Here is a 72,089-nt window from a genome sequence, read left to right on the forward strand (position 1 = left end):
CTTAGAAGATTGATAGCAGTGGTGGGGCATCCAAAATACCCCCCTGCAGCAAATTGTAGAGTGAGATTAGCTTGCTGGATATTTTTGTCACATGGTGCCAGTGGTGGGATAACTAAGATAAGCGCCCACTGCACCTGTGATAGCCGTGTGCCGGCAGTGTGTCACGTCCCTCCGTCCGCTGATACACCCGTGTCAGTGGTGGGATTGTGACATAGTGGTGACACAGGGTCCGCTGTCCGTCGCGTTTTGGTGGCAGCGGGACCCCCGTTAGTCTCCGTATTGGGCGAACAGCGGTGGGCTGTTCGTCACATATTGGTGGCAGAGCGGTGGGATAATCCTAGAGCATTAGTGATTTGGATTGAGCAATCATTCCTCACTAAAAACCTGCACGGTTCCTGCACGAATCCTGCATCATAGGTTTTGGAGAACAGACTCAGTGGTTATTAGTCCTGAGACATTTTTGTGTACGTGCAAGTATCCCCTCCCGTTTCTTCGTTTTTCTTTCCTATCTTTTATTTGGCAACCATGGCTACGCGGGGAGAATCTTATTATAAGCAGCTTAATAAGGACACCCTGAGGTCCCTGTGCACGTCAAGGCAGACTGATGTCACCGACAAGACCAAAGCCCAGTTGGTCACGGCTCTAGTGCAATGGGAAGAGAGCCAGGGCGCAGAAGGCAGCACCAGTGCCGATGGTGCAGCCGCAGGGGTCCATCTGGTGCAGTCCGGAAGCCAGGAAGTCCTAGACCCCTATCTGCAAATGGCCCTGCAGCAACTCCCTGCCGAAGACCATGTGGGACGTCTGCAGATGATCCAGCTATACCGGCAGGAGGCCCAAGCCGAGCGCCAAGCTCAGAGAGCCCATGAGCTGGAGATGCTCCAGCGGGGGTGGAATGCCCCCACAGCCCGAAGCAAGGAGCCCAGCAGCGTCCAGACTCCTGTGATGGAAAAGGACTGGGACTTGGACATGTTTCTGCGAGCCTTTGAGAAAGCCTGCAGACAGTACCAGCTGCCTAGAGACCAATGGGCAAGGTACTTGACCCCAGGGCTAAAAGGCAAAGCCCTGGAGGCATTTGCTTCTCTTCCGCCAGAAGCCGATGACGACTATGACGCCATAAAGCAGGCGCTGATCGCCAAATACCGGCTGACACCTGAGGTATACCGAAAGAAGTTCCGACACCTCCAACGTGGCCCACATGATAGCTACAGTGATGTGGTGCAAGGACTCAGGACCCACTTTGACCAGTGGATCCATGGACTGTCCGTTGATTCCTTTGAGCAGCTACGGGACCTGATGATCAAAGACCAGTTCCTGCATCTCTGCCCAGCTGAGGTCCGACAGTTCATCCTGGACCGCGAACCACCGAATGCGGACAAAGCGGCGCAGATCGCCGACAACTATGAGGACAACAGGAAGCCAGAGACGCGGAGGCCAGTCACCACCAGCTGGAGAGGGGGTAAGCCTGCAACCAACCCCAATGCCCCAGCTAGCCGTCCCTCCAGAGGCCCTGTCCCTGTTGCCAACAGCAGGCCAGCTACTGACTGTCGCCTGTGTCACCACTGCCAGCGGTCTGGTCACTTCTTTTACGCCTGTCCGAATAGGCCGAAGAACCCCCCAGCCAAGGCCCCCGGGCCCAACGCCTCTGTTCTTTTGGTGGGAGGTGTGGTTGGGAGGGCTGACGACAACGTTCAACCTGTTCAGGTGGGGGCCCATCTTGCTACAGGCCTCAAGGACACCGGGGCTGAACGAACCCTCATCCGTCCTGGACTGGCGGCCTCTGATGAGTTTGTTGAGGGGAAAACCCTGACTGTCACCGGGATTGGAGGCACCCGTTGTCCCTTGCCAGTGGCCCATGTTTTTCTTGATTGGGGTGCTGGGAGCGGGTTGAGGGAGGTGGGAGTGTCTTAAAACCTGCCCACTGATGTTTTATTGGGGACTGACTTGGGGCGGATGGTTGCATACTATGTCCCTGACACCCTTCCCCAATCTGATAATAAGGGTAACGTTAACCCTGATGTTGATGATGATGATGGGAAGCTGAATGGGTTACCTGCTAATGCCTTGATGAGTAATGATGCAACTAACCACCATTTTTTCCCAAGGTATGATGCTGATGGTGATGTGAATGTACCAAAGCAATCTGATAACCATTTTTGTCCTAGGAATGGTGATAATGATGTTGATGTATCTGTGCCGACTGAACCCATTAACCCTTTCTTTGAAACGGTAGATGTGTCCACCGGTACCAAAGTGCTCAGCCCCGTCACTCTGCGGAGTGAGACGGCTGAGGAACCCCTGGCTGGAGCAAGCAATGGTGCTCAAGGAAATGGGGAGGTGCATGGGGACCATGAGGAAGGTAATGCCATGCAACTGACCAGTGCCACCGAGGAAGGTAACTGGCCCATAAGTAGCACTGCTCCTGAAGTGTTGGGGGTGGATGGGGAGGTAGAGCCCAGGGCAGCACCGGCTGGTGGGTCTGTAGAAATCCCCAGGGAGGCAGCATACATAGCAGCTGTCACATGCAGTCAGAGTGCCCAGATCGCAGGTAACGCACTGTCTTCTGGACCCTCTGCTGCTACAGGAGAGACTGAACCAGAGGTGAACCCAGAGCCGGTTCCAGAGGGTCCCAGTAAGTTAGGTACCCTGACGTCACTTCTGGCTGCCTCCAGCAAGGAGTTCCAGGCTGCTCTGCACTCAGATGAGAGTCTGGAGAAATTGAGAGGTCTCGCCAAGACGCCCACCTCCGAGTCTGATAAGGAGAGGGTGTTCTGGGAACGAGGAAGATTGTACCGGGAGACAGTACCCGGAGATCCCAAAAAGGAGTGGTTGAGGGAGAGACAGCTAGTCGTTCCCCTACAGTTCAGAACTGAGTTGTTGCGGATTGCCCATGAGATTCCACTCGCTGGACACTTGGGGATCACCAAAACAAAGGCACAGCTGTCTCAACACTTCTATTGGCCCAAGATGGGGACAGATGTAACACACTACTGCCACTCCTGTGCCACCTGTCAAAAAGTGGGTAAGGCGGGGCCTGCTCTTAAGGCTCCCCTTATTCCTTTGCCGGTGATAGAGGAGCCTTTCCAGAGAATCGCGGTGGACATTGTAGGCCTGCTGGCCATCCCCAGCAGCTCTGGAAAGCGATACATTCTCACCGTGGTAGACTACGCTACCCGATACCCAGAGGCAGTAGCTCTGTCTTCAACCAGGGCAGATAAGGTGGCTGACGCACTGGTGACCATCTTTTCAAGGGTAGGATTTCCCAGGGAGATGCTTACTGATCAAGGGACCCAATTCATGTCTCGCCTAATGGAGGCTCTCTGTGAGAAAATGCAGGTGAAGCACCTGGTATCGAGTGCGTATCACCCACAGACTAATGGTTTGTGTGAACGCTTCAACGGTACCCTCAAACAGATGCTCCGCATACTGGTTGAGACCCAAGGGCGCGACTGGGAGCGGTACCTCCCACACCTGCTGTTCGCTTACAGAGAATTTCCGCAGGCCTCAACCGGGTTCTCCCCCTTCGAGCTCCTGTATGGCAGGCGAGTCCGGGGACCCCTTGGGTTGATAAGAGAATCCTGGGAAGATGAGCCAAACCCCACAGAATTGTCCATCGTGGATTATGTCATGCGCTTCTGTGACAAGATGCAGACCTTGACGCAGTTTGTGCATGACAACATGACGCAGGCTCAGGCTGACCAGTAGCACTGGTACGACCAGAACGCCCGGGAGCGGACCTACCAGGTGGGTCAAAAGGTGTGGGTGCTGGTCCCTGTACCAACGGATAAGCTTCAGGCAGCCTGGGAAGGCCCATATGTCGTCCACCAACAGCTCAACCCGGTCACCTACGTGGTCACGCTTGACCATGCTCGGGGTAGGCGCAAGGCCTTTCACGTCAACATGCTGAAGGCGCACTACCAACGTGAAGCTTGTGTCCTACCGGTCTGCAATCTGCCAGAGGATGGGGAGGAAGATCCCCTCCTGGACATGCTGGCCCAAGCCAAGGCTGATGGGTCCATGGAGGACATGGAGATAAGTGGTTTGCTAACCGTATCCCAGCGGTGGCAGTTGATGGCCATTCTGGAACCCTTCCGGGCCGTGTTCACCAACCAACCTGGGAGGACAGAGTTAGCGATTCATGAGGTGGACACCGGGAATCACGCCCCATTACGGCGAACACCTTATTGGATCTCTGAGGTGGTGCAACAAGTCATGCGCCAAGAGATCGATAAGATGTTAAGGCTAGGGGTGATTCGACGGTCAAAAAGCGCGTGGGCTTCACCTGTAGTCCTCGTGCCTAAAAAGGATCGAACCACCCGGTTCTGCGTGGACCACAGGGGGCTCAACGCCATCACAACCTCTGATGCCCACCCAATGCCGCGCATCGAGGATGTGCTTGAGCGGTTGGCGAAAGCCGAGTACATATCCATCATGGATTTGAGTCGGGGATACTGGCAGATTCCCCTGAGCCCTGAGGCGCAGGAGAAATCCGCCTTTATCACCCCCTTTGGACTGTACGAGTCCATAGTCATGCCCTTCAGCATGAAAAATGCCCCTGCCACTTTCCAGCGGATGGTCAACCACCTGCTTCGGGGACTGGAGGAGTACGCGGTGGCGTACTTAGACGATATTGCCATCTTCAGTTCCACCTGGGAGGAACACCTTCAGCACCTCCAGGAGGTGCTCAAGCGTCTTCACCAGGCAGGTTTGACTATCAAGCCAGGAAAGTGCCAGATAGGCATGCACAAGCTCCACTACCTGGGGCACTGGGTAGGCGGGGGTTTCATGAGTCCGGAGCCAGGAAAGGTGGACGCAATCGTGTCCTGGCCCACCCCCAGGACCAAGAAACAGGTGAAGTCCTTCTTGGGCACTGCAGGGTACTATAGGCGGTTCGTACAGGACTATAGCGCCCTTGCAAAACCCTTGACTGACCTCACCAAGCAGAGGCCACCCCAAACAGTCAACTGGACAGATGACTGTGAGGGGGCTTTCCAAGCTTTGAAAGCAGCCCTGTGCAGCTCTCCAGTGTTGAGAGCAGTCGACAGCAGTCGCCCGTTTCTGGTACAGACCGACGCCAGCGAGTTTGGCCTCGGTGCTGTGCTCAGCCAGGTCGACTCGGGGGACCAGGAGCACCCCGTTTTGTACCTGAGCCGGAAACTTCTGCCGAGGGAAGTGGCATACTCGACCATCGAGAAGGAGTGTCTGGCCATGGTGTGGGCACTGCAACGTTTGCAGCCCTACCTGTACGGGCGCGCCTTCACGGTGGTAAATGACCACAACCCTCTGAGCTGGTTGCACACAGTGTCCGGAACCAATGGAAGGTTGCTCCGCTGGAGCCTTGCCCTTCAACAGTACGACTTTACTGTAAAACATTGGAAGGGCAGGGAAAACGGCAATGCCGATGGGTTGTCCTGCCGGGGCGAACCCGCTGAGGTGCGCATGGCCGATTACCGAGAGGTAATGCCTCCTTAGCGCCCTCTTAAGGTGGGAGGTGTGATATACAATGTCTGCAAAATATGTTTTCTGTTGGAATGTGCTAGAGATCCTCCATTCTATGACACTGTAAACTGTAGGTAGTAGGAATCCCTTCCCCCCAAGTGTTATCAACCCTGCCACTCCCTCTGGAAGAGCAGGAATGTTAATTAGCTAGGGGGAAAAGATCCCTTTGTTCTCTGAAAGTGTGCTGGGATCAATATAGGAGATATTAAAAAGAAGCCTGGCTCGCAAACCATACATGACAGAGAAACAATGATCATATTTCTTTGATCCGAGTGGACCCAGCTTCGCTGTGGTGCCTGTTGCAAAACTCTCGGATCATCAGAACCTGATATATGGGCTCCTGGTAAACGGTGTATCAGAAATACTGCATATTTGGGCTTAAATGATTTACTCGACAAATTACAACCAATGATGCCATATATATGTCTGTGCGGGCTTCCCTCGCTAAGTTATGACGATTATAAAGTTTGGTAAGATTTCTACCTTGGAAAGAGAGAGGTGGGACTACCCCAGAATGCATCTCTCCGTGATGTCACATAGCAGAGTCTATAAGGCATTCCCTTGGCAAAACCAGCTGAGAACAGCTGCAGAGTCCGTGCTGAGCAGAACCCAGATGAGTGGAGATGTGTGGCTCCGCCTTCTCCTTCCCCCACTCAGCCACTTGGTTTTGCCTAAAGAGTCATGAACAACCGTGAGTGTTACTTTCTATGTACATCCATCTTTTATTTTATATTTGTAACTGTACATATGTAATGTCTCAATTTTATAGCAACTTTTATCTGTATAATCACTGCCCTCTTTCGGGGAATAAATGATTTAATATTTAGTTCTGTCTCCATGCTCTAAGAATCGAACTATACGCCTTTGTTAGATAATCGCTACTAAATTGTCGAGTTGGCTTCGAACCCCTCCCTTGAGTCTATAACTTAAGCGGAGAAACCAGGAGCTGGTGGCAGCGCAGCGCGTTGTGTACGGTTATTGCGGCTTGCTGGCAGTCCAGAAGGGTCTTATATTGCTGAGTGAGGGGCTGCGGCCACAGCATTGATAATTCCCTGACTGCAGAAGCCTAATTGCTGGTTCAGAACAAGCAGCCCGTCCGGCGACTAATTATCCTAGGTGCAGTTCCCTGACTGACCTGAGGGTAAGTGGGCGCCGGAGAGCTGCGAGTTCCAAAGTGGAACTGAGAAAGTGGGATGTACATAACTCCCCGCAGTACTTAGAAGATTGATAGCAGTGGTGGGGCATCCAAAATACCCCCCTGCAGCAAATTGTAGAGCGAGATTAGCTTGCTGGATATTTTTGTCACATGGTGCCAGTGGTGGGATAACTAAGATAAGCCCCTACTGCACCTGTGATAGCCGTGTGCCGGCAGTGTGTCACATCCCTCCGTCCGCTGATACACCCATGTCAGTGGTGGGATTGTGACATAGTGGTGACACAGGGTCTGCTGTCCGTCGCGTTTTGGTGGCAGCGGGACCCCCGTTAGTCTCCGTATTGGGCGAACAGCGGTGGGCTGTTCGTCACACACTAGGACAAATAATTTTCAACTGGGACATTTGGATATTATTGGTAATATGTATGGGTGAAGATGAAGAAGCTTGTGCCACGGATGTGTTTATAGTTATGGACGGTGCACTCCTCTTTAAACTTAGTTTTTTCACGAGCATCCTTCAGTTTGTTTGGTTTTCCTCCAACACTGATCTGCCTTCTCTAATTCAACATCTCATGAACATGTTGCCCTTTGCCCTTTATACAGACACGTGCGTATTTGGCACCATATTTTGGACGGGCATTTCTTAGGCCGAGTCTCACACGCGCATCTGTTACACCAATCTTCTGACGGGCATGAAACCCATTCTGGTAATTGATGGTGGCTAAATGATGAATCATTGTAGGCTGTATCCTGGATCTCATACCTCCCATAGCCACTGCTGTTATTAATCATGTACGTTCCCATTCCTGTCTTCACCATGCCCCTTTTCCTGATCATTTCATCCAACGATTCAGCCGCCATATTTTAACTAAAAACCTGCACCTTCCCAGCAGCAACTGTGTAGGAAACCACGTTACAATCTTGCAAGGTGTTTATGATACCCCTAAAAAAAAGTTACACACTATGTTGATATGTACCCCCAGGGTGAAATGTTTGCCAGCCCATACACTTAGTGTATGGGCATTCCAAGTATAGATGAAATGCTCCTTTGTAATGTGAATTTTTTATGAAACCCTCCCCCACATTTCTTCCAAGGGGCATTGTGGTGCATGAAAATTAGAGCCAGGCCTTGCATTCACTTCATTAACAAACTTTATGGTAATAAAAAATAAAATAATAATGGAAACTTTTGTTTCATGTGGCCATCAGTACCCGGGTTCAAAGGCTTATTGGGGTGCATATGACTTGATAGCAGACCAGGCCTTGCAGTCAATGCATAAGAATGCAGTTTGGGAGTACAAAATTAATAATGTGAAGTGGATTTCCCTGTGCCCATCCAGTATATAGGTTCAAAGTCTTATTTGGGTGCATATGACTTGGTAGCAGGGCAGACCTTGCATTCAATGCAACATTTTTTATGGAAGCCCTCATGGACATCTCTTGAAAGGGGTATTGAGGTGCGTCGTAATTCTTGGCAGCCCATCCACTCACTGCATAGGCTATAACAGCATAGAAGACCCACTGTTTAATAATGGCCCTTTAAGCAGATTAGTGCTGCCTGATGCCCCTGTAAAAATAGGCTCTGTGACTTTAAGAGTCCCTTCTTAATAAATGAAACAAGATGTGTCTGCTTATGTGTCACACACCACATGGCCAGCTAGGGTTGGTAAATGTTACAATGACATTTCCCAGTGAATGCATTAGTATTGGTTGAAAGCAATGCTAAAGTTGAAAAACGCTTCAAAAACGCTGCATCTGAACATAGCCCAAGTGGTGGAGGAACATTTTGGTCTGGGGATATTTATTTTGCCTTATATACAAGTCATTAACCTGGAAAGGATGTACCTTAACATATTTCCCTGCAAAATCCGTTTTGGTCTGTTTTTTGGTGCACCAGTAAAAATGGCATGAAACTCTGAAAAAATTATTTAAAGCTGTGAACTAGGTGTCAGGAATGCTTCCAGGGGTGATCCCCAAGATGTCCCTGTGTCATTTGAGCAGTGTTTCCTTCATTTTCAGACCTTAAAAGGACCCCGGGGGGGATCGTGGCAAAAATGCTCCGGTCTCCCATAGACTTACATTGGGCTCGTGGTTCTGTTGAGTACCCGAGTATTCCAATTTGCTTGACCCGAACAACGAGGACCCGAGCATTTTAGTGCTCCCCATCACTAGTAATTAAAAAAAAATTCTCTTATATAGAAGATCTTCACTGAGAGGATCCGATATTGTAGAGACCTGAATGAGAAGAAGATGAGACGATGGAACATCATAAAAATCCTGTGTAATAATACAATTACTGGAGATAATAAGGGAAACATATGAGGAGATTTATTATTTTACAGTATTTAGTTTTCTTTTTTACATCTACATTTATAAAACAGAAAATCTGTGTATGGTAGCCCGTTGGATACAAACTACACTTTTCACCCAGTTTGAGTGAAATTTTGCACGTCCCGTCTTTAACACCAGACTAAAAATACTGCAAACATTAAAATTCAAAATATCCCCCCTTCATGATATTTGGCCCCCAGAATTAAGACTCTATAGAAATAAAGGAGAAAATGGGTGTCTGTGTAATGAATGCAAAACCACAGCTGTTGCCCAAAAGATCCTAAAGATTTAGAGGGACAGCGCCCAAAGAGTCGCTCTTAAAGGGGCAGCAACCATATAGGTGCTAAGGTGGGACAATCTGATAAGTCGCCCTCATTTATGAAAATTGCCTCACAGTAAGATCGTTCTGGTTACCTATAGCAACCAGAGTGCAGCTTTCAGCATTGAAGCTGCTGAGGTAAAGTGAAAGCTGAGCGCTGATTGGCTGCTATGGACAACTAGAACTGTCTGACTGTGAGGCAGTCACACATTTTCTGCTTTATATATATAGACTCATCTGTTATATCTCTGAGGTGATTGCTAAGGCCTCTTTCACACTTCAGTTTTTTACAATCAGTCACAATCCGCCAGGTTTTGAAAAAAACGGATCCGCAATTTTCTTTTGAGGATCCGTTTTTTTCCCCATTGACTTCCATTATTGGCGGATTGTGACGGATTGCCGTCCATTGCATCCGTTTTTTTTTGCGGATCCGCCAAAAGTTCCTGTCCGTTACCATCCTCAAAGATTTCAAAATGGAGCTTGCAACGTTTTTTTCTGTGGCGGATCCTCCAGACACTGTTTTAACCCGAAATTCTTTCTAGGTGCCGGACAAAAAATTCTCTCTCTCATTCTCTCTCTCTCTCTCTCTCCTTTTCCAGGCTGTGATTCCTTTAAAATTCTTCATTTGTCGGATCCATCAAAAAAACGGACGGGTGCCATCCGTTGTCATCAGTACTAACACAGACCCGCCATCCGCCCTTTTGACGGATTTTGACTGATGCAAAAAAACTGAAGTGTGAAAGAGGCCTAAGGGTCATAATACTAAGAACTGGTCTTTAAAATGGCGCCCAAAAAAACGACCATCTATTGGGCAAGTTAATACAAAAGCTAAGAAAGCAAAATTGTCTCAAACAGCTGAACAATGTGAGTCCCGGCTTGAAAGGAAACGGATGACACAGGCTGAGTCAAAGGGAGCGGAGACATCCTAGCAGCGGGAACGTCGTCTTCAGGAAAAACGGATGAGAAAGACTGAATCAAGGGACGCGGAAACATCTGAACAAAAAGGATGAACATTGTCAAAATGATCGCATATGACACATGCAAGCTGATCAGGGTGTGAATCTATACCTGAGACAAAAAGACATTGAATTTGCAAAGACTTTTCCATCAACACAATCTGTAAACCTTTGTAAAACAGCCTTAGAAGGTGCGGAATATCCGGCTGTAATAAGAGCAGACAAGACACCGGATGGTGAGCAGAAAAGGAGATTTAATTCTCCCGGTGTTAGTGAAGCAGCTATTGTAATGGTTGGACGGGACTTTCTAAGCCGAGATATCATTATTCAGCGACGAAGGGAAAATCTTCAATATATTCCAGAAACACATAGATCATATGATCCTCTACAATATCCTATAATATTGTGGAATGGCCAAGATGGCGATCACTATAATCTAACGCAGACTGATCCCAACACTGCGAGGCCAACCAGTAACCAACCAATAACAAATATCACCTATGGACTTCTACACCTACCAAATAATGATCAGACAACAATGTAGGCAACTTTTTCATAAATGTACAGCAGATATGTATGTCAAGGTGGAAAGTGAGAGTCTTTTGTGCAACTGAACCAACAAAACTTACAGGGAGCCATGCCAAAAGCGTGGTCTGATGGAGGATGCTCCACACCGGGACATTGCAGGAGGCGTCCCTCATTCACTTCCCACCTCACCCTCGAAGCCTGGTCCCTATAATAACTACAACCTGTGCTCCTTCCAATCCCCGGGCTCTATGGGACAAATACAGAGAATGTCCTAGAGAAGATATTCATAGAGAGGTAATCCGGACTGAGACATAAATGTCACTGCCGACATATTCACCAAAGTCCTCCTGACTCCAGAAGAAAGGAGCGAATGTATCAGTAGGAAAACTCTAATAGCATTAGGGTTACCGGCACCAGCTCCACCGGACTCCGGGGTTATGGGCAGAGAGATTCTGAGAGGAAAGCCGTGATTTGGGGAAGATGATAGAAGGTGTCCCCTTATATAAGCCTCTATTGGTGATGAGCACAGATCGGAGGATTCGGCAATTATGGCTCAGACTCCAGTGGAAATGGGAGACTGTTTTCCCTTGATGCCCCAGGAGGTTCTGGGAAAACATTCTGCATTAATCTGCTGCTCGCAGAAATTCTCTCAATCACTAACATTACTCCGACCGCTGCATCGTCTGGGATTGTGGCCGCTCTCTTAGATGGAGGCCGCACGGCTCATTCAGCACTAGGATCACCCCTGAATCTAGCGCTCATGGAAACTCCCATCTGTAATATCACTAAGATCTGGGAGGATCCAATCACTTAATGGGGGGAATTGTTCTACTCTTTACAATGTTACCTGTTCTTAAAGGAGCAACAGCAGCTGAATACAGCACAGCACAGTCCTGTATACACTGAGGCCCCTGATCATGTGACCCCTGACTCCGCCCCTCCTGTGACCTCATCACAGGTCCTGTGCGCACAGAGCAGCCATATATGTGGAGTGCGAGTGGAGGTAGGTGCTGGAGATTTCCCATTACATTAACCCCTTCAGCACTGAGGAGACGCTTTTGAAGTCTCTGTGTGGTGTGAACAGTGAGGTAACAGCTGTGGACAGAATGCGGCTTCGCCGGTTCCCGGCTCCACATTAGACCCATTCAGACAACTGCAGGATGAGAGGACAGAAGCCCAGAGAAGTTTCTCCCACAATGTGATTCTTTCTCTCCTCGCTCCGCTCCAGCACAGTAATGTAGACACTAGTGATGAGGGAGCCGCTCTCCACTACTCCATCAGGCATCGGGAGCGCGGACAAGCTTGTTACTCGATTACCGCAGGTGATGGAGCGCCGTGCTCGAGTGCCCAGCCAGTAACCATGCGGGGATTGCCCCCATACACGGTGATGCTGGGGCCATGTTGGCTCCTGACATACTGTGACTGTCCGGCCTCATCACGTTATCGGGTTTATAGAAGACCCAGTGTCGCGATGCTCGGCACACCGTCCTCAGGAGGCCGCTCAGGGACAGTGGTTATAGGAGGGAGCGCTTAGATTGTCAGCCCCCTAAGTATTATAAAGTTGTATCCCTTAGTGTCTTCCATGTGTCCCTGTAGGGAGTATTTAACCCCTTCACCCCGAAGCCTGTTTTCACCTTCCTGACCGGGCCAATATTTTCATTTCTGACCACTGTCCCTTTATGAGGTAATAACTCTGGACGCTTCCATGGATCCCACTGATTCCGAGAGAGTTTTCTCGTGACATATTGTACTTTATGATAGTGGTAGCATTTCTTTAATATAACTTACATTTATTTGTGAAAAAATCAGAAGTTGGGCAAAAACTGTGAAATTTGTCATGTCTCACAAAGTACTTGACAAATAACATTTCCCACATGTCTACTTTACATCAGCCCAATTTTGGAAACCTGATTTTTTTGTTAGGAAGTTATAAGGGTTAAAAGTTGACCAGTGAATTCTCATTTTTACAGCAAAATTTTCAAAACCATTTTTTTTAGGGACCACCTCACATTTGAAGTGACTTTGAGGGGTCTATATGACACAAAGTTCCCAAAAGTGACACCATTCTAAAAACTGCACCCCTCAAGGTGCTCAAAACCACATTCAAGAAGATTATCAATCCTATAAGTGCTTCACAGGAACTGAAGCAACATGTAAGAAAAAAATGAGCATTTAACTTTTTAGTCACAAAAATTATCTTTTAGCCCCAATTTTTTCATTTCAACAAGGGTAACAGGAGAAAATGGACCACAAAAGTTGTTTACCAATTTCTCCTGAGTATGCCAATACCCTATCTGTGGGGGAAAACTACTGTTTGGGTGCATGGCAGGTCTCGGAAAGGAATGAGCACAGTTTGACATTTTGAACGCAAACTTAGCTGGAATTGAGAGCGGTTTGAAGAGCACCTGATGTGAATATAGAGTGGAAACCCCCCACAAATGACACCATTTTGGAAACTAGACCCCTAAAGGAACTTATCTAGATGTGTAGTGAGCACTATGAACCCTCAGGTACTTCACAGGAGTTTATAACGTAGAGCCATGAAAACAAGAATCTAATTTTTTCTGAAAAATAATCTTGTAGTCTCAATTTTTTTTAACAAGGTTATCAGGAGAAAATGGACCACAAACACTGTTGTCCAGTTTCTCCTAAGTATGCCGATACCCCATATGTGGAGGAAAATAACTGTTTGGGCACATGTCAGGGCTCAGAATGGAAGAAGTGACATTTTGGAATTCAGACTTTGATGGAATGGTCTGCGGGCATCATGTCGTGTTTGCAGAGCCCTTGATGTGCCTAAACAGTGGAAATCCCATGCAATTGACCCCATTTTGGAAACTACATCCATCAAGGAATTTATCTAGAGGCATAGTTTTATATTAATGATTATAATGCTTTTGGTTTTACTGGTGTATGAATTTATAATGTGGTATAATGCGTAAGATGTTTGGAGTACATCAGCTTATAAAAATTTCTTGTGTCAACAGGGTAAAAACAAATGTTATTAATTTGTGGACGTGTGGCACACTTTTGAAGCAATCCATAATTCAAATACCAGGTTTCTCAGGGCAGGTGTCACAATGCTAAATTGTGTCCTTTCGAATTCCACTCTTGAGGCATACTCTGCACCGTTTTTGTGATCTTTCATCGCTGTTTGGGGAACCAGTCCTGGAAAATGTTGACCTGGGACAATTTCAGAAGTAATGGGACCCTCACCTTCCTGAGTGCCAAACATTAGGGCCTTGATGACTACCTCCTAAAACTGAAGGAAATTCCCCTTATTACTTGCGGATCCGAACACCACAAAAGCTTTGTACAGTGCCATCTGCACAATGTGCACAGCCAATTTTTTGTACCATACTTTAGCTTTTTGCATGGCACTGTAGGGTTTGAGGTCCTGATCTGAGAGATCTACACCCCGTGTACTGATTGTAATCCAAGGTACAATCTGGCTTTGGGACTTGTGTTGTGGTACCATGAATAGTGACAAGGGAGCTGTTGTCACGGTGTATGGCGGTGACCATAAGGACATCCCTTTTGTCCATACTTGACCACCAGAATGTTGTAGCTGAATTGGGCTCTGCTATCGCCCTTTCTCAGCATTTGCCCAATCGGCTTAGGGAGGCCACTCTGATTTTTTTCGCATGGCCAATGGCCTTATTCAGTGTCTGTGGCTGGAGGTGTGGAGACCTCCCAGATGTGTGTACTAAACTCACTGACCAGAGCGGGTTGACCCGCATTGTTATATGGACTGTTTACTGGTTCCTGCTTGCTTTTCACTTTGTGCCGGAAAAGGTTGTATCTTTGTTTTGAGTATCCAGAGTAGTTTATACAACTTTATTAAACTTGCTTGGATATTTCCACAATACCACTTCCTGTGCCTACCTCAACAGCAGCCGAGTGAGTACAGATTCCTACAACTGGTGGAGAATGCAGGCACAAATCCTAAGAGGTAGTGTGACTGTTGAAATTGTGATTGCTTTGGCAGCTTTGCTCACTGCCTGTTGACGCTTGGGTGTTATAGCAGTGCGGTGTATCTTTTGCCTTTGATAAAGGCAGTTATTGGTACCAGGACCCTATAGACGCAGGGTGTTAGACATGGCTCATTCCATTGAGTTGGGTGGTCACCTGGGGCAGAAAAGTCCAAGGAGCGCATTCTGCAGAGATTCTACTGGCCTGGGTGTTACAGAGAAATCCTGAACTACTGTCGTTCCTGCCCCACGTGCAAACTGACCTCCCTAGTAGCTCACTTCCGCAGTCCTCTGGTACTGTTGCCCATAATCGAGGTGCCATTCGAGCAGATAGTGATAGACCTGGTGGGACCCCTGTAAAGTCTGCAAGACGACATCAATACATAAAGGTGGTCCTGGATTATGTTACCCGGTACCCAGAGTAATACCTCTGCTAAATGTATCTCTAAGCAGCTAGTCCATATCTTCTCCAGGACCAGGCTGCCGAAGAATATAGTGACGGACCAAGGGACCCCCATCATGGCAAAGGTCATGAGGGAGTTGTGCAAAACCCTGCAAATTTCCCAGCTCAGAACCTCAGGGTACCATCCCCAGACTGATGGACTTGTGGAGAGGTTTAACAAAACCTTGAACGCTATGCTGAAGAAAGCAGTGAAGAAGGACGGCTGAGACTGGGATTGTCTGTTTCCATACCTGTTGTTCTCCATCCAGGAAGTTCTCCAAGCTTCCACTGGCTTCTCCCCATTTGAACTGCTCTATGGACGACACCCTCGAGGGCTCCTGGATGTGGCAAAGAAATCCTGAGTAGCTGAAAGTACCCCCTATAGAAGTGTGGTAGAACATGTCATCCAGGTGCAAGAGAGGATTGCCAACGTGATGCCCATTGTGAAGGAGCACCTCCTCAAGGTTCAAGAAGCCCAGTCCAGGGTGTATAATTGGTCAGCCAGGGTAAGAGAGTTCAACCCAGGGTAGTGCTGCCACGAGGAATTTCTGGAGCCCAAAATGGCAAAATTTTAGGGGCCTTCTTGAGACTAAGCCCACCTCTCCATTACTCCACCCCTTGAACTGTCCACAGCCCCACCGCTCTGTCTTGGAAAAACTCCACGTCTCACCAATCACACATTAACAGTTCTCATCACCAGATCACACATATAGCCAGCAGCTTTTGTTTTGGTCAAAAGATTTTTTAAGCCACCATCACAACAAGGTAGACTCTTTTGGCCGAGCTCTACTTTTCTCTATCCTATTAATCATTTGTTAAAATATCCAATTCAATTTAGGTATATTTGTAATTATTTTTCAATTTTTAAAATGACCAGTAATATCACATACAAGGGACAAATACCTCCTCACCATGTCCAGATCACATTACCACCACATGGTGACCAATAATACCAAATACAAGGAACAAATACCCCCACACCATGACCAGACCACATATTACCACTAGTGATAAGCGAGTATGCTCGTTACTCAAGATTTCCGAGCATGCTTGGGTGGGCTCCGAGTATTTTTGCAATGCTCAGAAATTCAGTTTGAGTCCCTGCAACTGCATGATTTGTGGCTGCTAGACAGCCTGAATACATGTGGCAATCTCCACATGTATTCAAACTGTCTAGCAGCCAGAAATCATGCAGCTAGGGGGACTCAAACTTAATTTCCGAGCACGCCCAAAATACTTGGAGACCACCCAAGCATGCTCGGAAATCTCGAGTAACGAGCATACTCGCTCATCACTAATTACCACCACATAGTGACTGAATACTACAATACTGATCATTAATAAACAAAAAAACTATTAATATCACCATAAGTGCCATTATACGCAGGAGATCTGTACTTAGTATGCAGTGTCTGTTTACAGGAAATCCAGTGATCAACAGTGACATTATACACACAAGCACTGAATATATTGTACAGGTTATATAGTCATCAATGACATTATACACAGGAGCTCTGTATGTAGTGCCAGTGTAAAGGTAATACAGTGATCACTGATAACATTGTACACAGGACCGCTGTATATACAGGGTGGGCCATTTATATGGATACACCTGGGTGGGCCAACTTTAAAATGGCAGCCATGGTCACCACCCATCTTGAAAAGTTTTCCCCCTGCCATATACTAATGTGCCACAAACAGGAAGTTGATATCACCAACCATTCCCATTTAATTTAGGTGTATCCATATAAATGGCCCACCCAGATCTAACCTTATAAATAAATGGCCCACTCAGGTCTAATCTTATAAATGGCCCACCCTGTAGTATACAGTGTATAGTGTCACTTTACAGGTAACACACTGACTCACCAGTGACGTCTCTAGGTGAAGCCCTTCATCTTTGCTTTTCACCTTCATCCGGCACAGACCACCATCACTTCTTCCAGCCAGGGCTCATCTCTGCAAAAAATAACACCGTTACCTAGAGCACCGCTTGCAAAACACATTACTTAATTTTTTCTCAACTTCTAAACTACACCAGATGAAGAAAAAATGACGATAGTGTAGCTCTGCACGGTAACAGGACCGCCCCCTATTTAAAACTGTATCCTCCAAAAATAAAATAAGTACATGACTGCAGTAATAATACCCTTAATTAGCCCCTATGGTAATATCCCCACCCTGGCCCCTCTGTGTCTCATTCCTGGCTCCAGCCATATGTTCTCCCATCCTGCCCTTATGAGTATTCATTCTGCTCCATGTGATTTCCCATCCTGCCCCTATCTGTCCCGTGATCCTGTCCCATCTGCCTTGTGATCCTGCCTCATCTGTTTCCATTGTATCCATCATGCCCATGATCCTGCGCCATCTGCCTCTATTCTCCTCCATGATCCTGCACCATGTTGTCCATCCTGCCTCATGATCCTGCCCCATCTGTCTCCATCTTACCACCGTGTCTCCCATCCTGCCACCGTGTCTCCCATCCTGCCTCCATGTCTCCAATCCTGCCCCTTGTCTCCCATCCGGCCACCTTTGTCTCACATCCTGCCCCATGTCTCCCATCCGGCCATCGTGTCTCGCATCCTGCCCCGTGATTCCAATCCTGCCCCCTTGTCTCCCATCCTGCCCCCGTGTCTCCCATCCTGCCCCCGTGTCTCCCATCCTGCCCCCGTGTCTCCCATCCTGCCCCCGTGTCTCCCATCCTGCCCCCGTGTCTCCCATCCGGCCACCGTGTCTCCCATCCGGCCACCGTGTCTCCCATCCGGCCATCGCTTCTCCCATCCTGCCCTCATGTCTCCCATCCGGCCATCGTGTCTCCGATCCGGCCCCCGTGTCTCCAATCCTGCCCCCGTGTCTCCCATCCTGCCCCTATGTCTCCCATCCTGCCCCTATGTCTCCCATCCTGCCCCTATGTCTCCCATCCTGCCCCTATGTCTCCCATCCTGCCCCTATGTCTCCCATCCTGTCCCCGTGTCTCCCATCCTGCCCCCCCGTGTCTCGCATCCTTCCCCCTTGTTTCCTGTCCTGCCCGTGTTTCCAGTCCTTCTTCCTTGTCTCCAATCCTGCCCCCGTGTCTCCCATCCTTCCCCATGTCTCCCATCCTGCCATCCTGTCCCCGTGTCTCCCATCCTGTCCCCGTGTCTCCCATCCTGTCCCCGTGTCTCCCATCCTGTCCCCGTGTCTCCCATCCTGCCCCCGTGTCTCCCATCCTGCCCCCGTGTCTCCCATCCTGCCCCCGTGTCTCCCATCGTGCCACTATGTCGCTTTCAATAAAAAAAACTTTTCTCCTCACCTGGCCGCGCTCCTGCGCCGATGTTCCCTCCATGCAGTTCAAGCGCGCACTCGCCTGCGAATGACAATCACGTCATACGCAGTCGGAGTGTGTGCTGACGTCAGCTTCCGGCCAGTGTTTTTCACGTAATATATGAAAGACTATGGAAGGGAAAATTCCCCCTAAAATACATCATATCCAGAGGAAAAAAACACTGTACATGGAGAATTTGGCATCAAATAACTCCTGTCTTGTTCGTACAAACCATCTCTTATAAAAGCCTCAAACTTCTGTGTGTGACTCAGACCTGAGATCTAACGTGATAGAAGATTACAGTGCGGGGAAGACGGGAAACCTTCATATAGACGGCTGGTGGGGATGGAGTCAGTGACGGACTCTGGCCAAATATGTTTCTAGAGCCGTAGTAGAAGATGAAGATGTCGTCCTCATCATGAAGTAGTTATTTCTCCTGTCCCGTGTAATGAATATCTCCTGCAGTATTGCTAATGCTGATTCCAGTGTCGGTAAATGAGACGGGAATTAGCGTTATGGAAGATGAGTCTATGAGAAACGTATTCAGCTGCCGACTCAGAGGAAGAAACTGATTGTTGTCTGTGGCCTAAATATATAGGTTTTATTAGTAGATGTCATTAAAAAAATAGAATGTTGCAAAATAATAAAAATACCGATTGTGCTTGGGTTCCCCGTCAGTCTCTGTATTTCCTGGTCAGTCCCAATGAACTTGTGATTTGTACAGCCAATCAGTTGCCGAAGCAGTGGCCAACTTAGCTAGTGGTTGGGATCATGGAGAAGATAACTTAGCAATTCATCATTTCTTCCAGTCTATACAAGTTTTAAAAATACAACATCTACACATTCTATCTCCTGTTATGTTTCCCGTATTATATCCAGTAATTTTATTATTACACAGGATTTTTATGATGTTACATCGGCTCATCTTCTTCTCATTCAGGTCTCTACAATATCAGATCCTGTCAGTGAACATTTTCTAGAATTTTTCTGAATTAAACATCAAGGATGGATATGGATAGAGACAAGATGACGGAGAGGATATTACACCTCACCCTAGAGATACTCTTCCGGCTTACTGGAGAGGTGAGAGATTCTGATGACATCACATTACATCACTCTTATCTATGGGAATAACAGATGGACAGAACTGGAGAGGTGAGGACTCTGGAAATGTCTGTAGTGAGATTTATTAATGTGTCTCTCCATAACCAGGATTACACAGTAGTGAAGAAGACCTCTAGTGAGCGCTGTCAGGACCCTGTGTCTGAGGGATGGGGAAGACCCCTGAGTCCAATCATGAGGCCTCCACCTCAACTGCTGATACATGAGGACATCAATGACCAGAAGATCCTAGAACTCACCTACAAGATGATTGAGCTGCTGACTGGAGAGGTGACACTGCTGGGAATGCTGGGACATTGTACAGTAACTCTATGAAGGGATCGGGGGGATGATGGTATCATTGTATGTGTCAGGTTCCTATAAGGTGTCAGGATGTCGCCGTCTATTTCTCCATTGAGGAGTGGGAGTATTTAGAAGGACACAAAGATCAGTACAAGGACGTCATGATGGAGGTTCCCCAGCTCCTCACATCACCAGGTAATAGACAGGACTAAATACACACGGCCTATAATTATCTGTATGTAAAGAATGAATTCAGTCGCTGTATGTGTTTCCTCCAGATCTATCCAGTAAGAGGACAACACCAGAGAGATGTCTCCGTCCTTTTCTTCCACAGGACTGTGAACAAGAAGATCCCAATGTTCCTCAGGATCATCAGGTAGATGGAGAGAAGGTGTCATGAGATCTCCCCTATGATGTGTAGACGGCTGTGAAGTTCTTGAGCTGTTTCTTTCCATGTCAAGTGAACCAATGAATATTACCACTAGATTTTTCATTATTTTGAGAATTTATTCTTTGGTAATACTGTGTTAGAGGATGCAAAATGAGAAAGAAAAATTATAAATTTTAGGGTTTTTTTAAATTAATTTTCAAAATTGTGGAAAAAATGTGAATTTCTGGGAAAAACATCCTTCAACTTAGAACAGTACAGGCTTTCAACAGCTATGTCACAAGAGTATCTTTGTTAATATTTTACCCATGCAGAATCAAACGCAAAATTTCAAAATGCATTTTCAAAATATCAATATGAAATAAAATGAGCCAAAAAAATCCCATGTGCCTCATATGCTCCTAGCCACATCTGTACCAAAATTCAAGTTGGGCTCTCAATGGGATCATACTTAAATAACATAAAAAATAACAAAGAAAATCTCTATATAAACAGTGTCATTTCGAAAATCTTGAATTCAGACTAGTTTTGTCCTGGGGTCTAAAGGTGTGGGGTCTAGGTTTTCCAAATCAAAAACTCATGTTTTTTTAGTTATTGGGAGGGAAGCTTCGGCTGCTTCTTCACACGACAAACAGCTGCCTGGACCGTGAGATGAGCTTTATAAACACTCAAACTGCTCTCCACCAATCCTGTCACATTTCCCTGACCTATCCGGTAATGGAGACAACCTGAGCAGATTTGGAAATGGGACTGACACAAGCGCACCCCAGAAGGGGTGTGGAATATAGCATTAATTAAACCCTGGAACTATTTTCGTTTTTGCGCTTTCGTTTTTTGTTCACCTTCTTCCCAGAGACATAACTTTTATATTTTTCTGTCCAAATGGCCATGTGAGGGCTTGTTTTTTGTGGGACAAGTTGTACTTTTGAACTACACCATTGGTTTTAACATATCGTGTACTGGAAAACGAAAAACAATTTCCAAGTGCGGTGAAATTGAAAAAAAGAAGTGCAACTTTAGTTGTTTTTTTTTTTTACCATGTTCACTAAATGCTAAAACTTACCTGCTGTTATTATTCTCCAGGTCATTTTGAGTTAAAAAAAAAAAAGTCCAAACTTTGGTAAAAAAAAAAAAGGAGCGATTTTCCGAGACCTATAGCGACTCCATTTTTTGTGATTTGGGGCTAAGTGAGGGCTTATTTTTTGTGCGCCGAGCTGCTGTTTTTATTGATATCATTTTAGTGTAGATATGATCTTTTGATCGTCCGTTATTGCATTTTATTGCAATGTAACGGCGACCAAAAATCGTAATTCTGGCGTTTTGAATTTTTTTCTAGTTACGCTGCTTACCAATCGGGTTAACTCTTATTTTTATATTGATTGATCGGACTATTCTGAATGCGGCAATACCCAATATGTGTATGTTTGATTTTTTTTAATTGTTTTATTTTGAATGGGGCGAAAGGGGAGTGAATTGAACTTTTATTTTTTTTATTTTTGTAATATTTTTAAAAATATTTTTTTTTTTACTTTTTGCATGCTTCAATAATCTTCATGGGAGACTAGAAGCTGTAGTTGTCTGATCGCCTCTGCTACACACTGAAGATGATCAGATCTCCTGTGTGTAGCAGAAATGCTGACTTGCTATGAGCGCGGACCACCGGGTGGCGCTCCTGGCAATCCGGCAATGACAATCAAAAAAGTCTGCTGGAGTCCTCTGGTTGTCATGTCAACCCATCAGTGACCCTGGGTCACCAATGGGTGGGATTTCCGGCATGCTTCCAGTAAGTGTGAGTTAAATGCCGCTGTCATTTAAAGGAAATCTGTCACCTCATTTTGTCATGCTATGTAAATGACTTGTCCCGTAACACAGCGAAATACTTCTGGGACAGACATAGTTCACCGGTACATGCGCAGTAATGCTTTTCGGCTTTGCCCGTAGTTGGGCAAAGTTTACTGCGCTTGCGCGTGTCCATGTTGCAATGCACACGCACAGAAAATGGAGGACAAGTATGGAAATTCCCAGAAATATTGCAGACAGCGGCCAAGGAGGGGTGGAGGAAAGGAGCCCAAAAACTGCCCATTGGACTGGACACAAGTCATTTACATAGCCCTCCAAAATGAGGTGACAGATTCCCTTTAACAGGTAAACAGCCAAGGATGAATCATGATTCCACCCGCGGCTGTTGAAGGCACATGTCAGCTGTTCACAACAGCAGACATGTGCCGAGAAAGATGTGGGCTCAGCACTGGAGACCACATTAAAGGAAGGGATTCCGACGAGGGCGTATTATTACGCCCAACATCAGAAACAAGTTAAAATAAAAAAAGAACAAATTAATAAATACCCGAAGGGGAAAATTAAGGGGTCAATACTGAAAGAAGTAAAGTATTATTTTAAAAGCGAGAGAGGTAAAGGAGAACCCATGTCCTGACGCGCCTGGGCCTGTGCACTCTGGCTGAGTTAATCCAACAGTAGTGTCTACACAGGCTTCAGGCCCGGATTGGCAATATAACCAACCGGGCATTTTCCCGCTGGGCCGCTGTCACGTGGGCCGCGGGCGGCAGCGCCCGATCATCTGGCCGCTTGCCAGCTGCTGCGGCCACTGTTGCTCCTGCCGCCGGCCCTCTGCGGGCATGGCGGTGATAGTTTCCAAGTTCCTCCCGCACTGCAGGGAGATAAGACGCCACACCCCTCCCCTCGCACCCCATCCTCGCCGTAGCATGAGACCCCCTCCCCCCGCAGCCACTCACAGCGTCGCACTCGCTTGCCTGCTCACTCTGTTCGCAGGACCTGTGATGAGGTCACAGGAGGGGAGGAGTCAGGGGGTCACATGATCAGGAGCCTTTGTCCAGACCCCCGATCATGTCACCCCTGACTCCGCCCCTCCTGTGACCTCATCACAGGTCCTGTGCGCTCAGCCTTGCCTCTAACGTCTGCAAGACTCTGCTTTGCTGTTGTCATGGTGCTGGTTGAGGTAAGTATGTGTGGGGTCAGGATTTACAGTGTGGATGTAGCAGAGCTGTGTGTATGAGGTGTACGGAGCGGAGCCGTGTGTGTACGAGGTGTACGGAGCGGAGCCGCGTGTGTACGAGGTGTACGGAGAGGAGCCGCGTGTGTACGAGGTGTACGGAGCGGAGCAGTGTGTGTACGAGGTGTACGGAGCGGTGCCATGTGTGTACGAGGTGTACGGAGCAGAGCCGTGTGTACGAGGTGTATGGAGCTGAGCCGTGTGTACGTTGTGTACAGAGCGGAGCCGTGTGTACGAGGTGTACGGAGCGGAGCCGCGTGTGTACGAGGTGTACGGAGCGGAGCCGTGTGTACGAGGTGTACGGAGCGGAGCCGCGTGTGTACGGAGCAGAGCCGCGTGTGTACGAGGTGTACGGAGCAGAGCCGCGTGTGTACGAGGTGTACGGAGCGGAGCCGCGTGTGTACGAGGTGTACGGAGCGGAGCCGCGTGTGTACGAGGTGTACGGAGCGGAGCCGCGTGTGTACGGAGCGGAGCCGCGTGTGTACGAGGTGTACGGAGTGGAGCCGCGTGTGTACGAGGTGTACGGAGCGGAGCCGCGTGTGTACGAGGTGTACGGAGCGGACCCGCGTGTGTACGTTGTGTACGGAGAGGAGCCGCGCGTGTACGGAGAGGAGCCGCGCGTGTACGAGGTGTACGGAGAGGAGCCGCGCGTGTACGAGGTGTACGGAGAGGAGCCGCGCGTGTACGAGGTGTACGGAGAGGAGCCGCGCGTGTACGAGGTGTACGGAGAGGAGCCGCGCGTGTACGAGGTGTACGGAGAGGAGCCGCGCGTGTACGAGGTGTACGGAGAGGAGCCGCGCGTGTACGAGGTGTACGGAGAGGAGCCGCGCGTGTACGAGGTGTACGGAGAGGAGCCGCGCGTGTACGAGGTGTACGGAGAGGAGCCGCGCGTGTACGAGGTGTACGGAGAGGAGCCGCGCGTGTACGAGGTGTACGGAGAGGAGCCGCGCGTGTACGAGGTGTACGGAGAGGAGCCGCGCGTGTACGAGGTGTACGGAGAGGAGCCGCGCGTGTACGAGGTGTACGGAGAGGAGCCGCGCGTGTACGAGGTGTACGGAGAGGAGCCGCGCGTGTACGAGGTGTACGGAGAGGAGCCGCGCGTGTACGAGGTGTATGGAGCAGAGCCGTGTGTGTACGAAGTGTACGGAGAGGAGCCGTGTGTATGAGGTGTACGGAGAGGAGCCGCGTGTGTACGAGGTGTACGGAGCAGAGCCGTGTGTGTACGAAGTGTACGGAGAGGAGCCGTGTGTATGAGGTGTACGGAGAGGAGCCGCGTGTGTACGAAGTGTACGGAGAGGAGCCGCGTGTGTACGAGGTGTACGGAGAGGAGCCGTGTGTGTACGAAGTGTACGGAGCAGAGCCGTGTGTGTACGGAGAGGAGCCGTGTGTATGAGGTGTACGGAGAGGAGCCGCGTGTGTACGAGGTGTACGGAGCAGAGCCGTGTGTGTACGAAGTGTACGGAGAGGAGCCGTGTGTGTACGAGGTGTACGGAGAGGAGCCGCGTGTGTACGAGGTGTACGGAGCAGAGCCGTGTGTGTACGAAGTGTACGGAGCAGAGCCGTGTGTGTACGAAGTGTACGGAGAGGAGCCGTGTGTGTACGAGGTGTACGGAGAGGAGCCGCGTGTGTACGAGGTGTACGGAGCAGAGCCGTGTGTGTACGAAGTGTACGGAGCAGAGCCGTGTGTGTACGAAGTGTACGGAGAGGAGCCGTGTGTATGAGGTGTACGGAGAGGAGCCGCGTGTGTACGAGGTGTACGGAGCAGAGCCGTGTGTGTACGAAGTGTACGGAGAGGAGCCGTGTGTGTACGAGGTGTACGGAGAGGAGCCGCGTGTGTACGAGGTGTACGGAGCAGAGCCGTGTGTGTACGAAGTGTACGGAGCAGAGCCGTGTGTGTACGAAGTGTACGGAGAGGAGCCGTGTGTGTACGAGGTGTACGGAGAGGAGCCGCGTGTGTACGAGGTGTACGGAGAGGAGCCGTGTGTGTATGAGGTGTACGGAGCGGAGCCGTGTGTGTACGAAGTGTACGGAGAGGAGCCGTGTGTGTATGAGGTGTACGGAGCGGAGCCGCGTGTGTACGAAGTGTACGGAGAGGAGCCGTGTGTATGAGGTGTACGGAGAGGAGCCGCGTGTGTACGAGGTGTACGGAGAGGAGCCGCGTGTGTACGAGGTGTACGGAGAGGAGCCGCGTGTGTGCGAGGTGTACGGAGAGGAGCAGCGCGTGTACGAGGTGTACAGAGAGGAGCCGCGTGTGTATGAGGTGTACGGAGAGGAGCCGTGTGTACGAGGTGTACGGAGAGGAGCCACGCGTGTACGAGGTGGACGGAGTGGAGCCGTGTGTGTGCGGAGTGGAGCCATATGTGTACGGGATGTACGGAGCGGAGCCAAGTGTGTACAAAGCATACAAAGCGTGCTTTTCCCACGGACACAGGAGTAAACGGCGGAGCCCCGAGGAGCATTTTAAAACACACACATGACGTTCCACCTGAAGTGATGTGCTGGAAGCTGACCGGAAATGAGATAATTTCATGAGGAAATTGTGACGGAACTAGGAATGCTTCAGATCCATCACCGTGTCCTCCTCTGACAGCGCAGACAGCAGGATCGCCTTGGAATCGGGGATGCCGGCCATGTGAGCGGATCATGATAGGTCCTGCATCGGGAGGCTCAGGTGGGCACTACAATGGGAGCCGGGCTGCTATAGTATCTTTGTAGAATCTTTCTTTATTTCTTTCTCTCTTTTTCTTTCTCTCTCTGTTCTTTCTTTCTCTCTGTTCTTTCTTCCCCTCTTTCTTTCTTTTTCTTTCCTCTCTTTCTCTCTGTTCTTTCTTTCTTTACTTCTTTCTTTCTTTCTCTCTCTGTTCTTTCTCTGTCTCTCTCTGTTCTTTCTTTCTTTCCCCTCTTTCTTTCTCTCTCTGTTCTTTCTCTGTCTCTCTCTGTTCTTTCTTTGTCTCTCACTGTTCTTTCTTTCTTTCTCTCTCACTCTCCTTTCTTTCTCGCTCTCTCTGTTTTCTTTTTTCTCTCTCTGTTTTCTCTCTTCCTTAGTGCCAGGCAGTGTGCCCATAATGCCATCCACTGTGCCCTCAGTACCAGTCAGTGTGATCAGCAGTGCTAAATGGGTGTGATTAGGTGTGCACATGGGTGTGACTAGTTGTGAAATGGGTGTGGCTGGGCATGGCCAAAATTTGCAGCGGCGCGCTGTGCGCGCCGCAGTCTTTGTCCTTCTTTCCCTTCTTCAAAAGTTGGGAGGTATGATAGGGGCGGCTATGACCAGGGGTCTGGTTGCCCAATAGAGAGCAGTTCTGCCAGGAATTCTGTAATCATGCATACAAAAGGGGACAGAGATTTGGGAGGAGTACTGTACCTAAAAGCAATAAATAGGACTGAGCTGAAATACTGGGCACAGCTGTGACTACATGTTATATAGTCGTGTTAATCTCCTCTCACTTCTTGTAAACTACAAGTGTACAAAGATATTATATAGTCACCATGTGACTAGTGGGCCTGTGTAACTTCAAATGCCAGGGCTGAATTTTAGTCCCAGTCCGGCCCTGACAGGCTTCCAGTGAGTCCTTGTACTACAATCCGGGCTGGTGTGTTCACTTTCAGTGCATTCCTATTAATAGTTTAATGGTTTTCTTTTTGTATTAATACTGACTTCAGGTAAAACTATAAATCCACAGTGTAGAGTACTGAACAACTCCATTTTTATTACTGTGTTACTATAAAGCAGACGTCCCCAACCCTTCTGACCTTTGAGAGCCACAATCAGCTCTGAGCGAGGCTTGCAAGCCACATCCAGCTCTCACCACACTCACAGTAGTGACACCCAGATGCGCCATTACTGGTATAATGACAGCCAAAGCCTGCCCACACAAATCACACTGAGGCAGTATACCAAGATCCAGGGGTTCCTACCTTACCGCCTCTCCAATCTGCACTACTATGAGGGGCTACTCACAAAAGTCACTCTCTGGAGACCTACTCTCCATAGCTGATTGCTAGACCTTGTGCTAATGCACCAAGCTGGTAGACAGCTGCAAACCACACATCATGGGCCCCGTGAGCCACAAGAGACTCCTGAGCCACAGGTTGGGGACCTCTGCTGTAGAGCGTACAGTATGCCCATCAAAATTTTGAATTTGACTCCTCAAAAACAAAATATCAGAAAATATCATCTTGTGACATATCAAATTACAGCCTATACCGTTCTAAACAAAACGGTGCCTCCCCCATCTCTTTATCTAACACAAGATATGATAAAAAAAATGTAACATTACATCATACAAGCCCAAAATTCAGACTTTTTCAAAACTTTAAAAATTAACTACGGTAATGGAAATAAAAATGTTAATCTTTTTTTTTGTAATTCATTAAAGTAGCACTTCAAAAAAATAAAGAAAATAAAAACCTGAAGATATTGGGTAAAAAAGAAAATTCAGATTGGGATCACTTGACATGGAATTACCCTGCTCAGTCTTGTTGTATCCACCAGTATTATATGGTTTATACCTGTGTAATGAGAACGGTGGAGATGGCAGGATTAGAGCTGATCATAGATGTGACTTCTCCATCTGTCTGTGACTTTTACAATATTTGTTTCAGGGTGAAGATCTGACCCATATTAATACTACAGAGACATATGTGAGGGGTGATGATCGGTGTAAAGAGACGATTCCTACATATGACTACCCAGGTGAGTAGTAACCACTAAATGCAGAGAAGTCACAGATTCTTCTCAGTCACCGGCTGTGGCTGCTTTATCGGTGGTGTAGTCTGGGCATATTACCATGATCACGCCCCCGGAAGAAGCAGGCGGCGAAACGCGTGTCGGGGTGAGGGGACGCCAGGCACACTTCCACCACGCTAAGGTAATTATACCATTTCAACTTTTTTTTTATTTTGGGTCGTACTTGCTATTTTCCCATGGCACTACCATTGCATACATAATAAGTGTCCGTGTTATTTCACACGGTTTTTTAAGTTAATCTTTGTTCTAATGGGATATGCAACCCTTATTTACAGTGTTTGAGGGACACTATTTTTAATTATACCACTTTCAGAACGCAGTCCATGTTATAACATGATGGTTACAAGATTGTGATAGTATATGCCATGATGTGTTTACTTGTATACAATAGTGTAACTCTTCATGAGTATTGATTAGTGATTGTTGGTACTATAATTTGTCACATCTTATATTGTTATGAGAATGTAAAATTCATGTATTTTTCTTTGTTGGGCTGATGTCCTGCATCCCTCTTTCCTGATATTATTGATTGTGGTGTCCTAGCGTCCCCTATATGGCATTATGCTTTTGTATTTTTAAGGAATTTGTAATAAATATTGTTTTTAATGTTATTTGGGATCTCTTCTTTGTTCCATATGCGTTGTTATGGGATTTGTTTATAATACTTGAGTGAAGTGCCCTGTGTATTAGATTTGGACTTTGCTTGATTGAACCATAGAAGTCTGCTGGACACCTCTGGTTGTCATGCCAACCCATCGGTGACCTGCGACCATATGATGGAGTCACCGATTGGCAGGATTAGTGACATGCTTCCGGCGCGTTCACATTAAATGCCGCTGTCAGAGATTGACAGCAGCATTTAACGGGTTTAACAGCCACAGATGGATCGCAATTCGACCTGCGGCTGTTAGGGGCACATGTCAGCTGTTCAAAACAGCTGACATGTGCCTGGAAAGATGTGGGCTCAGCGCCAGAGCCCACAACAAAGGGAGGGACACGACAAGCGCCGTACATGTATGGTGCCTGTCATGAAGGGGTTAAAAAAAGGTGACCATTGCCTCTTCTAAATGCCTGAGATCTAAATTTACATCACCTCAGCTCTGCACTATTATAAATAGTTCTCTTTAAAAGTATATTTCTTCTTGAAACTCATGCGATGGAAAATATTGGTCCCTACGATAGTTTAGATTACCAAGAGCCACATACTCTAATTACTCCACAGAGAGGTTTCATCACTTGTTACTCAATATTTTTTTTAATACCTGAGAAGACTATTCAGCTTGATCATTTCAGTAGATGCGTTATTGTCTATAGTCAAAGTTTTTCCCATCACTCTTTAACTTTTTTAACCCCTTTACATCTGGACTTACACAGAGACCTCTAGGTTGGGCCACGCTGTTACTTGCTTTTCTATAGTGTGAGATGGTAAGAAGAATAGTATGGTAGTCGGGTCACAACCATGAAGTCAGAGAAAATACAAAATCAGAAAACACAAGAGTAGTCAGTAAACGGGCCGGGGTCATAACAGGAAATAATACACAAGCCGGGAGCTAAGCACAGAGGACTGAACCAGAGAACAAGGCTGTATCTGGCAATTTCCAGCAATATGTTTCAGGCTTTAGTAGGGTGTGGTGCTTTCCAGCTGGCTGAAGCAGGGAGCAGATTACTTCAGCTGGACAGCACACATATGCCAGACTGGATAGTACTACAGGTCCATGGTACCCTAACCTTTGTGGCTGGACAAAGCTGGTGCCACTCATACTTTCTGGTTCTGACGTCTCCTCTATTACCAGCACCGCTTGCAGAATGAATAAGGCAGCTCCTGGTGACAGAAGCAGACGTTGCAGCAGCAGGTTCCAGAGAAGATAGGACACATAATTTCTAGAAGATCTAATATAGCGAAATGTCAAAAAACCAGAGCAGTAGAAATTCCCATAAAGTGACTCCATTTTAGACAGTATAACCGTCAGTGACTTGGCCTATAGGAGTAGTGACCATTTTGAGTCCATAGGCAATTTCCGGATATTAGCACACAGTGGATGTTGGAGAGTAAAAATTGCAAATATGCCATTTTATTACCCAGCACATACAGTAGTGCCCAGATTGTGTTCAGGAGACACACACGCCGTAAATTAAGTGGGTCCTTCTCACTACAGCAATGCCAAATACATGGATGCTAAATGTGGTTTGGGCACACTGCAAGGCTCAGAAGCGAGGGGGAAATTTGACTTTTGGAGAGCGGATATTGGTGGATTGGTTTATGGAAGCCATGTTGCTTTTCAAGAGCCTTTGAGCCACTAATAATGTGTAAACCTCTGCTTTTCCATTGACAGGTGGTGGACCAGAGTGGGGACATGTTTTTTGTAAGATGAGTGGATCTTGTTTTGGTATTTTTGCCTACATAACATTGTTTGGTGGCTTTATATTCCATATTTGTGAGGCAGAATGAACAATAGTTGAACACCACGCTCCTCTTGTTCATACTATGAGGTTTTCTATTAGACTGTGAACTGTTATTGTCTTGGTGAATAATTCAATTTTTTTACATAACTTGCCATTTTTATGGACAGTTTAAGCAGGAATGTTAAAAATATAAAATTTGAGTATATTTTATTCTAAAATAATAATTTGTTTTATTCTTACCAGATTTATTACCAGATGACTGTACCAGGAGACCAGAGGGACAGCTGACATCTTCAAATTTTAAATTAGATCTTGAGATCCCACAGGATACAATAGAAGTGAATGCCGTTACTCCAGATATACCATCATCCCTTCACAGCAAAGAGCTGTCATCTGATTCTTTGAAACAGGTCCTGTCTTCTGATTCATTACCGACTACAAAAGAAAATCATAGTTGCAAAATAAGCATTAAAAAACAAACTATTCCTAAATCAAAGAAGTCACTATCACGATCAGAATATGGAAATAGTATGGCCCTCGAAAAGTCTTTTCTTAAACATAAAAAAAATCACACAGCAGAGAATAGATTTTATTGTTCCAATTGTGGGAAATGTTTTAACCAAAAATCAGATTTGGTTAAGCACCAGAGAACTCACACAGGGGAGAAGCCTTTTTCATGTTCAGAATGTGGGAAATGTTTTACACAGAAATCAGATGTGGTTAAGCACCAGAGAACTCACACAGGGGAAAAGCTTTTTTCCTGTTCAGAATGTGGGAAATGTTTTACACAGAAATCAAAACTTGTTTGTCACAAAAGAACTCACACAGGGGAGAAACCTTTTTTCTGTTCAGAATGTGGGAAATGTTTTAACCAGAAATCATACTTGGTTAGTCACCAGAGAATTCACACAGGGGAGAAGCCTTTTTCATGTTCAGAATGTGGGAAATGTTTTAAACAAAAATCAAATTTGGTTAAGCACCAGAGAACTCACACAGGGGAGAAGCCTTTTTCTTGTTCAGAATGTGGGAAATGTTTTACAGATAAATCCAATCTTATCCCACATCAGAGAACTCACACAGGGGAGAAGCCTTTTCCATGTTCAGAATGTGGGAAGTGTTTTAACCAAAAATGGAATCTTGTTACACACCAGAGAACTCACATAGGGGAGAAGCCTTTTTCATGTTCTTGATGTGGGAAATGTTTTAACCCCTTCATGACCCAGCCTATTTTGACCTTAATGACCTGGCCATTTTTTGCAATTCTGACCAATGTCCCTTTATGAGGTAATAACTCAGGAACGCTTCAACGCATTCTAGCGATTCCGAGATTGTTTTTTCGTGACATATTGGGCTTCATGATAGTGGTAAATTTAGGTCGATAATTTTTGCGTTTATTTGTGAAAAAAATGGAAATTTGGTGAAAATTTTGAAAATTTTGCAATTTTCAAATTTTGAATTTTTATTCTGTTAAACCAGAGAGTTATGTGACACAAAGTAGTTAATAGATAACATTTCCCACATGTCTACTTCAGCACAATTTTGGAAACAACATTTTTTTTCGTTAGGAAGTTATAAGGGTTAAAAGTTGACCAGCAATTTCTCATTTTTACAACAAAATTTACAAAACCATTTTTTTTAGGGACCACCTCACATTTGAAGTCACTTTGAGGGGTCTATATGGCAGAAAATACCCAAAAGTGTCACCATTCTAAAAACTGCACCCCTCAAGCTACTCAAAACTACATTCAAGAAGATTATTAACCGTTTAGGTGCTTCACAGGAGCTAAAGCAACATGGAATGAAAACATGGACATTTTAATTTTTCCAACCAAAATTTTATTTTAGCATCAGTTTTTTCATTTTCACATGGGTAACAGGATAAAATGTATCCTAAAATTTGTTGGGCAATTTCTCCTGAGTACACCGATACCTCATATGTGGTCATAAACCACTGTTTGGGCGCACGGCAGGGCTCAGAAGGCAAGGAGCGCCATTTTACTTTTTGAATGTAAAATATGCTTGAATATTTAGCGGTTGCCATGTCTTGTTTTAAGAGTACCTGTGTGCCTAAACGTTGGAGCTCCCCCACAAGTGACCCCATTTTGGAAACTAGACCCTCCAAGGAACTTATCTAGATGCATAGTATGCACTTTGAACCCCCAGGTGCTTCACAAATTGATCTGTAAAAAAAAAAGTACTTTTTTTTTTCACAAAAATTTTATTTAGCCTCAGTTTTTTCATTTTCACATGGGCAACAGGATAAAATGGATCCTAAAATTTATTGGGCAATTTCTCCTGAGTACACCGATACCTCATATGTGGTCATAAACCACTGTTTGGGCGCACCGCAGGGCCCGGAAGGGAAGGAGCGCCATGTGACTTTTTGATTGGAAAATTAGCTCCAATCGTTAGCGGACACCATGTCGCATTTGGAGAGCCCCTGTGTGCCTAAACATTGGAGCTCCCCCACAAATGACCCCATTTTGGAAACTAGACCCCCGAAGGAACTTATCTAGATGTGTGGTGAGCACTTTGAACCCCCAAGTGCTTCACAGAAGTTTATAACGCAGAGCAGTGAAAATAAAAAATAATTTTTTTTTACTCAAAAATGATTTTTTAGCCCGCTATTTTTTATTTTCACAAGGCTAACAGGAGAAATTGAACCACAAAAGTTGTTGTGCAATTTGTCCTGAGTACACTGATACCCCATATGTGGGGGGGAACCACTGTTTGGGAGCACGGGAGAGCTCAGAAGGCAAGGAGCGCCATTTTGGAATGCAGACTTTGATGGAATGTTCTTCGGGCGTCATGTTGCGTTTGCAGAGCCCCTGTGTGTCTAAACAGTAGAAACCCCCACAAGTGACCCCATTTTGGAAACTAGAACCCCCAAGGAGCTTATGTAGATGTGTAGTGAGCACTCTGAATCCCCAAGTGCTTCACAGAAGTTTATAAATGCAGAGCCATGAAAATAAAAAAATATTTTTTTTTCCTCAAAAATGATTTTTTAGCCCGCTATTTTTTATTTTCCCAAGGGTAATAGGATAAATTGGACCCCAAAAAAGTTGTTGTCCAGTTTGTCCTGAGTACACTGGTACCCCATATGTGGGGGGAAACCACTGTTTGAGCGCACGGCATGGCTCAGAAGGGAAGGAGCGTCATTTGACTTTTTGAATGGAAAATTAGCTCCAATCGTTAGCGGACACCATGTTGTGTTTGCAGAGCCCCTGTGTGCGTAAACTTTGGAGCTCCCCCACAAATGACTCCATTTTGGAAACTAGACCCCCTAAGGAACTTATCTAGATGCATAGTGAGCACTTTGAACCCCCAGGTGCTACACAGAAGTTTATAACGCAGAGCCGTTAAAATAAAAATATTTTTTTTCCCTCAAAAAATAAATTTTTAGCCTATTTTTTATTTTCACAAAGGTAACAGGATAAATTGGACCCCAAACGTTGTTGTCCAGCTTTTCCTGAGTACGCTGGTACCCTATATATGGGGGGGACCACTGTTTGGGCACACGTTGGGGCTCAGAAGGGAAGTAGTGACGCTTTGAAATGAAGACTTGATGGAATTGTCTGTGGGCATCATGTTACGTTTGCAGAGCCCCTGATGTACCTAAACAGTGGAAACCCCCCCACAAATTACCCCATTTTGGAAACTATATCACCTAAGGAACTAATCTAGATGTGAGGTGAGCACTTTGAACCCCCAAGTGCTTCACAGAAGTTTATAACACAGAACCGTGAAAATAAAAAAATATTTTTTTTTCTCAAAAAATGATTTTTAGCCCACTATTTTTTATTTTCACAAGGGTAACAAGATAAATTGGACCCCAAAAGTTGTTGTCCAGTTTGTCCTGAGTACGCTGGTACCCCATATATGGGGGGGGACCACTGTTCGGGGACACGTTGGGGCTCGGAATGGAAGTAGTGACGTTTTGAAATGCCGACTTGATGGAATGGTCTGTGGGCGTCATGTTACGTTTGCAGAGCCCCTGATGTACCTAAACAGTGGAAACCCCCCACAAGTGACCCCATTTTGGAAACTAGACCCCCCAAGGAATTTATCTAGATGTGTGGTGAGCACGTTGAACCCCCAAGTGCTTCACAGAAGTTTATAACGCAGAACCGTGAAAATAAAAAATCTTTTTTTTCCACAAAAATAATTATTTTAGCCCCCATTTTTTTATTTTCCCAAGGGTAACAGGAGAAATTAGACCCCCAAAGTTGTTGTGCAATTTTTCCTGAGTACCCTGATACCCCATAAGTGGGGGTACACCACAGTTTGGGCACACGTCGGGGCTCGAAATGGAGGGAGCACCGTTTGACTTGTTGAACGCAAAATTGGCTGGAATAAATGGTGGCTCCATGTCGCGTTTGGAGACCCCCTGACATGCCTAAACAGTGGAAACCCCTCAATTCTATCTCCAACCCTAACCCCAACACACCCCTAACCCTAATCCCAACCCTAATCATAACCCTAACCACAACCCTAATCCCAACACACCCCTAACGAAATCCCAACTCTAACCCTAACCACAAGCCTAACCGTAATCCCAACCCTAATCCCAATTCCAACCCTAACCCTAAGTTCAACCCTAACCCTAAGTTCAACCCTAACCCTAAGTTCAACCCTAACCCTAAGTTCAACCCTAACCCTTAGTCCAACCCTAACCCATAGTCCAACCCTAACCCTAAGTTCAACCCTAACCCTAAGTTCAACCCTAACCCTAAGTTCAACCCTAACCCTAAGTTCAACCCTAACCCTAAGTTCAACCCTAACCCTTAGTCCAACCCTAACCCATAGTCCAACCCTAACCCTATTTCTAACCCTAGCCCTGGACCTAACCCTAATGGAAAAAAAAAATAAAATTTTATTTTATTATTTGTCCCTACCTATGGGGGTGATAAGGGGGGCGGTGATTTACTTTTTTTTTATTTTGATCACTATGAAAGTTTATCATAGTGATCAAAATAAATGAATGAATCTGCAGCGTTGCAGATTCGATTCGGCGCACTGCGCATGCGCCCGCCATCTTGCAAGATGGCGGCGCCCATGACGCTGGACGGCGGGACACCGGGACGGATAGCGGGAGGTCGGAGGGTGAGAGTGGGTGATCGGAGGGGTGATCGGAGGGCTGGGGGGGCGGAGGGAAGGCGGGGGGGCAGATTATGACGGCGGCTGCCGATCGATGCCGTCAGACGGTGGCGGCAGCCGATCGGTGCCGTCAGTCGGTGTGGGGGGAGTCGGGTCTCGGTGTCCAGCCATGTCCGATGCTATTTCAGCATCGGCCATGGCTGGATTGTAATATTTCACCAATTTTCATTGGTGAAATATTTCAATCGCTCTGATTGGCAGTTTCACTTTTAACAGCCAATCAGAGCGATCGTAGGCACGTGGGGGCTAAGCCACACCCCCAGGTGTTAACTCTGAAGGGTCCTTTGTGTGCGGGTCGGGTGACCTTTCAGTGACCCCGGTCACCCGACCCGCAGTGGGGCTATTTATAGCATGACGCCTACGTAGGCGTCATAGGTCGTTTGGGCACTGCTTTTCATGATGCCTACGTAGGCGTCATAGGTCGTGAAGGGGTTAAATCAAAATCAACTCTTAGAAAACATCAGAGAAGTCACACATGGGAGAAACCTTTTTCATGTTCAGAATGTTGGAAATGTTTTAGCTGAAAATTGTATTTTCTTAAAGGGGTTGTGCGCTACTAAGGCAACCCCTTGTCAGTCCTCATGTTTGGCTTTGTTAAAATATACAAAACTCATACTCGCCTTCCGTGCCAGTGCCTTTCCAGCGGTGTCTACACTCACGTTCCCGGGGCTTATATGAGGTTACATCACACGAGTCCTGCACACAGTCAGTTTCGGCTTCACTGTCTCCGCCTTCGGACATATTGAACATCAACAGAATGCCAGGGCTGTAACTTCTCTATGATTTCCTCTTATTGTTCAATTTGTCCGAAGGTGAGAATAGTGATGCCAGCACTAATTGGAATCAGGGTTCACGTGACATAACAACCTTTCATGAGCCCCCGAAACACAATTGCTGGAACTGTGCTGGCATGGGAGGTTAAGTGTTTTTATTTTAACAGGACCAAACATAAAGAATGAGAATAGGTTGTCCAAGTAGTGGACAACCCCCCTTTAAATGTCAAAAATCCCACACAGAAGAGGGAAGCCATTACCATACCTAGAGTGTGAAAAATGAATTACTGAAAAATCGTATTTTGTTGACCATCAAAAATAACTCAGATGCAGACAAACAATATATGTTATTGCCAAATTGTACAAAATGTATAACAGACAGTCGTATAATTAAATTAGAAAGGGAAATTACTTTACAACTTACCATATTTCTTGGACTATAAAACACACTTTTTTTAATCAGATCATTTTTATTTAGAAAATTACACAATAAAGTTTTTACTTTACATCAGTGGAGCAAAGATATTTTCAATGTTACATGATATCATTATATGTTATTGTTATACATGAAATACAATAAAGTTGTCATCTTCCAAGGATTCGATTTTTTTTTTTTAATTCAAGCAAACTAATACAACCCCTCACACCGATAACACTCTGGAGAAATCTGTATTCATATTTTTTTATGATGTGTATACATTAGAATTTCTGCTATTCAGCTATAATTCGTTTGCATGTGCAATGACCATCTATTTACAATTCAACATGGATTGATCATACCAAAAGTGTTCCTAAAGCCAGAAATTATCTTATATATGTAATCAGGGTCGGACTGGCTCATGGGAGAACCAGAGGATTCTCCGATGGGCTGAGGCATACAGGGCCAGCAGCTGCCTAGGGCTTTCGCTGCTCCAGGGACCCCCAGCCAGTAGTGTATCACTAATAGCGGCACACCACGCAGCTGCTATGGTGTCCCCGATGCCAGCGGAGCAGCAGCTGGTGACAGGAGGCAGAAGCCAGCTGCTGCAGCTAAAGCCTGTCCCCATTGCTAAAGAGAGATTAATATTCGCTCTTCCCCATGTCCCCATGGGCATGGAGAGGGGTGAATATTCATTTCACTTTAATAGTGGGCAGTGTTATCAGCTATCAGGGCTGGTAGACTAGGGCCCCACTCCCCCTGGGGTTCCCGGCCCAGGGGCCAAAAGTCAGGTGGGCTCGGCAGCAGCCCCACCCCCAGTGCGCGCCGCATTCAACTGTATCAGTATCATGCTGATACAGTTGAAAGCAATAATGGAGGAGAGAGTGTCAGATGATGCTCCCTCTCCCATCAATCCCCTCTGCCTCTAACACAGCAGGTGCATGATGACGTCACTTCATTGGGTACCCGCTGTGCCGGGCAGATGGCAGTGAGTGTAGCTGCTGATACTGGAGCAGAGCCTGAATCAGTATATATATATATATATATATATATATATATATATATATATATATAGATATATTTACATCAGTGAGTCCTAGTTGCATTATACTATACCCTATGAGGGGGGCAGCATTATATTCTATGAGAGGGGCTACATTATATTCTATGAAAGAGGCTGCATTATACCATATGAGGGGGCAGCATTATACCCTATGAGGGGGCTACAATATACCCTATGAGGGTGGCTGCGTTATATTCTATGAGGGGGCTGCATTATACTCTGAGAGCTGCATTATATTCTATGAGGGTTTCATTATATTAGATGAGTGGGCTGCATTATACTATATGAGTGCTGCATTATATTCTATGAGGGGGTGTCATGTCGGACACTGTTCACACCACAGCGTCCGGCAGGCAGCGGTAGTTCCATCTCCGTCCACTATAGCCTCAGTGGCGCCGGCTTGATTTTACTCTTGGGTACCAGCCTCGGACATACATGCGGATCGGCTGGTCAGTTCCTTTCACCGCCGTCATCCGGACAAGCCGGGTCCTATGAGTCTTGAGGGCCCTGGGGTCCCTCGTAGAAGACGGGGTACTGTCATGTCGGACGCTGTTCACACCACAGCGTCCGGCAGGCAGCGGTAGTTCCATCTCCGTCCACTATAGCCTCAGTGGCGCCGGCTTGATTTTACTCAGGCTATCTGGGGTTAATCTAGCTGGAAATCAGGTGGGATGTTTGGTCACGCCCACGGTCTTTAAATAGTCGTGCTGGCCTGTGGGCGTCGCCGATTATAGCTTGTGTTTTGTGCCAAGTGGTTCCGGTCTGGAGTGGAGGTGTTGGAGAAAGAAATTCATATCTGGTGTCGTATGATCCGTTGTTACCTTTTCGCCTTCCTATATTTGTGCTTTGTTTTGCCCTGTTCACATTATAGTATTGTCCTGTGTGTTTGCGGCGCGGTGTGGTTTGAGTTCTCCCTGTCTGTCATTACTGTGTGGGTTTTGGTGGTTTGACAACTCACTGGGTGGAGGGTGGAGGGTTCAGCTTAGGGCTGAGCAGGAGATAAGGAGAGGCTGGAGGCTCAGGCATTTGCACCTTTAGCAAAAACCCTGGGTTGAGGGTCAGACAGGGTTTTCCCTAGTTTGAGGGACTCTGCAGGGGCCGGGGGTTTTGTCAGCCTCCTTCGACCTAAGCCTCGCATAACATTATAATCGGCCCAACATTTTTCCATGGATTCCATGACTTCCATAAACCGCCAGTTGGCGGCGCTGTCCATACAGGTCACCGAGTTGAAGGGGGCAGTTCAGCAGCAGGGCCTGGTGGTAGCTAATGTACAAGCGGCTTCTGCTGGTGCAGGTGCACAGCCTAAGATTCCGCTGCCTGAACGATTTTCTGGGGAACGCAGCAAATTTGTCATCTTTCGGGAGGCCTGCAAGTTATACTTTCGCATGCGCCCGGTCTCCTCAGGTAATGAGGCTCAGCGGGTGGGTCTGGTGTTATCATTACTGAGTGGGGACCCCCAAGCATGGGCGTTTTCCTTACCAGCCGACTCTGGTACGTTTCATTCGGTTGAGAATGTTTTTTCAGCACTCGGGCTCATTTATGATGACCCCGACAGATTGGCTTTAGCAGAATCTAAAATCCGCGCCCTCCGTCAGGGGGAACGTATGGCGGAAGACTATTGTTCAGAATTTCGCCGTTGGGCAGTAGACACACAGTGGAACGACCCAGCGCTGCGGAGTCAGTTTATTCATGGGGTCTCAGAAAGAGTTAAACAGGCCCTCCTGATGTATGAGACTCCTGCATCGTTAGAATCTGCCATGAGTTTGGTTATTCGTATTGATCGCCGTTTGCGTCAAGGGGCGCAGGAGACGCTGCCTCTGGGGGAAAGCAGGGGTGCCAGTGTGGTTGCTGCAGATGAGCCCACGGAACCTATGCAAATCGCTGGGGTATCACATGTGCAGCGTCGCGTTCCTGGATTCAGGAAGCATGGAGCATGTTTTTACTGTGGTAAAGGAGATCATTATGTTAATGCTTGTCCTGTGCTACCAAAGAAAGTCGCACCGGCGGAAAACTGGTAAGCTCAGAGGGTATGGAGGAGGCCCAACTGAGCGTATGCATATCCTCCATGATGGTATCTCAATGTATGCTCCCTGCCAGGGTTATTATTGCGGGCAGAGAGCTACCAATATCAGTGTTTGTGGATAGCGGTTCAGCCACCAATCTCATGGATGAGGAGTTTGCACGCATGGCAGGTTTCAAGATCGAAAAACTCCCTCATCCTATTCGCGTGATTACCATTAATGCCGCTCCCCTCCCACAGGGGGAGATTACTGAGTTTGTAGCTGAGGTTAAACTCCACATTGGGGTCCTTCATTCTGAGTGGGTTACATGTAAGGTACTCAATAATCTCCCAGCACAAATAGTCCTGGGTTTCCCATGGTTGTCTAAGCACAACCTGGTGATTGACTGGAGAACCCAGGACATAGTCCAGTGGAGCAGTTTCTGCCAGGAAAATTGCTTGGCCACATGTGTGTCCGCCGTGAAGCCCAGCCTTCCGGAGGCATTGCTGGATTTTGCGGACGTATTCTCTGAGAGGGGTTGCTCAGAACTACCTCCACATCGAGCCTATGACTGTCAAATTAGGTTAAAACCCGGGGCTAAATTGCCAAAGGCGAGGATGTTTAGTATTTCTGGTCCGGAGAGACAAGCTCTTAAGGACTACATTGCGGAGAGTTTAAGTAAAGGGCACATTCGGCCTTCATCCTCACCTGTAGCAGCGGGGTTTTTCTTCATTAAGAAAAAAGATGGGGGGTTACGCCCGTGTCTGGATTTCCGGGAGTTAAACCAGATTACGGTCCGTGATCCCTACCCGATGCCTCTGATCCCTGATTTGTTCAACCAGGTGGCTGGTGCGAAGTGGTTTTCCAAACTTGACCTCAGGGGGGCATATAACCTCATAAGGGTCCGTCAGGGGATGAGTGGAAGACGGCATTTAATATCCCTGAGGGTCATTTTGAAAGCCTAGTTATGCCATTTGGGTTGACAACCGCGCCTGCTGTGTTCCAACATTTCATAAATGATGTATTTGCTCATGTGCTGGGGAAATTTGTGATTGTGTACCTGGATGATATCCTTATTTATTCGAGCGACCAGGACACTCATTTAGAGCATGTCAGGCAGGTGTTACAGCTGCTCCGTGAGAATAAGCTCTATGCTAAGCTTGAAAAATGCGTGTTTTTTGTTCAAGAGTTGCCTTTTTTGGGATATATTGTGTCCGCCGCAGGGTTTAAAATGGATGCCGCGAAGGTGCAAGCGGTGCTGCGATGGGAACGGCCTGGTAATCTAAAAGCGCTCCAGCGGTTCCTTGGGTTTGCCAACTATTATAGGAAGTTTATTAAGAATTTCTCTACTATAGCCAAACCGCTCACGGACATGACGAAAAAAGGTACCAATCTCGCTATCTGGTCTGAGGATGCGGTACGTGCATTTGAGCTTCTGAAGAACCGTTTTGCTTCAGCCCCCATTCTGGTGCAACCGGACGTATCTAAACCTTTTACGGTGGAGGTCGATGCGTCTGAGGTGGGAGTGGGGGCAGTACTGTCACAGGGCTCGTCCTTGAGCAATTTGCGTCCATGCGCCTACTTCTCCAAGAAGCTGTCGCCGGCCGAACGGAATTACGACATCGGCAACAGGGAGTTGTTGGCCATCAAATTGGCTTTTGAGGAATGGCGACACTTCTTGGAGGGGGCGGCCCACCAGGTCACAGTCATCACCGACCATAAAAACCTGCTCTATCTGGAGTCGGCCAAGCGTCTGTCTCCCAGGCAGGCTCGCTGGGCATTGTTTTTTACACGTTTTAACTTTCTGGTGACTTACCGTCCTGGGGCGAAAAACACCAAGGCGGATGCCTTGTCCAGGTGTTTTCCGGGGGGAGAACCTCGGGAAGACCCGGTACCCATCCTCCAGGAAGGTGTAGTGGTTTCGGCTCTCACGACTGAGGTAGAGGCGGAGATTGCCGAAGCCCAGGAGGAGGTACCACCAGGACTTCCCGCTAATAAGTCATTCGTACCCCTTCATCTTCGTCTTAAAGTGTTGGGGGAACACCACGACTCGGTCCTGGCCGGTCATCCAGGGGTTAGGGGCACCTTGGAACTGGTATCACGCCGCTTCTGGTGGCCAAAAATCCGGCAGGATGTGGTTTCCTACGTGACAGCTTGCATCACGTGCGCCAGGGCCAAGTCGCCCAGAACCCGTCCTGCTGGCACTCTACAGCCTCTGGGGATACCTAGTAGGCCATGGACAGAAATCTCCATGGACTTTATCACAGACTTGCCTGCCTCGGCGGGGAACACGGTCATCCTGGTGGTGGTTGATCGATTTTCGAAGATGGCGCATTTTGTGTCGTTGCCTTCCGTGCCCAACGCGAAGACGTTGGCTCAGGTCTTTGTGCAGGAGGTGGTCAGACTGCACGGAGTTCCGTCGGACATAGTGTCTGATAGGGGTACCCAGTTTGTGGCGAAGTTTTGGAAAGCTTTTTGCTCACGATTGGGGATCAAGTTGTCTCATTCTTCGGCGTTTCATCCGCAGTCAAATGGTCAAACTGAGCGCATGAACCAAAATCTGGAGCAGTATTTGCGATGTTTTGTGTCTGACAACCAAGGGGAGTGGTCGACGTTCCTTCCCTTGGCCGAGTTCGCATTAAATGATCACCGCCAAGAATCATCGGGAGAGTCTCCGTTCTTTTGTGTTTATGGGCACCATGCTCAATTTTGTACCTTGCATCAGGGGGGCTCTGGGGGCGTCCCAGAGGAGGACCGGTTAGGAGTTCAACTATCATCGGTCTGGAGGAGTGTGAAACAGCGATTGCTGAGCATGAGTGCAAGATACAAACGTGTGGCTGACTCTAGACGCGTGCCAGGTCCGGACCTGTGTGTGGGTGATTGGGTGTGGTTAGCTACTAAAAACATAAAACTCAAAATTCCATCATTGAAATTGGGTCCAAGGTTTATTGGCCCTTTTAAGATTGCTGCCATCATAAACCCGGTTGCTTATCGGTTGGAGCTTCCTGCGGTATACAAGATACACAACGTGTTTCACAGGTCTTTATTGAAAAAGGTGGTAGGCTCTGTGGACACGACGCCAATGCCACCTCCAGTCATGGTGGATGGCGATTTAGAGTTTGAAGTCTCCAAGGTGGTGGACTCTCGAGTACTGCGCCGTACTCTTCAGTATTTGGTGCACTGGCGGGGGTATGGTCCGGAGGAGAGGTCTTGGATACCAGCCTCGGACATACATGCGGATCGGCTGGTCAGTTCTTTTCACCGCCGTCATCCGGACAAGCCGGGTCCTATGAGTCTTGAGGGCCCTGGGGTCCCTCGTAGAAGACGGGGTACTGTCATGTCGGACGCTGTTCACACCACAGCGTCCGGCAGGCAGCGGTAGTTCCATCTCCGTCCACTATAGCCTCAGTGGCGCCGGCTTGATTTTACTCAGGTTATCTGGGGTTAATCTAGCTGGAAATCAGGTGGGATGTTTGGTCACGCCCACGGTCTTTAAATAGTCGTGCTGGCCTGTGGGCGTCACCGATTATAGCTTGTGTTTTGTGCCAAGTGGTTCCGGTCTGGAGTGGAGGTGTTGGAGAGAGAAATTCATATCTGGTGTCGTATGATCCGTTGTTACCTTTTCGCCTTCCTATATTTGTGCTTTGTTTTGCCCTGTTCACATTATAGTATTGTCCTGTGTGTTTGCGGCGCGGTGTGGTTTGAGTTCTCCCTGTCTGTCATTACTGTGTGGGTTTTGGTGGTTTGACAACTCACTGGGTGGAGGTTGGAGGGTTCAGCTTAGGGCTGAGCAGGAGATAAGGAGAGGCTGGAGGCTCAGGCATTTGCACCTTTAGCAAAAACCCTGGGTTGAGGGTCAGACAGGGTTTTCCCTAGTTTGAGGGACTCTGCAGGGGCCCGGGTTTTGTCAGCCTCCTTCGACCTAAGCCTCGCATAACAGGGGGCTACCCCAACCCCTGCTATATCATTAAGATGTGTACTACCTTATATGATACCTTATATGATACGCTGATATTAGCGTGTTTTACAGCACAATCGGTGGTATTGTATTTATTTCTTTGTAGCTACATAGTGGGCCCTAAGAATGATTTTCTCTGGTGGGCCCAAGGTGCTCCACTCTGACACTGTATGTAATCACTTAGGAGTTCTCCAGATGGCAGGCCTGGAACATTCAACCAGGGTACCCAGATGTTGTCAATGTTCTTGATTGCTTTTCTCTTTCTATATACCCCTTTTTCCAACTAAACAACATTGTTTAGCTTATTTATTAACTCATCAACGCTTCTGGATTGTGAGTCATAAGGAAAGCAAAAGAATTGTCAACGGATCTACGGGAAAAGGTAGTTGAACTGTATAAAACAGGGATACAAAAAGATATCCAAGGAATTGCTAATGCCAGTCAGCAGCGTTCAAACTGTGATTAACAAATGGAAAATCAGGGTGTTGTGAGTTCATTTTCCCCTTCACTACTGAGGCCCGAGGAACTCCCTCTTCTGGTGGAGAAAGGTAGTGAGCCTGATTGTCAAACACCTGGGGCTGATGATGATGACTGGCTGAGTGGAGTTAGTGACTGGATATAAGGCTGCCGACGCCCTTCTGGCCTGCGGGTGATTTCTCTGTGGACTTCTAGGAAACCAGTCTGATTCCTGCTCATCTAAAGCTAAGATTTCTGCTTTGCCTTTTTGCATTAGTGTTTTGTTTTCCTTGCTTTTCTGGATTCTGCCATTCCCTGCTGGGGTGAGCTGAATCTCCTTTTGCCTGTTGCTCTGTCTTCAGAATATTCCTGAGTACTGACATAGCCTTTTTTGAAGCCTAGCGTCTTCAGGGCCTTTTTACTGTCAGTTTGTTGGCTCTTATTTTCATAGGGTTTTTTCACGGATTGCAGACAGCAGCCTTCCTGTCCTTTCCTATCTAAGCTAGCTTGGGCCCCATCTTTGCTCAGTCTATCTTTCTGTCTGTGTTTTGTTCTTTCTTCTTGCTTCACTGTCATTATATGTGGGGGGCTGCCTTTTGCTTTGGGGTCTGCTCTGGGGCAGTTTAGATTTCCCTTTCTGTCTTTAGGCTATGTAGTCCTCCGGCTGTGATCGAGGGGCCTAGGGCATCGTAGGAGCCCCCCACGGCTACTGCTAGTTGTGTTGATAGGTTCAGGGGTCTGCAATCCGATAGCTGACAACTTCTCTGGTTTTCTGGACTTAGCTAGCATTTCTATTTTTGCCTCCTACGGTGACTCAATCATAACATCAGGGGCTCTGTAAAAATAAACCCACGGTCAGGTAGACCAACAAAAATGTCATCCACAACTGCCAGGAAAATTGTTCATGATGCAAAGAAAAACCCACAGATAGCATCAGCTGAAATACTGGACTCTCTGAAAACTAGCGGAATGCCTGTTTCAAGATGCACAATAAGGAGGCACTTGAAGAAAAATGGGTTGCATGGTCGAGTTGCCAGAAGAAAGCCATTACTGCACAAATGCCACAAAATATCTCGCTGCGTGGTCTGGTCTGCTACTATTGACGGTACACCCCTGAGCACAGACCAATCCTCAGGATGATGGCGAAGTCAGAGATGAGTCACATTACCTGGTTTGATCACACTCCTGTGATTTTGGACCTTAAGTCTTCTCGTTCGATTTTCAGGAAATGTCACTGGTGGTTGAACAAGTTTTTAATTAAGGACCCAACAATTCAGAGGACCCCATTAAACCATCTCTTGGACTTTTTCCATCTGAATAAGGGTTCAGTTTCTTCTCCAGCAGTGTTATAGGAAACTCATAAGGCAGTTATGAGGGGGTATTGCATAAAAGAAGGTTCTAGATTAAAAAGAAACTTTAGAAAAGAATATGATAAATTTACCTCTCAAATGGTAACTGAAGAGCATTTGTTGGTAGCCTCACCATCAGTAGGAGCCTTGAATAGAGTTGTGGCGCTTAGAGATAAATTGAAAGATATAACATCACGCAGGATTAAAAAATTCCTTATCTACTCTAAACAAAAGTATTATGAAAAGGGTAACGAGGCCCACAATCTTTTGCCCAGGATGTTAAAAGATAGAGCCCTAAGTTCCCATCCTCAGGCCTTGAGGGGTTCTGATGGTACGATCCACTATGATCCTGCTTTAATTTTGGATTTGTTCTATAATAATAATAATAATAATAATAATAATCTTTATTTTTATATAGCGCTAACATATTCCGCAGCGCTTTACAGTTTGCACACATTTTCATCACTGTCCCCGATGGGGCTCACAATCTAAATTCCCTATCAGTATGTCTTTAGAATGTGGGAGGAAACCGGAGTGCCCGGAGGAAACCCACGCAAACACCGGGAGAACATACAAACTCCTTGCAGATGTTGTCCTTGGTGGGATTCGAACCCAGGACTCCAGTGCTGCAAGGCTGCAGCGCTAACCACTGAGCCACCGTGCTGCCCTATAGTTCTGTAGTTTCTATAGCAAATTATACAACTTACAAGATATTTTATACCCAAACAAATCTGATAGAAGGGGATTTCTGCACCAATTTCTCTCAAGCCTAACTCTCCCAACTCTTCCCTCGGAAGCTTTAGAGTCTCTTAACCGGAGTGTGACGCAGGAGGTGATCCTCGACATATTAGCTGACCTCCCCTCGGGCAAGTCTCCCGATCCTGATGGGCTGACATATTTGTACTACAAAACCTTTGCAGAAGAGCTCTCTCCCCACATTGTCAATCTCTTTAACTCTTTCTTGGAGGGCTCACCTATGCTGGAAGCATTGGCTCATTCCTACTTGTTTCTTGTCCCAAAGGTGGGGAAGGATCCTCTGGAGTGTTCGAACTACCGGCCGATAGTGCTGTTGAACTCCGATTTTAAGGTATTCACTTGCTTGTTGGTTAGTAGGTTGATCTGTTGGCTCTCTCAACTTATCAACAAGAATCAGGTGGGTTTTGCCCCTAACCGACAGGGGGAGACAACACTAGAAGGATGTTAGACTTAATTGATGTAGCTAACAAAAATAAACTACGTCTCTGATATTGAGTCTAAATGCGGAAAAGGCGTTTGTTCGCCTTATTTTGTCCTTCATGTTTGAAACCTTAAAGGCCTTTGGCTTTTCAGGCCCCTTCCTAGCAGCTATAAGAGTACTGTACAGTTGCTATAATCAGGCAAAATCTGAAGATTTGAGGGATAGAGGTTTGGGATAAGATGTTTAAGATCTCCTTATTTACTGACGATGTTCTTTTACTCTGACTTACCTCCATGTTACGTTGCCTAATCTGATGGATTATCTTAAAAAATATGGCGCTCTGTCGGGGTATAAGTTGAACATGTCAAAAACTGAGGCCCTCCAATTGAACATCGCCCCGCTGGATCATCTGAAGCTGAATTTTAAATTCAGATGTAAAGTTGAGAATATTCAATACTTGGGGGTTAAACTTTCCTCCTCTTACGACAACTTATATAGTTCCAATTTCCCGCAACTCCTGACTGAGTTGAAGAGATTGTTAGATAAATGGAAGCTGCTCCCGCTATCATTTTTGGGTAGGATTTCCTCGCTCAAGATGTCCCTCCTCCCCAAATTACTCTATTATTTTGAGACCTTGCCGGTCAAGGTCCCCATGAGTGAGCTTAAATCCCTCCAGGCGGCTATGATGAGGTTCCTTTGGAAAGATGGTCCTTATCAGATCTCTAGGCATTTCCTCGTCTCCCCTAAGTCACAGGGAGGACTATCGGTCCCAGATATAACTAAGTATTATTGGGCTGCTCATCTTGGTAGAATCTGTTTGTGGGCCTCGTTCTGGGCATACTATAATAAATGGACAGAAATAGAGAAGTTGTGGTTGCCCCCAATCCATCCTAATTCTCTGCTATGGTCTAAAAGGACTGCGATAATTCAGGAGCCCCTTTTGGGCCCGATTCAATTTACAAGGGAAATTTAGCATACATGTATGAAGAAGTTTGGTTTAGCCTCTCCAAATTCGCCTATGATTTCCTTCATATTCCAACCCCTGTTACCAAGCAGTCTGAAACATGCAGTGGCCCATCCTTGGTCATCTGCAGGCCTATTTAGATTTGCAGATGTGGTGGATGGGGACACACTTGGGCTGCTTTCATTTGATGAAGTTAAATCTAAATTCTCCATTACTGATAAAGAATTTTACCAATATTCACAAATCAAGCATTTTGCCTCTTCCCTTTTTGGCTCCTCGGGAATCTCCCTCCCAACTGATTTTGAGAGGTTCTGCAGGAAAGGGATGACGACTAAAGGTTTGATTTCAGAAATCTATAAAATTCTCTGTTCCCCTCGAGACAGCCGTCAACCAAAGCATCCCTATATGAGCAGATGGGAATCCATTCTGGGAGAGGAACTCTCTCCCCAAAAATGGCATATCATTTGGGAAAAGGCGGAAAAATCATCTATGTGTACCCTTTATAAAGAGAATCAGTATAAGATATTAATGTTTTGGTACCACACTCCAGATCTTCTGAATAGACTGAACCCTGCGATTCCACATGTGTGTTGGTGTTGCTGCCTGGATGAGGGTACACTGTATCATATTTTCTGGATGTGTTCAGAGATACAGAATTTTTGGAAGGAAGTAGGTTCACTGATTTCCTAGGTGCTTTATACTGAAGTTGGGCTAGATCTGACTATATATCTGCTAAATCTTACCCCTAGGGGACTTGGGAAAAGAGCAGCAAAGCTGTTACTTCACATTCTTACCGCAGCAAGATGTTTGATTGCTTGGACGCAGGTTTCCTCACCGCCTTTCCTCCATCTACTTTACAGAATTAATGACATTAGACGGATGGAGTATATGACCGCGATACTCAATGCAAAGGTGGAGTGCTTTGACTCGGTCTGGGCTCCTTGGGACTACTTGTGGGCACAAAGATCAGAATAGATCAATACCTGACCATTGTCCTCCCCTCCTTTGGGTGCTTGCTTTCTCCCCCTTCATCTCCCTCCCCTCTCCTCCTCAATGGTGTGTCTTTTTGTCTGTTTATATTAAGGTTACAATTTTGTCAAACTTCTTTAGGTTTATTTTTTCGATGTGTTGGATGAGGTTTTGTTTCTCTTTCAACTTTCTTTGATTGTAAAAGATGTTTGTGACTGTTCTATATTTGTCAATAACTGATGTATCATCAATAAAAAATTACAGTTTAAAAAAACAGCACAGAGACAAGCCTCAAAACTTCTGGAAGAAGGTAATTTGAAGTGATGAGACCAAAATTGAACTTTTTGGCCACAACCACAAGCGTTACATTTGGAGAGATTTCAACAAGGCCTATGATAACAGGAACACCATTCCTACTGTAAAACACGGAGGTTGATCGCTGATATTTTAGGGATGTGTGAGCTACAAAAACACAGGAAACTTGGTCAAAGTTGAAGGAAAGATGAATGCAGCACGTTATCAACAAATATTGGAGGCAAATTTTCACTCGTCAGCCTGGAAGCTGCATATGGGACATATTTGGACGTCCCAACATGACAACGATCCAAAACACAAGGCCAAGTCAACCTGTCATTGGCTACAGCAGAACAAACTGAAGGTTCTGGAGTGGCCATCTCAGTCTCCTGGCCTCAATATCATTGAGCCACTCTGGGGAGATCTCAAGTGTGCAGTTCATGCTAGACAGCCCAGGAATTTGCAGGAACTGGAGTCTTTTTGCCAAGAAGAGTGGACAGCTTTACCATCTGAGTAAATAACCTCATCCACAATTACCACAAAAGACATCAAGCTGTCATTGATGTTATAGGGGGCAATACACTGTATTAAAGGGAAGGTACCGCAATTTATTTTTGTATTAAAAATGATTGATTGTATAAATAATTTTAATACAAAATTATTTTTTTTAACTTTAATATTTTTTCATCATTAATTATTTTTGCAGCCACTGGGGGCTGCCATTTTGCTTTGCAGAAGTGTATCAGACACACTATGCAAATATGGCAGCCCTGTGCATAGAAGACAGCAGTTGCCTGCTGACCCTATACCTTGCATTGAGCTGTGATCTGGACTGTCCAGATCACAGCACAGGGAGGAGATTGGTGCCATTTTTCTGGAGCCCACATTGTATACTGTGAGCTCTATTTTCCCCCTATAATCGCAGGAGCCGTGCGGTTATAGGTGCGGGGGAGAAAGGAGCAGCGCAGCGGCGAGGTAAGTATCGGCGGGGGGCAAAAGCTGACAGTCCATACTTGTTAGAGGATTGCTCACAATCCCAATAATTCCTGGCAGTAGCGATAGGAAATATTCACCACCACTTCACATGCATGGAGCCAGGGGTCAGGATAATCCAGAGGATGATGACCCAGCAGGTATGAAGCCAACTCCACTGCTACTGTGTGATACTGCACACTGCTGAGTTGTGAACGATCCTCTCACTCATACAATGCTGCAGTCACCACTTCTCCCCATTATTACAGGAGTGGGTCCCTTGGGTTGTCTCAGCTCCTGCAGGCTGTCCCCAGAGCCCCACTCCTCCTGCAGCTGTGGATGACTCCGAGATGTGGGGGGTAAGGAGTCTGCACAGCTCAGTCCTATTGTTTGGGATTGTCTGTGTTTCTAATCCTATCCTGTGTGATACTGTCTGCTGAGCCGTGTATCTAATCCTATCCTGTGTGATACTGACTGCTGAGCCATGTATCTAATCCTATCCTGTGTGATACTGACTGCTGAGCCGTGTATCTAATCCTATACTGTGTGATACTGACTCTGCTTAGCCTTGTATCTAATCCTATCCTGTGTGATACAGTCTGCTGAGCCATGTATCTAATCCTATCCTGTGTGATACTGACTGCTGAGCCGTGTACCTAATCCTATCCTGTGTGATACTGTCTGCTGAGCTGTGTATCTAATCCTATCCTGTGTGATACTGTCTGCTGAGCCGTGTATCTAATCCTCTCCTGTGTGATACTGTCTGCTGAACTGTGTATCTAATCCTATCCTGTGTGATACTGTCTGCTGAGCCATGTATCTAATCCTATCCTGTGTGATCCTGACTGCTGAGCTGTGTATCTAATCCTATTCTGTGTGATACTGTCTGCTGAGCTGTGTATCTAATCCTATCCTGTGTGATACTGACTGCTGAGCCATGTATCTAATCCTATCCTGTGTGATACTGTCTGCTGAGCCATGTATCTAATCCTATGCTGTGTGATACTGACTGCTGAGCTGTGTATCTAATCCTATCCTGTGTGATACTGACTGCTGAGCCGTGTATCTAATCTTATCCTGTGTGATACTGACTGCTGAGCCGTGTATCTAATCCTATGCTGTGTGATACTGCTGAGCTGTGTATCTAATCCTATCCTGTGTGATACTGACTGCTGAGCCATCTATCTAATCCTCTCCTGTGTGATACTGACTCTGCTTAACCTTGTATCTAATCCTATCCTGTGTGATACTGTCTGCTGAGCCATGTATCTAATCCTATCCTGTGTGATACTGACTGCTGAGCTGTGTATCTAATCTTATCCTGTGTGATACTGACTGCTGAGCCATGTATCTAATCCTATCCTGTGTGTTACTGACTGCTGAGCTGTGTATCTAATCCTATCCTGTGTGATACTGACTGCTGAGCCGTGTATCTAATCCTATCCTGTGTGATACTGACTGCTGAGCCGTGTATCTAATCCTATCCTGTGTGATACTGACTGCTGAGCCGTGTATCTAATCCTTTCCTGTGTGATACTGACTGCTGAGCCGTGTATCTAATCCTCTCCTGTGTGATACTGACTTCTGAGCGTGTATCTATTCCTCTCCTGTGTGATACTGACTTCTGAGCGTGTATCTAATCCTCTCCTGTGTGATACTGAATGCTGAGCTGTGTATCTAATCCTATCCTGTGTGATACTGACTGCTGAGCCGTGTATCTAATCCTATCCTGTGTGATACTGACTGCTGAGCCGTGTATCTAATCCTATCCTGTGTGATACTGTGTGCTGAGCCGTGTATCTAATCCTATCCTGTGTGATACTGACTGCTGAGCTGTGTATCTAATCCTATCCTGTGTGATACTGTGTGCTGAGCCGTGTATCTAATCCTGTCCTGTGTGATGCTGTATGCTGAGCCGTGTATCTAATCCTATCCTGTGTGATACTGCTGAGCCTTGTATCTAATCCTCTGCTATGCACTCCTCTCCCCCCTGCATGTCTCTCTCCCCATGGGTCACTCTTCCTCCTATGCACTCCTCTCCCCCTGCATGGCTTTCCCCATTGCACACATAAGCTCAGTACACGCGATAACAGGAGCTGTGGAGGTTATGCTGTCACATGTCAGCCTCACCCCACAGCTGTGACTGTCACCCGATGTCAGCGTAATTCCACAGCTGACTGTGACCTGCAGTAAAAAAGCAGGCGCGGATCAATGAGACTACTGCTCCCATTGGGCTATGTCTGATGGGAGAGTAGTATCTGCTGGCGCCTGAGCTTACAGTTAAAAAAAAAAAAAGTTACATTTCATACACATTCACATAAAAATAAAAAACTATTATACTCACGGCGGCAGGGGGCAATCACCTCCTGTCAGTGTATCACCAGCTGTCTTTGATAGCTGTCATATCACTGATGTGACTGCTCTCAAAGTGATCAGGATCGTCATGGGACATTATGGATTATCTTCTCGGTGGACAGGTGAGGAATATTTATGGTTTAATTGTAAAGTGCTGCGGAATATGTTGGCGTTATATAAATAAAAATTAATATTATTATGGTTTATTATTTTATTTTTCTTGCAAGAGATTGAGGGAATCAGGGATTAGGCGATGCAGTAAGTATGGTTTAATTAAGATTAATAAAGGACTTTATTCTGGCTGTGTCTTTATATACCACTAGCTGAAGAGTCCGGTGTTGCCCGGGCAGAGTAACTAACTGTGGTTAGTTATGACAAATTATAATGATTATATCTATACAGTTGTGGCCAAAAGTATTGACACCTCTGCAATTCTGTCAGATAATACTCAGTTTCTTCCTGAAAATGATTGCAAACACAAATTCTTTGGTATTATTATCTTCCTTTAATTTGTCTTAAATGAAAAAACACAAAAAGAATTGTCCTAAAGCCAAATTGGATATAATTCCACACCAAACATAAAAAAGAGGGTGGACAAAAGTATTGGCACGGTTCGAAAAATCATGTGATGCTTCTCTAATTTGTGTAATTAACAGCACCTGTAACTTACCTGTGGCACCTAACAGGTGTTGGCAATAACTAAATCACACTTGCAGCCAGTTGACATGGATTAAAGTTGACTCAACCTCTGTCCTGTGTCCTTGTGTGTACCACATTGAGCATGGAGAAAAGAAAGAAGACCAAAGAACTGTCTGAGGACTTGAGAAACCAAATTGTGAGGAAGCATGAGCAATCTCAAGGCTACAAGTCCATCTCCAAAGACCTGAATGTTCCTGTGTCTACCGTGCGCAGTGTCATCAAGAAGTTTAAAGCCCATGGCACTGTGGCTAACCTCCCTAGATGTGGAGGGAAAAGAAAAATTGACAAGAGATTTCAACACAAGATTGTGCGGACGTTGAATAAAGAACCTAGACTAACATCCAAACAAGTTCAAGCTGCCCTGCAGTCCGAGGGTACAACAGTGTCAACCCGTACTATCCGTCGGCGTCTGAATGAAAAGGGACTGTATGGTAGGAGACCCAGGAAGACCCCACTTCTTACCCCGAGACATAAAAAAGCCAGGCTGGAGTTTGCCAAAACTTACCTGAAAAAGCCTAAAACGTTTTGGAAGAATGTTCTCTGGTCAGATGAGACAAAAGTAGAGCTTTTTGGGCAAAGGCATCAACATAGAGTTTACAGGAGAAAAAAAAAGGCATTCAAATAAGAAAACATGGTCCCTACAGTCAAACATGGCGGAGGTTCCCTGATGTTTTGGGGTTGCTTTGCTGCCTCTGGCACTGGACTGCTTGACCGTGTGCATGGCATTATGAAGTCTGAAGACTACCAACAAATTTTGCAGCATAATGTAGGGCTCAGTGTGAGAAAGCTGGGTCTCCCTCAGAGGTCATGGGTCTTCCAGCAGGACAATGACCCAAAACACACTTCAAAAAGCACTAGAAAATGGTTTGAGAGAAAGCACTGGAGACTTCTAAGGTGGCCAGTAGAGTTGAGCGAAACGGGTCGAAAAATTTCAAAAGTCGCCGACTTTTGGTAAAGTCGGGTTTCATGAAACGAAACCCAACCCTAGGGTGAGGTCGGCCACGAGCTCGGTGACTTTAGCGCCAAAGTCACGTTTCAAAAGTTTGTTTTCCGCCCTTTTTCAGCCAATCAGGATCCACGGACACTGTGGGCAACGTGATGACATAGGCAGGGGTCACCACCATTTTTGAGAAGGGCATGCAAGTGATTGGCTTGCTTTGGGGGGCATCACAGGGGGTATAAAAGGGCGTGCACGCCGACCGCCATGTTACTCATGCTGATCTCAGAATAGGGAGAGCTGCTGCTGCTGCTGATTCTGTAGGGAGAGCGTTAGGCAGGGAAGAAGACACCAAAAACTGCTTCTGCTGCTAGCGATTTTGCCTGTACAACACACCAGTCACTGTGTGTGCAGTGCAAGTGGAGACTATATTTTGCTGGATCAGCTATGTTGGTTGTTAGGCTGCCTTATAAGGCTTCATGATAGCTGCATTGCTGTTTTCCCACTTCTCTGCAAACTGCTTTTTTAAAAGCAATCCAAATTTTTTTTTTTTGCCCTGGTGAGGTACTGAGCGTGCATTTTTTCACACCATACAGCGGTGTACCCTCCTCACACAGTACCGTGTAACGGTTGTTATCACGGCCACAGTGAAGCTATCTGTGTGTGACTCTGTAAGGATAAGTCGAGGACATGTTCCGTTCTTACAGACCTCCACCTTCTAGTTTTGTCTGGTTTTCAAACAGTTAAGTATATTTGCTGTTTGATCACATTCAAAACTATAGAAAGACAGCGTGTGTCAGTCCGTATACTTAAAAAACACGGAGCTTGACAATTTTATGGACACCGGACAGCGGTGTACGTGCACGCTCCTCAGTACCGTGTAACGGCTGTTATCACGGCCACAGTGAAGCTATCTGTGTGTGACCCTGTAAGGATAAGTCGAGGACCTGTTCCATTCTTACAGACCTCCACCTTCTAGTTTTGTCTGGTTTTCAAACAGTTAAGTATATTTGCTGTTTGATCACATTCAAAACTATAGAGAGACAGCGTGTGTCAGTCCGTATACTTAAAAAACACGGAGCTTGACAATTTTACAGACACCGGACAGCGGTGTACGTGCACGCTCCTCTCTCAGTACCGTGTAACGGCTGTTATCACGGCCACAGTGAAGCTATCTGTGTGTGACTCTGTAAGGATAAGTCGAGGACATGTTCCGTTCTTACAGACCTCCACCTTCTAGCTTTGTCTGGTTTTCAAACAGTTAAGTATATTTGCTGTTTGATCACATTCAAAACTATAGAGAGACAACGTGTGTCAGTCCGTATACTTAAAAAACACGGAGCTTGACAATTTTACGGACACCGGACAGCAGTGTATGTGCACGCTCCTCTCTCAGTACCGTGTAACGGCTGTTATCACGGCCACAGTGAAGCTATCTGTGTGTGACTGTAAGGATAAGTCGAGGACTTATTCCGTTCTTACAGACCTACACTCTAGGGAGATTCCTATTCTGCCCATTTCTATATACACCTTGTAGTTTGTCATACACTAGCCAATTTCTGCCTGTGACATAGCGGTGTGATATTCACTGGGCCTCACACAATCCAACAGTGTCCACAAGTGTGTTCGGAAATTCTACATCTCCCCTGTCCTATAGTGACATTTTTCACACCTACGACATTGAGCCTGCGACATAGCGGTGTGATATTCACTGGGCCTCACACAATCCAACAGTGTCCACAAGTGTGTTCAGAAATTCTACATCTCCCCTGTCCTATAGTGACATTTTTCACACCTGTGACATTGAGACGTGACATAGCGGTGTGATATTCACTGGGCCTCACACAATCCAACAGTGTCCACAAGTGTGTTCAGAAATTCTACATCTCCCCTGTCCTATAATGACATTTTTCACACCTGCGACATTGAGCCTGTGACATAGCGGTGTGATATTCACTGGGCCTCACACAATCCAACAGTGTCCACAAGTGTGTTCAGAAATTCTACATCTCCCCTGTCCTATAGTGACATTTTTCACACCTGCGACATTGAGACGTGACATAGCGGTGTGATATTCACTGGGCCTCACACAATCCAACAGTGTCCACAAGTGTGTTCAGAAATTCTACATCTCCCCTGTCCTATAATGACATTTTTCACACCTGCGACATTGAGCCTGTGACATAGCGGTGTGATATTCACTGGGCCTCACACAATCCAACAGTGTCCACAAGTGTGTTCAGAAATTCTACATCTCCCCTGTCCTATAGTGACATTTTTCACACCTACGACATTGAGCCTGTGACATAGCGGTGTGATATTCACTGGGCCTCACACAATCCAACAGTGTCCACAAGTGTGTTCAGAAATTCTACATCTCCCCTGTCCTATAGTGACATTTTTCACACCTGCGACATTGAGACTGTGACATAACGGTGTGATATTCACTGGGCCTCACACAATCCAACAGTGTCCACAAGTGTGTTCAGAAATTCAAAATCTCCCCTGTCCTATAGACACCTTGTACCTTGTTTTACATTACTATATAGTTTGTGGGATTTTGTGTACATTTTTACCAAAAATGAGGAAGGTTGGTGGAAGAGGCCGTGGAATTGGGCGTGGGTTGCCAGTTGGTAATGATGGTGTTGGTGGTGGATCTGATGGTAGTGGCAAAAGCAAAATAGGACCGAATGCAGGAGCTGTTGAGCCTGCGTCATCGTCTGGCTCCACAAGGCCTCGAAGGCTTAGTTTTCTAGGAGTTGGCAAACCGCTTTTAAAGCCAGAGGTCCAGGAAAAAGTTTTGGCTTACATTGCTGACTCAGCCTCCAGCTCTATCGCCTCTTCTTCTGAAGTTGTAAAAAATAAAAGCACTGAGTCATCATTGGAGGCTCATGTTCATGAACCACACCTTTCCTTGTGTCCTTCACCCCAACCAAGATTGAAGGATGACGCAGGCCATACAACTGATTACTCCATGGAGCTGTTTTCACATACTATGCCTGGGTTATCAAGTGAAATGGTGAATTACCCAGGGCAAGATGAATCTGACATGGAGTGCACTGATGCACAGCCACTGATAGATGATTCTGCTGGTACATTCACTCAGAGCACTACATTGTCCTCGCAGTGTAATGAGCCAGATTCTGACCCTGATGAGACTCAGGTGCCCCTTCCCGCATACTATACCACCATACACGGTGACACAGAGGAAGGTGCACATGACATTGAAGAGGAGGTGATGGATGACCCAGTTGTTGACCCAGATTGGCATCCATTGGGGGAAGAGGGTGCTGCTTCCAATAGCTCAGATGAGGAGGAGGAGCATCCACAGCAGACATCGACATCGCAACAGCTGTTATCTGGCAGGCCCGGAGCACTCCAAAGACAGGTTCCAAAAATCAAAAGAGTTGCTGGACAGCTTGTCCAGATGGTCAAAATAGCACAGCGTGCTAGGCCGCAAAATGTCTTCCAAAGTAGGAAGAGTGCAGTGTGGCACTTTTTTGAACAAAATCCTCATGATCAGGCCAAGGTTATCTGTAAGAAGTGCGCAAAGACCTTTAGCCGAGGGAAAAATCTGAAAAATTTGAATACCAGTTGCATGCTTAGACATTTAACCAGCATGCACTTGCAAGCGTGGACACAACACCAAACCTCAAGTACCACATGTGCAACTGATCACAAAGAAGGTAGTCAGCAACGCTACATTGTTTCCCCCACTGTAAGCCCACCGGTTAGCACAGCAGCAAATGTTGAGGTGTTGTTGCAAGGCCAAAGCAGTCAGGGAATCCCACTGTTATATCAACGAAAGACTGAATCTAGGCCATCAGAAAGAACACCAACTCCATCACCATCATCAACCCTCTCTCAGTCCTCCCTGTCCACCGCTAGTTCCACCATATGCAGCTCTCAAGTCCAGCTCACCCTCCCAGAGACTATGAGTAGGTCAAGAAAGTACTCAGTCTCTCATCCGCGTACACTGGGTTTGAACGCCCACATTGCCAAACTAATCTCGTTAGAGATGATGCCCTATCGGTTGGTGGAAAGCGCAGCTTTCCGCGAACTCATGGCCTATGCAGTACCACGCTATGACCTACCCAGTCGCCACTTCTTCTCTCGCAAAGCCATCCCAGCCCTCCACCATCATGTGAAAGACCGCATTGTCCATGCACTCAAGCAGTCAGTGAGTGGAAAGGTGCACCTCACAACAGATGTATGGTCCAGTCGGCATGGCCAGGGCCGTTACGTGTCCATCACTGTGCACTGGGTTAATGTGGTGGATGCAGGGTCCACAGGGGACAGCGGCGGTGGGACAGTGCTGCCTAGCCCACGGTATAGGAAACAGTTGGCTGTAGGCGTTCGACCCTCCTCCTCCTCCTCCAAAAGCGAAAGCTCGTCCACAGAGCGCAGTCGCACGAGCACTCCATCTGCAGCTGCCACTGTTGCACACGAGGTGTCCCCCTATCGAGCAGCTAATGGAAAGCGTCAGCAGGCTGTGTTGCAGATGATGTGTTTGGGCGACAGACACACCACGGAGGTGGTGGCCGAGTACTTTCAACGACAAACTGAGTCATGGCTGGGCGGTATACATCTTGAGGCAGGCAAGGTAGTTAGTGATAACGGCCGTAATTTTGTGGCAGCCATATCCCTTTCAAAACTCAGCCACATACCTTGCTTGGCTCACACCTTGAACCTGGTGGTGCAGTGCTTCCTCAACAATTATCCGGAGTTAACAGCCCTGCTCCAGAAGGTGCGAAGACTGTGCGCACACATCCGCAGGTCGCCAGTACACTCCATTCGTATGCAGAAGCTGCAGCGATTGCTCCACCTTCCCAACCACCGCCTCATTATCGACATCGCAACAAGGTGGATCTCCACCCTGCACATGGTTGATCGGCTGTGCGAACAGAGGCAGGCCATAATGCTTTTGTGGGAGGATACACGGCCAGGCACTTTGAGAGCAGACATGGAGTTGACAGGTGTGCAGTGGTCGAAGCTGAAAGACCTCTGTAAAGTCCTTTAGTGTTTTGAGGAATGCACACGGCTGGTAAGCGCAGACGACGCCATCCTAAGCATGAGCATCCCACTTATGCGTCTGCTCATGCAAACTTTGACGCACCTTAAGGAGCAGGCGTCTGCAGCCAATGTTGACGAGGAGGAAGGAATCCTTGATGACATTCAGCCATTGCCTGCTCAGGGACCTCTCCTGGACGAGGTGGAGGAAGAAGAGGAGGAGGAGGATGATGATGGGGATGATTACTTAGGGGAGGAGGATGCATCTCGTGGGGCAAGTGAAAATGTTGGTGTGGCAAGGTCTGGTACTGGGTTTGTGCGTGACTGGAGCGATGTGGATTTGCCAGAAAGTGCTCCTCCAACCAGCACTCGCAGTGCATCATTGACACCGGGAACATTGGCCCACATGTCAGATTATGCCTTGCAGATCCTAAAAAGGGACCCCCGCATTGCCAAAATGATAAACGATGACGACTACTGGTTGGCCAGCATCCTGGATCCACGCTATAAAGGCAAATTACAAAACATCATGCCACAGGAGAACCTTGACCTAATATTGGCTAATAAACAAGCAACTCTGGTAAACCGGTTGGTTGAGGCATTCCCAGCACACAGCAGCGGTGATGGTTCTCACACGAGCCGTACGGGCCGGGGGCAGCTTGGCAGAGGTGTTCGTGGTGCACACAGCAGAAGTGGCGTTGGAGACAGGGGTTTCATGACAATGTTGTGGACTGATTTTTCAAATACCGCTCACACAACTGGTAATACTGCATCGATGGAAAGTGACAGGAGACAGCAGTTGTCAACTATGGTTACAAACTACTTTTCCTCCCATATCGATGTTCTCCCGCACAGGTCATTTCCCTTTGACTATTGGGCCGCTAAACTGGACACCTGGCCTGAATTGGCACAATATGCCTTACAGGAGCTCGCTTGCCCAGCTGCAAGTGTGCTATCGGAAAGAGTCTTCAGTGCAGCTGGATCAATCCTGACAGAAAAAAGGACCCGTCTGTCAACCCAAAATGTGGATGATCTAACCTTCATTAAAATGAACCATGCATGGGTTTCCAAGGATTTTGTCCCACCTTCCCTTGATGACACATAGGTTGCCAGAAAAATGGCTTGCGTTGGTCCTCCTCCTATTCCGCGAACTTGACCTATTTCGCCTTTTACAGCAGCTGAATGTCCCACATCAACATATGCCACTTTGTAAACCGCCCTAACTGGGCTGCCCCCCCATGGCCGGGGTCACCACCTAGCGCACGAAACCGTGCGAGTGCCGTTGCCCTGGACAGGTGGGTAGGCCGACTATTGGGCGCAGGCACTGGCATAGGGTCCCTCATAGTGCAATCAAGTGTCTCTGACGGTGGTGGTGCACACCCGCCGTCAGACACACAGCCGTACTATGAGGGGCCCAGTGCCAGTACCGACGCCCACGAGTGTGCCCCCCTTGCTTGGGCAGGGCCCCAGCATTTGCATTGTTTACTTCTCCCTGCTCTTCCGCTGTGTAGTCTGGGCTGTCAAATCCTTCACTGGGAGTGCCACTACAAATTGATTGAACTGAAAGATGATGGTTAAGATGTAGCTATGCCCTGTCCTGCTGGCCGGGCTCTAGCTCCTGATGATCAATGGCTTCCATTTCTTATGGACGTCGACTCACAATGACATGCAGTGGTGGTTTATCATCAGCTTTCACAGTTTTCCTACTCACAAACGTGTGACATTCCGGCGCACATTTTAAAATGTGCCCTCTCATGCCAATCAAATAGAATCGCCTACGGCCTGTGGCTTCTGTCTTTTGCACTCCAAAGTTACGTGACAGATCATGATAGCCAGTGAGCACCATGTTTACATCGCTCCCTGTGATAAAAATTTGATTGAGATGAGTAACAGTGATTGAATCAATGGAAGTGCTATACAGCAAGACTTTATTCACAAAAAAATGTTTTCACTGTCTCAACACACAAATTAATTGAGGGTCAGCATCGCCTATGAGAATTGTGACGGAAGTTTTTCCCGTGAATAGTAATTCCTAGATTTCTGCAATCACTAGCCTTTATGTCAGTAATTGTATGCATCTCATTTCCTATTGTGGAGAGGCTGGACTGTATTACTGAGACAGAAATATATATGAAGATTTAAAAATAACACCAAAGGTATATAGTTGTGTACGCCTCAAATGCATTTCCTTTTTTCCACTTTTTAGATTGCTGTGTAATCCATACTGAGAACACTGAGATTTTACATGTTTAAACTATGCTATATATACCTGCTATCCAGTGATAAAGTACCCTTTCTCAACTTTGTACAATCTGGTCAAATCCATACTGGGCCTGAGAACATCTGAGTCTGCCTCCTGATCTATAGACATATATTTTTAATGTGTAAACTAGGCTACATATATACGTGTTATCCGGTGAAACTGTACCCTTTATCAACTTTCTACAATGTTGTTGAATCCATACTGGGCCTGAGAACGGCTTCCGAGCTGTTAAGCAAGCTACAGCACCTGTGGTTTGGACACGTAATTTTTTCAGGAATGATGGTTAGGCCTAACTCCGGAATTGCGGTTGACCTGAACTTACTGGGAAATCATCGTTCGCGGGGAATAATCTGAATCCCAGATCCCCATCACTAACGGAGTTCAGCAGGTTATCTGCACCTGTAAGCGACAAAAGCTGGTCCTTTCAGTGTAGTGTGCATGCTGCCCTGGACATGTACGGGAATGCTAGACCTGTTATTGCTCGATCTCACGTGCCAGAGCCTCGCTTATCCCTCTTAGTAAGCTTGACGCGTACTGCGGGGGCATGCCGGAGTCTCGGTTGTTAACGGAATAAAGCTGAGAAATCGCTAGCACAACTACAAACACACATACCACACCGCACACAGAATCGACAAAGCTTTCAAAGTGTGCATCTTTTCTTTAGGTGGCATGGTTGTGGTTTCCCGGGTGGAGTCCAATTAAGCCACAGGCTCCACTCCTGGTGGTGCCCTTTTGGACATTCCTTTAATGTTCAGCTTTGCAATCATACTGCCCCCGGAAACCAAAAACTTTGCCTTCATGGACGCTGTTTGGAGGTTCGTGGGAATAACGCCGCTTGATCAGCAGTCGGCATATGGGTCGCCCTCCCAGGGCTGTGGGGTACTCGGTACCGGGCCGGTGTCAGTGGGATGTGTCACAGCAGCGGTGACCCGTACGGTGGCCCTGGGCGCCCATGTAAGTGGCGTGGTATAATGGTAAAGAGTTTATGTAGATAGTTTGACGCCACCTGTGGTGTTCGGCAACATAGATGTTAGGCCGACGCTGCATGCAGATCCTCTGGGACTGATGGTGTTGTGCAGCAAAGATGGTGAAGCTCCCCACAGGTGGAGCTGGAGTCCCAGGGAAGTGTAGATGTAGTGATGAGGGAAAGACACAGGTGGTGTAGGTGCTGGTACCCAGATGTAGCGGTGCTGGAATAACTGTGGGACACCTGAGCGTGCAGTTCCAAAGATTTACTCACAGTCTGCAGGTTACACAGATAGTAAGAGCAAAGGACAGCGAAATGTGCTGGAGTGATTTGTCAAAATCATGATAATCTAGATGTGCTGGTGATCACAACCAAGATTCCAGCACACGAATGGACAGTGCAGAACACACTGCATATAAATGCAACAACTATTCGAAAAAGCAGTGAAAAAGTTCGAATGCCACATAATAAAGTGCAAAATAAATTTTATTAGAGGATGAAAACAGCAGAACATGACTAAAAAGTGACATTGGCATGAAAAAGACAGACCGGGTGACAATGATTGCTCCAAAAAACATGGTGTTCATGACAGTACATAATCATCTTAAGGTACCTCATATGTCTAAACATAGATGGTGCTCTCTCAAAGACATAGCCATAAAGTAAAGGAGACAGTTCCTAGAAAAGTAAAATAGAGAAGAGCAATAATGTAGAGGAACACTTACACAATGCAGGAGCAACCAGAGGGACCACGGCCGTACCCCAACGCGCGTTTCGGCAATGTGCCTTCCTCAGGGGGCATGTGTTGGTGCTGATAATGGCCCATTATATAGGGGACGTGGAAAGGGGGAAGCCAATCGCGCCCAGGGCCACAAGAAACGCCCATCCATCCCAGCATGGCCATCACCGCTGACGCTGACAAATCACGGGGCCCCGTGGTGTCAGACGTCAGACGGTGGGCGGGAGGGAGGAGGGGAGAAGTCACGCGGTCCGTGACGTCATCGGCGCATGCGCAATGTATGCAAAGGTAAGCGCGGCCATCTTGGAAAGGGGAAAGGAAAGGGGAGGGGATGTCACGCGATTCGTGACGTCATCGGCGCATGCGCAATATAGGCGGAAGATACCGCAGCCATCATTGAGAGGGGCGCGCTGAAAGGGCAAGAATAAAATCAGTGTCTGCCCCACACTAGAAAGCAGTGCACGGGGCCATCTCAGAACAGGGAAGGGATGTAAACGGAGAATAAAGAGGGAAGGGAAAAAGGAAAATAAGAAGAAGAAAAAAGAGAAGAAAAAGTGAAATAAACATAAACAACAAAAGGTAAGGGGACAAAGGGAAAAGAAAAAAGAAAAAAGGAAAAAAGAACAAGGACAAAAGAAAAAAGAAGGGAAAAAAGAAAAAGGAGAAATAGTATGGATGTGCATACATGATCTATAGAAATGGATAGCCAATATACACAAATAGGCATAAAGAAAATGTCAACCTATCAGCATATCATTATTATATCCAAACTACACATGGACATATAAAGGAAGAAGTATATAAAATAACAAAAACACATTAAAGAACATATTTGGTGGCCCAAGTGTAGAGCCAACAGATAGGGGTAGTCCGACATCTATGTCCAGAAAAGGGAAGTGAAGTATGCGAAAAAATCCTAAAGCGCCGTATCCCCGAATCATGGAAGCCGGAGTATTCATTCATATAAAGAGCCAGAAAACAGCAACAACACAAGGTCACTATAGAAAGAATAAAAGCAAATTAAAAATACGTGCTAAAAACACAACCAATGTCATATAACTGGATTAAAGGAAAGGGGCGAATGAAAGACTTTCATTGAGGCCATGTGGATGAACAGTCTTGAGTTGCCAAATCCACCTGGTTTCAAGTTGGCTGAGTCTCTTAGATAGACCCCCGCCTCGGATATCGATTTTAAGTGCATCAATCCCTTTGACCTTCAACAAATTAGCATCACAGTCATGATGATCTAAAAAATGACGTGGTATAGTTCTAAGAGTGGCAGGGTCCTCATGTGTACGTGCAGCTTGAATCCCCAATACATGTTCCCTCACTCTCACTTTAAGGTGGCGTGTTGTAAGGCCAATATAAATCAGGACACAAGGACAGGTGGCATGGTAAATGACATATCTAGTGGTACAAGTTATTCTTTGGCGAATATCATAAGTGTTAGTCCCACTAGAGTCACAGAAGGAATTACTGCGTGTAATATTGGGACATGCCACACAGCCACCACATGGGACACAGCCACTGCCGGGAACAAAATTATCAAGAAAGGTCAATGGTCTACGAGCAATGTAATGACTAGAAACCAGATAATCTCTAAGATTCTTAGAGCGCCTGAACGACATAGATGGTCTTTGGGATAAAAACTGGTTAATTACAGGGTCAACCCGAAGAATAGGCCAAGCTCTCTGTAGTGCCATACGTACCTGGTTAGACCTAGAACTAAACGTAGTAACAAACCTAATCCGTCTGATTTTTGGTGCTGGACGGACTCTGGACGATATAAAAGATCATGACGGGAAGCATACTTAGCCCTATTGAAGGACCGTTTGATGGACCTGTGGCTGTAGCCACGTGCCAGAAATCGTTGCCGCAAGATTTCAGCTTGCCGAAAAAAATCATCATCCGTGGAGCAGATCCTACGAAGTCGCAGGAACTGCCCCACAGGAACGGCACGGATGATATGTTTAGGGTGACTAGAACTGGCATGTAACAAAGAGTTAGTGGCGGTAGCTTTCCTGAAAATGTCCGTCTGTAGGACCCCAGCATGGTCCCTCTTAATAGTGACATCTAAAAAATCAAGAGATTCCCCACTGTAGGAGAATGTTAAGTGGATGTTCTGATCGTTGCCATTCAAGAGAGTAATAAGTTGTTCGAGGTCGACGGGCTTGCCATGCCAGACGAAGAAAATGTCATCAATGTACCGTGTCCAAAAAGGGACACGGCACATTGAAAGACCCTAGTCTGACATAAAGAGGTCCCTCTCCCACAGCCCCAGGAAAAGACCCGCATAGGAGGGCGCATAGGCCGCTCCCATCGCGGTCCCCTGGAGCTGCAGGTAGAAGGACCCCTTGAATACAAAGAAGTTGTGAGTGAGGGTGAACTCAAGTAGTCTCAGCAGGAGGTCCCTTAATCCTGAACATAGACTAGAAGTGCTCAAGAAATATTTGACAGCCCTAAGGCCATCACTATGTTTGATGTTGGTATAAAGGGACTCCACATCTGCCGAGACCAAAAGAGTATCACCCCCAAGGCACAGCCCGTCGACCCTACGCAACAGATCACCCGTATCCCGAAGAAACGAGGGAAGGCTAGTAACGAGGGGTTGTAGGTGGAAATCGATCCATTTATTGATATTTTCCAGGAAGTTCCCCCGTCCCGAGACAATAGGCCGCCCGGGTGGCACAGAGGAGCTCTTATGTATTTTAGGGAGAAGATATAGGGAAGAGACCTTGGGTTCAGCAACAATTAGTGCATTGCACAGCTCTTTGGTGATAATGCCGTCCTGTGTAGCATCTTTGAGAATGGTCTCCAGCATGACAGAGTATGCAGAGAGGGGATTATAAGTTAGTTTTTTATAGCAAACAATGTTGTTAAGCTGTCTGAATGCCTCCCTCTCATACATCTCTACCGGCCACAGGACAACATTACCACCCTTGTCAGCTGGTTTGATAAGAACCCCAGGTATATCTTGAAGTGATCTCAACCTACATCTCTCCTCATGAGTGATGTTATCATTGATAACAAAACGAGGAATGTTATAAAACTCCTCTGTGACCACCCGTACAAACATGTCAATGGTAGCACAAGAGGATAATGGGGGAAACTTCCTGGATTTAGGTCGAATCGAAGGGGGAATCTTACCTCCATCGTTCTCATTTCCAGATGCCAACTCCTCCAGTATAGTTAACGCCGCCTGTTCCTCCTCTGTGGGAAACAGGGATTGCATGTTATTAGAGTGAAAATATCTCTTAAATAGCAACGATCGCGCAAAAATGTGGAGATCCTTTATAGTGTCAAATAAATCAAATCCAGAGGCTGGAGAAAAAGAAAGACCCCTACTAAGGAGCCGCAGATCGGCCACAGAAAGAGAACAGCCACTAAGGTTAATCACCTTGTTGTCATGTCCAGAGGGAGCCGGATTCCGCTTATAAGGATGGAACGTGTGGTCCCATAGTCTCGCCAACCCATTATTAGAAACAGATGCTGAGGAGATGGAAGATAAATCAGACCGCCCACTCATGGAGGAAATAGATAGAGCAGATGAAGCCTTACGTGAGGGGGGCTGAATGGTACTTTGTCTCCATAGATAGACTCTCTTAGATGAGTAGTCTTTGGAGTCCCTATTAAATTTGGAAATTTGGGAATCCTGGATCTTTTTAACAAGAGAGTCCATAGTCTTATCAAGATCTGTCTCAAATTTAAGCATCTTATCAGATGGACATAAACTATGAAATTCATTCAGGGATGTGTCAATTGCAGTGTCAAGACTGTTAATTACATTGCCGAAACGCGCGTTGGGGTACGGCCGTGGTCCCTCTGGTTGCTCCTGCATTGTGTAAGTGTTCCTCTACATTATTGCTCTTCTCTATTTTACTTTTCTAGGAACTGTCTCCTTTACTTTATGGCTATGTCTTTGAGAGAGCACCATCTATGTTTAGACATATGAGGTACCTTAAGATGATTATGTACTGTCATGAACACCATGTTTTTTGGAGCAATCATTGTCACCCGGTCTGTCTTTTTCATGCCAATGTCACTTTTTAGTCATGTTCTGCTGTTTTCATCCTCTAATAAAATTTATTTTGCACTTTATTATGTGGCATTCGAACTTTTTCACTGTTTTTTCGAATAGTTGTTGCATTTATATGCAGTGTGTTCTGCACTGTCCATTCGTGTGCTGGAATCTTGGTTGTGATCACCAGCACATCTAGATTATCATGATTTTGACAAATCACTCCAGCACATTTCGCTGTCCTTTGCTCTTACGATTTACTCTTACTGTGTTATGCACAGGTTTCTTGGTCAGCAACATGGATTTTCGAGCCAGAGAACAAACCTGGCTGTCCCAAATGGATCGGGTGTTCAGCGGCAACACGGCTGATTCATTACAGACTCCGGATTTAGGATTGGAGGAGAAATTTTCTATGATTAAAAATATGCTGCTTAAGAGGTCTAAACTTTGGTGGAATAGGACTTTTTTGGACAAATATATAACCAATAAAATGATTCCCAGAGGCCTGAGGGTTAAAATTATTCCGTCCTTCCCCATAGATGATGAGGCTCTCATCACCAAATGGGAGAAAACCTGTAATACATGTTCAGTATCTCTGATGAGGCTACTCATCGAACACAACTCATCAGTAATTAACAGTCTTGACACTGCAATTGACACATCCCTGAATGAATTTCATAGTTTATGTCCATCTGATAAGATGCTTAAATTTGAGACAGATCTTGATAAGACTATGGACTCTCTTGTTAAAAAGATCCAGGATTCCCAAATTTCCAAATTTAATAGGGACTCCAAAGACTACTCATCTAAGAGAGTCTATCTATGGAGACAAAGTACCATTCAGCCCCCCTCACGTAAGGCTTCATCTGCTCTATCTATTTCCTCCATGAATGGGCGGTCTGATTTATCTTCCATCTCCTCAGCATCTGTTTCTTATAATGGGTTGGCGAGACTACGGGACCACACGTTCCATCCTTATAAGCGGAATCCGGCTCCCTCTGGACATGACAACAAGGTGATTAACCTTAGTGGCTGTTCTCTTTCTGTGGCCGATCTGCGGCTCCTTAGTAGGGGTCTTTCTTTTTCTCCAGCCTCTGGATTTGATTTATTTGACACTATAAAGGATCTCCACATTTTTGCGCGATCGTTGCTATTTAAGAGATATTTTCACTCTAATAACATGCAATCCCTGTTTCCCACAGAGGAGGAACAGGCGGCGTTAACTATACTGGAGGAGTTGGCATCTGGAAATGAGAACGATGGAGGTAAGATTCCCCCTTCGATTCGACCTAAATCCAGGAAGTTTCCCCCATTATCCTCTTGTGCTACCATTGACATGTTTGTACGGGTGGTCACAGAGGAGTTTTATAACATTCCTCGTTTTGTTATCAATGATAACATCACTCATGAGGAGAGATGTAGGTTGAGATCACTTCAAGATATACCTGGGGTTCTTATCAAACCAGCTGACAAGGGTGGTAATGTCGTCCTGTGGCCGGTAGAGATGTATGAGAGGGAGGCATTCAGACAGCTTAACAACACTGTTTGCTATAAAAAACTAACTTATAATCCCCTCTCTGCATACTCTGTCATGCTGGAGACCATTCTCAAAGATGCTACACAGGACGGCATTATCACCAAAGAGCTGTGCAATGCACTAATTGTTGCTGAACCCAAGGTCTCTACCCTATATCTTCTCCCTAAAATACATAAGAGCTCCTCTGTGCCACCCGGGCGGCCTATTGTCTCGGGACGGGGGAACTTCCTGGAAAATATCAATAAATGGATCGATTTCCACCTACAACCCCTCGTTACTAGCCTTCCCTCGTTTCTTCGGGATACGGGTGATCTGTTGCGTAGGGTCGACGGGCTGTGCCTTGGGGGTGATACTCTTTTGGTCTCGGCAGATGTGGAGTCCCTTTATACCAACATCAAACATAGTGATGGCCTTAGGGCTGTCAAATATTTCTTGAGCACTTCTAGTCTATGTTCAGGATTAAGGGACCTCCTGCTGAGACTACTTGAGTTCACCCTCACTCACAACTTCTTTGTATTCAAGGGGTCCTTCTACCTGCAGCTCCAGGGGACCGCGATGGGAGCGGCCTATGCGCCCTCCTATGCGGGTCTTTTCCTGGGGCTGTGGGAGAGGGACCTCTTTATGTCAGACGAGGGTCTTTCAATGTGCCGTGTCCCTTTTTGGACACGGTACATTGATGACATTTTCTTCGTCTGGCATGGCACGCCCGTCGACCTCGAACAACTTATTACTCTCTTGAATGGCAATGATCAGAACATCCACTTAACATTCTCCTACAGTGGGGAATCTCTTGATTTTTTAGATGTCACTATTAAGAGGGACCATGCTGGGGTCCTACAGACGGACATTTTCAGGAAAGCTACCGCCACTAACTCTTTGTTACATGCCAGTTCTAGTCACCCTAAACATATCATCCGTGCCGTTCCTGTGGGGCAGTTCCTGCGACTTCGTAGGATCTGCTCCACGGATGATGATTTTTTTCGGCAAGCTGAAATCTTGCGGCAACGATTTCTGGCACGTGGCTACAGCCACAGGTCCATCAAACGGTCCTTCAATAGGGCTAAGTATGCTTCCCGTCATGATCTTTTATATCGTCCAGAGTCCGTCCAGCACCAAAAATCAGACAGAACTATTAGGTTTGTTACTACGTTTAGTTCTAGGTCTAACCAGGTACGTATGGCACTACAGAGAGCTTGGCCTATTCTTCGGGTTGACCCTGTAATTAACCAGTTTTTATCCCAAAGACCATCTATGTCGTTCAGGCGCTCTAAGAATCTTAGAGATTATCTGGTTTCTAGTCATTACATTGCTCGTAGACCATTGACCTTTCTTGATAATTTTGTTCCCGGCAGTGGCTGTGTCCCATGTGGTGGCTGTGTGGCATGTCCCAATATTACACGCAGTAATTCCTTCTGTGACTCTAGTGGGACTAACACTTATGATATTCGTCAAAGAATAACTTGTACCACTAGATATGTCATTTAACATGCCACCTGTCCTTGTGGCCTGATTTATATTGGCCTTACAACACGCCAGCTTAAAGTGAGAGTGAGGGAACATGTATTGGGGATTCAAGCTGCACGTACACATGAGGACCCTGCCACTCTTAGAACTATACCACGTCATTTTTTAGATCATCATGACTGTGATGCTAATTTGTTGAAGGTCAAAGGGATTGATGCACTTAAAATCGATATCCGAGGCGGGGGTCTATCTAAGAGACTCAGCCAACTTGAAACCAGGTGGATTTGGCAACTCAAGACTGTTCATCCACATGGCCTCAATGAAAGTCTTTCATTCGCCCCTTTCCTTTAATCCAGTTATATGACATTGGTTGTGTTTGGAAAAGTCGGGTTTCATGAAACGAAACTCGACCCTAAAAATCCAAAAGTCGCTCAACTCTAGTGGCCAGCAATGAGTCCAGACCTGAATCCCATAGACCACCTGTGGAGAGATCTAAAAATGGCAGTTTGGAGAAGGCACCCTTCAAATATCAGGGACCTGGAGCAGTTTGCCAAAGAAGAATGGTCTAAAATTCCAGCAGAGCATTGTAAGAAACATTGATGGTTACCGGAAGCAGTTGGTCGCAGTTATTTTGGCTAAAGGTTGTGCAACCAAGTATTAGGCTGAGGGTGCCAATTCTTTTGTCTGGCCCATTTTTGGATTTTTGTGTGAAATGATCAATGTTTTGCTTCATTCTCTTTTGTGGTTTTTTCATTTAAGACAAATTAAATGAAGATAATAATACCAAAGAATTTGTGCTTGCAATCATTTTCAGGAAGAAACTGAGTATTATCTGACAGAATTGTAGGGGTGTCAATACTTTTGGCCACAACTGTATATAGCTGAGTGGAGAGTCCCGCCCACTCCACATAGCCACATTCACTATAATATCCCACATCATCCCATCAGCCAGAGCCACCAGACTACTACCCCTAATCTCCCACATCATCCCTTCAGTCAGAGCCACCGGACATCTACCCCTAATATCCCACATCATCCTGTTAGAGTCACTGGACTACTACCCTAATGTCCCACAACATCCCATCAGCAAGTGCCACCAGACAACTAGCCCTAATATCCCACATCATCCCATCAGAGCCACTGGACTAATACCCCTAATGTCCCACATCATCCCGTCAGAGCCACCGGACTACTACCCCTAATATCCCACATCATCCCATCAGCCAGAGCCACCGGACTACTACCATTAATATTCTACATCATCCCGTCAGAGCCAACATTGTCAGGTTTGTGTTGTTGCACTGATTAAAATGATACCTGGGTTGGAGAAATCCATATTGTGTTTATTTCTTTAGTCTATATAACGTGCTCTAAAGGCCATGTCACACTAAGCGAGATCGCTAGCGATATCGCTTAAGCGACACCGATATTATGACGCAGCAGCGACATCGTCAACAATGTCGCTGTGTGTGACATGTAGCGGCGATGTGGTCCCTGCTGCGATATCGCTGATCGTGCATGAACGTCCTGGACCGTATTTTGATCGTTGGCGTCCCGCTGGTGAGCCGGAATCGCTGAGTTTGACACCCTTTATGAACGACGAGCGACCTCGTTGGCGACTCATATGTCAGCGGCACAGGCGGGACTAGGATTTCATTAGTAACGCCCCTCAGCTCCGATTGGCGGCCACAACATCACCTCAGCAATAAATGAGAATGTAAAACTGCGCCCCCCATCCATAGTTCCTGAGCGCTTTGTGGATATTCCTTTGTGCGTTGTTGCGAGGATACTATCATGTGTGGGGGTTTGCGATCCTGTCAGAGTCGCTACAGCGCTTCATCTTTGGCATTTAAACCTTCTAGATTGTTGGATTACCCTTTCAAGGTACATATTGACTGGAGCAGAGGTCCAAATTCACCCACATGCATCTAGTGAGGGAGTTGCAGGAGAAGAATCCGCAGGATTTCCGAAATTATCTACGGATGTCGGAGGATTCATTCAAGCTCCTACTGGAATGTGTGAGGCAACTCATTGAATGGCAGGATACACGGATGCGTGTCGCTGTTTCAGCAGA

General features: G+C 46.5%; 1 protein-coding gene across 2 annotated transcripts; it reads left to right on the forward strand.

Moving 5' to 3' along the window:
• The first annotated feature begins 11,680 nt into the window (after positions 1–11,680).
• LOC141073001 (uncharacterized) lies at positions 11,681–35,084 on the forward strand. Of its 2 annotated transcripts, none has more exons than XM_073560282.1 (7): positions 11,681–11,786; positions 19,441–19,583; positions 19,713–19,892; positions 19,976–20,099; positions 20,183–20,280; positions 27,929–28,019; positions 30,720–35,084. In XM_073560282.1, exons 2-7 carry the CDS (start codon positions 19,506–19,508, stop codon positions 31,664–31,666), a joined length of 1,518 nt encoding a protein of 505 aa, XP_073416383.1. In that variant the 5' UTR covers positions 11,681–11,786; positions 19,441–19,505; the 3' UTR covers positions 31,667–35,084. The 2 variants fall into 2 exon arrangements, with proteins under 2 accessions (XP_073416383.1, XP_073416384.1); XM_073560283.1 differs by lacking the exon at positions 11,681–11,786 and adding an exon at positions 11,815–11,871.
• The last annotated feature ends 37,005 nt before the right edge of the window (positions 35,085–72,089 follow it).

This window comes from Dendrobates tinctorius, unplaced genomic scaffold (assembly GCF_039654945.1).
Source record: "Dendrobates tinctorius isolate UK_male_01 unplaced genomic scaffold, ASM3965494v1 ptg000294l, whole genome shotgun sequence".
Classification (NCBI taxonomy): domain Eukaryota; kingdom Metazoa; phylum Chordata; class Amphibia; order Anura; family Dendrobatidae; genus Dendrobates; species Dendrobates tinctorius.

Excerpts from the sequence above, each read along its gene's own strand:
- LOC141073001 (XM_073560282.1), top strand. The coding sequence starts at position 19,506 with ATGGATATGGATAGAGACAAGATGACGGAGAGGATATTACACCTCACC. Across the intron at positions 19,584-19,712 it reads TCTTCCGGCTTACTGGAGAG|GATTACACAGTAGTGAAGAA; the intron begins GTGAGAGATTCT and ends CTCCATAACCAG. Across the intron at positions 19,893-19,975 it reads TTGAGCTGCTGACTGGAGAG|GTTCCTATAAGGTGTCAGGA; the intron begins GTGACACTGCTG and ends TGTATGTGTCAG.